The sequence below is a fragment of the Polyodon spathula genome, chromosome 6, assembly GCF_017654505.1.
Source record: "Polyodon spathula isolate WHYD16114869_AA chromosome 6, ASM1765450v1, whole genome shotgun sequence".
Classification (NCBI taxonomy): Eukaryota; Metazoa; Chordata; class Actinopteri; order Acipenseriformes; family Polyodontidae; genus Polyodon; species Polyodon spathula.
Window position 1 is genome coordinate 30,602,653 of NC_054539.1, and position 72,089 is coordinate 30,674,741.

General features: G+C 40.5%; 1 protein-coding gene across 1 annotated transcript; it reads right to left on the reverse strand.

Annotated features, from left to right (window-relative positions):
- Positions 1 to 28,067: 28,067 nt before the first annotated feature.
- On the reverse strand, positions 28,068 to 53,711 carry LOC121317111 (adenosine 3'-phospho 5'-phosphosulfate transporter 1-like). Its single transcript, XM_041252724.1, has 4 exons — positions 53,451 to 53,711; positions 35,591 to 35,781; positions 33,971 to 34,137; positions 28,068 to 29,253 (listed from the first exon to the last, which is right to left on the reverse strand). Exons 1-4 carry the CDS (start codon positions 53,468 to 53,470, stop codon positions 28,315 to 28,317), a joined length of 1,317 nt encoding a protein of 438 aa, XP_041108658.1. The 5' UTR covers positions 53,471 to 53,711; the 3' UTR covers positions 28,068 to 28,314.
- Between the last annotated feature and the right edge of the window lie 18,378 nt (positions 53,712 to 72,089).

Consider the following 72,089-nt stretch of genomic DNA (forward strand, 5'->3'; position numbering starts at 1 on the left):
CAAGAGCTACAGGCTTTTATGGCCAAGACTGGTCAAAGTGTGCATGTGACAACAATATCCCAAGCACTCCAGAAACCTGGCCTGTATGGTAGGGTGGCAAGAAGGAATCCATTACTCAAGAAAGTCCACCTTGAATACTGTTTGAAGTATGCAAAAAAAACATTCAGGAGAGTCTGTAGCCATGTGGCAAAAAGTTTTGTGGTCTGACGAAAATAAAATGGAACTTTTTGGCCTAAATACAAAGCGTTATGTTTGGTGCAAACCCAACCCCAACACAGCACATCACCCAAAGAACACCATCTCTACAATGAAGCATGGTTGTGGCAACTTCATGTTATGGTGATGTTTCTCATCGGCAGGGACTGGGGCACTTGGCAGGATAGAAGGGAAATTGAATGGAGCAAAGTACAGAGAAGTCCTTGAGGAAAACTTGCTGCCCTCTGCAAGAAAGCTGAAACTGGGACGGAAGTTCATCTTTCAGCATGACAACGACCCAAAGCACACAGCCAAAGCTACACTGGAGTGGCTAAGGAACAAAAAGGTAACTGTCCTTGAGTGGCCTAGTCAGAGCCCCAACCTAAATCCAATCAAAAATGTGTGGCATAACTTGAAGATTGCTGTCCATCAACGCTCCCCAAGGAACTTGACAGAGCTTGAACATTTTTGTAAAGAAGAATGGTGAAATATTGCCAAATCTAGGTGTGAAAAGGTGGTAGAGACCTATCCCAACAGAGTCACAGCTCTAATTGCTGCCAAAGGTGCTTCACCAAGTAGTAACTCAGTGGGGTGGAGACTTATCCAATTGTGATCCTTCAATGTTGTACTTTTAATATGTAAGCTTTTTTCTCAATAAAAACTTTTTTTCCCTTAACAGTATGTATTATAATGTGTAGATAAGTGAAAAAAATTCTCATTTAAATCCATGAAACTCTGAGGCGCTAACACAACAAAATGTGAAAAAAGTTCAAGTGGGTGTAAACTTTCTATAGGCACTGTATGTCCCCTGCAGGATTTCAATTAGTAAGAAGGTTATACGCTTTAGTTTTTTAAATAGAGTTCACGTTTTTCCTGAAAGCTAACACAGTCCATAATTTGCCAGTAGGTGGCACTGCTTAATAAATATTTAGAAGATGTATAATTGCTTAGCATGTGTATTCATTATTTCTTATTTGTTAAAATGCTTTGCATTCTGTGTTGTTACAGTTAGAATAAGGCGTTGTCATAACCACTGAGGGGTCGACTCTTACGTGACCTACCAGTAATTTATTTGAATACCGGTACTTTTTTTTTTTTTTTTTTTTATGAAACGGTAGATATTAGGCGTTATACTAGATATAGGGGTTGTAAAATTTTTCAAACAGTAAAAAATATGTATTTATAAAAATTAAAAAGATGTTACTCAGTTGAGCCATAATTGTTTACAATAGACAGAAATTTATTTTAAAAGTGTTAAGATAAGTTTTTTCAAATCACCACCTTGCTGTACACAAATGTCAAAATATTTTTTGATGCCATTTTCAACTTTAAATTTAAGCACATATTTAGGGGTGATTATAACGTAATCTGTAAACTCACTTGAAGAGGGTTACACCTAATAAAACTGCTTCAAAACTTTATTACCCAACATACTTGAATTTACAAAGTTTCTTTTAGTATTTCTAAACTCCTACATGAATTGTTGTAAAACTATGTTTGGGGTAAACCTCCAACTGCATTGGAATCAAAATACCAGTATCCTTGTTTCTTTCTAATCGGTTACACGTGAACATATTTGTGCTACACCACAGTAACTTGCAGAAAAAGACACAATACAAAGGTGGAAGTCATACAGGAAGTTTTTTCATCCCAAAAACTCAAACCATGCCAACTCGAAATTGTGAAAAGCGTATCAGTCATAATGTCTTGCTTTCATGTATGATTTAAGATGATCAGCATTCCTGGTGATATAGCTGTACTGTGGCCCAAGTCTTGATAAGCTATTGTGTGACTCACCTTGTATGTATTTAGTAAGGAACTAGGACATATGTTTGTAATTCACCTTTCTTGCTGGTCACAAACTCACCAGAGTTTCTAGAATTTTCAGCAGAAAGTAGAATTTATGCTGTTTGTGTATTTTGTCAATTTTGACAATTCAATTACACCGTGTAACAATTTTTTATTTTTTTTTTACAGTGTAATCGTAATCTCGAAAAACTACTCACTTCTAAATCTTTTGTAGTCATTTTTATATTACTTTAGTACAAATACATGTTAATTTGGATTCATATGTTGTTTTTTTCTGACTTTATGTGAACGAAAAGACACACATTTGCCCGTTTTCCCATTGGAAATAGTGATATTTATTTTTAAATATCACTGTCCTGGTCACAAAAGCAAAGTTTGTGGGGAATAATAATCATTTTCTATACTTTTGAGGCATAAGCAATTAGGAAATAACACTTACTAGCCAGGAACAAAAGTTGTGTTACATAGTGTTATTAGTCGATTATGTAATGATCAGTAGCTTTGTAATTGTATTTTTTGTAATAGCCACTGTTTGTTGTAAATGATCTTAGCCATATTGGTCCAGTGATTAAAAAGAAGATACAATGTTGATACCTTTTATTGGTCCAACATATACAGTAGCTGGACCAACAGGTCAAAGTGTATTTCTGAAGAAATAGCGTAGCTGTTTACATTTCCTTTTAAATCTACACTATTCCTTCTCAAGCCTACCTTTACCTGAGGGGACCTCTATGGTACAATAAAATACATTAATTTCAACTTTGCATCTTCTTTTTTTATCACAATTAAAATTTTGTCTTACACTGAAAATATAAAGCTATTTTTCCCTTTTTTGAACAAAGAGAGGCGATGTGTTTATCCTGTCGCCATAAGATGCAGAAGGGTTCAGGTTGTCTTTCTTTCTCTTCTTGTAAGGCACTTGATACTTACTAAAATGTACACACATACATTGAAGAAAAGGTCACATGAGTAAATGATACAAGATACTACGAGGCGTGACAAAAGGAAAAGAGATTTGTGTGGGTGTTATATTCGCCACCCCCAGCTCAACTCTCACAGAGTTATAGACATGGTTGTTGATGCAATGCTAACACAGAGACTTTAAGTAAGTGTGTCATACCAACCCAAATAATGTTCCTGTATTTTAGTTTTTAAAGAACGTGCCTGGAAATGACTATATATTAAAAGAACGCATCTCAATTTGATGAAAACTGTTTGAAGATCAAGCATATCTGTGTATGTTATTGTAGTATATGTTTACACATAAAGGTATGTCTTTTCTTCTCATTTGCATAATGGGACTGAGAAACTGTCACAGTTGACATCAGTTTCCAGATAGTCCTCAATTTTTCTGTTGCATGTAGCTGAAAATAAAAATGATTCCAGTTTTCTTTGAATTGCTGATTGGGGAAACATACTGTTCCCATATGCGTCTAATAAATATACTTTTGCAAGAAATTTAAGAACACTGCGTGGGTGAGATGGGGAATTTGAATTTCTGAAATGATCTGTAAATATAATAATAATAATAATAATAATAATAATAATAATAATAATAATAATAATAATAAAATAGCAATCTGAGGAACAGGCTTATACAACATACATTAAGTAATACAGACAGGAAATAAACAGTAAAACCTTAGTTGAGCATTTTTCAACTTAAATCCATAAAATCAATATACAGGGCAGTGACATAAAAGAAAACATGTACAATATGTAGTAACACTTTCTATTTACATGGACTACCTTTTTTATGACTGATTAATGTTTTAGGCAAATGGCTGTAATGGGGGCTGATGTAAGGATATGTGCAAAGTGATTTGCAGCTGCAAAACACCCATGTTGCGGTCAAAAAAGGTGTTTTGGACATGCAAACCGTGTTTAGCTGCCATACATTGGGACTTTAGTGGCCAATAAAAATGCAGAATATGTAAAGATTGGTTTTCACCTGCCGTTCTGCACCTGCTATCAAATTACCACTTTGCCATCGTTAATCCATTTAAATGATATTGAAATGTATTCAAATGAAGAAAAGAGCATGGAATTGGCAGGGATCTGGAATACTAAGTGGACATGTGGCAAAGTGGTAAGTGGTACATGCAGGTACAGTGCAGTAATCCAACAAGAAATGACAGACAAACAAAGTACAGGTGAAAAGGTTTCTGTTTGTTTTAATCTAGGGGTCTGATGACCAAACAGAGACAAACAATGATGGCTGACAATGCACAATGATGTAAATTGCACAGGAAATGATGATGGGTTACAGTCCCGTTTACAATAATATAATACAAGAATAATAATCCCAATGCAAATATCCAAACACCTGCTGGGTCACCTCTCCCAGTTAATGCGTTAGTGCTGGTCATGAATTTACAATGTTCTTTTAGTGAAGCCAGTGCGTTGTTGTCCGGGTTTTGTGCTGGCAATGGGCGACACCTCCGGATTGTGTTTAGCAGTCTAGTCTAATACACAAGACAAATAAGACAAATGCATCTCCCTGTAACATAATTAACCCTTATCATGATGGTGATGGTGGTGGTGGTGATGATTGATGATGATGATGGTGGTGTTGATGATTATTGATAATGATGATGGTGGTGGCGGTAATGATCATGATGATTATAATGATGGTGGTGTTGGTGGTGGTGATGATGATTGCTGATGATAATGATTATGATGATGGTAGTGGTGGTGATGATGGTGGTGCTGGTGATGATGATGATGGTGGTGGTGGTGGTGGTGATGATGATGATAATGACTGATGATTATGATGATGGTGATGATGATGATGATGATGATGGTAGAGGTGGTGGTGGTGATGATGATTGATGAAGATGGTGGTGGTGGTAGTGATGATGATAATGATGATTGATGATGATGATGGTGGTGTTGGTGATAATGATTGAGGACAATGATGATGATAGTGGTGATGGTGGTGATAATGATTGAGGACAATGATGATGATAGTGGTGATGGTGGTGATAATGATTGAGGACAATGATATTGGTGATGTTGATGATGATGATGGTTGATGGTGATGGTGGTGATAATGATTGAGGATGATGATGATTGATGAGGATGATGATTATTGTGCAATATTATATAAAACAATGTCAATTGTACATTTAAAAGCGTGATAAATAATGCTGTAAAATCTTTTTTTTAACCTATTATTAGTAATGTAAACTACCTTTGGCTATCATTGTACTCGAGATATTGACTTTTCAAGTATCGGGCTGTTGCTTTATAAAATCTTAAACTACTGTGAGTTTCTGCTGTTACTTACAGAATACATCTGTGAACAGGATGTGACATCTCCCCATGCTGTGCTATATAAATATTTGATGAACATTACACAAGCAACATTGACAGTATGTGAATGCATGTGTGCTGCTTGTACTGTTTTACTGCTGAAGGTCACAAGAGGCACAGTGAGCCTGCCGTATGGTCACACGGTGAGTGAGTCGCTGTGCAGGTCAAATTGGTAGACTAAATTGGATGCCATTAGCAGTGTTTGGAATATTTATGTTAGGCTCCTGCTATGTGGGTTTGTAGTCTCCAATAGCTAAAAGGTGGTCAATTATTATGTACAGTCAATTATATTTATAGGAGCAATAACAGACAACAGGGTGCTTAAAGATGATCCAATATCCACGTACTTATGGGTGTTGTACTGCATGAGGAGATGGCAGGTATTGTTAAACAGTGTAGGCCTGTGGATTTTGGACCATAGTTGAACACCATGGAGTGTGCTATTGCACTTATAAAATGGTACCCCCACTCCCACTCACGTTAACTGAACCAAAACCACAGTCCCAAACATTGACTGACAATACCATAAGGCTTGGTTTTGAGCTGTGGCATACACTGAGACAGAGTGCCTCTTTCATCAGAATCAGTAAAGGTCAGATGGCAAATATGATAACCTGAAACTAAATATGAAATATGTATTTCAATGCATTTGCAAAATCACAGAACTGCGAGAACTCAAAGTGCATGCATGCATGTCTTATTTAGGTTTCATAGTGGGAGGCAGAGTTGAGGTAGCACTTGTGTGATTGACAGATACAGTGTTGAAGTGGGAGGCTGAATTCAGCAGATAAGGGAACAGCTCATAGAAGTTAATAAAAGGAAGGAGTTCTGCTTATTGTCGCTGTCATTCAGTGTTGAAAAATAAAAATCAGGGATTTACTGGCTGGTAAATGATGGTGATGTTTCATCTCAGTTTACTGCAGATACTAGAACTAAACCAGGGTTTACGAGTACTTATTTACCATGTGGGTTTTGCATTTATATTTATTTACTTATTTATTTAATTTGCATCCACTCCCTTTCTTCAATAGTTTATAAATCTAATTCCTGAAACTCAGAACAAGGTTTGAGTCACTGGGGTCTATTGAATTGATTTAAACAGCAAGAACTAAATACTGCCACTGTTTAACTCATTCGGCACACAAATCTTGTTAGTGTATTTGTGTCTGTGTAAAATTCCAAGTAGAGTCTACTTTAATGAGAAAAGCAAAGGATCCCTGCTAGCATAATCTAAGGGTATGTCATATCACATTGAATGGTTTGTAAACATAGACAAGTGAAAAAGACTATCATAGATCAACATTAAACTCTACTGGACACAGACTTTAGTAGTACTTTATTGAGAGAATGATAGAATACAACTTGTAAGAATACAACTGTCTGAAAGCAAGTCTGTATGAGTAATATGTTCAGAGGTTAAAATAATGTGGTACTGACACAGTTATCGTTCCCTAGACATTACTGGTAACGACTGTATAAAAATTATAAAGACTTTATGAAATTATCAGTCATATTTGCAACCAATCACAGAGAATTGCCGGTGGGTTTATCCACTGACTGTTGCTAAAATGAACTGGCACTGTCATGGCAAAATCTGCCAACTGCCAAATTGGGCTGTGTGTTTTGGGGTTGTTTTTTATGCAGTGTTCCTGTCAGAGCAGTGGACTCACAGCTGGCAGCTAAACCTGTATCTTCCCAATAAACAAGTTGAAGACGATAAGTGCCTCAGTTTCCTTCTTTTCCTGCTAAACTGCACTGGTATCAGAAGGCGGGATGGAGTTTCACCTGAGTAGTGTGAAACAGGAACCTGCAGAAGGTGTAAGAGCGACCAACGAGCTGGAGCAGCTGATCCAGCTGGCTAAGGTGGACCGTGTCTTGGCCAACGCTGGGGGAAGAAAACTACCGGTGCTCGCAAGCACAGCACCCGGCGGAACCCACTGGGAGCGCTGCAATGAGGAACAAAATATGGCATTTGTTCCAGTTTGTTGAAGCCATGGGACTGGGGGAGCTCTGCAAATACTTATGGCTGACCAAGCCCAAGTCATTGCAGTCTGCACTCTAGCTTGCTCAAGAGTGGGAGAATGTGACCAGAGAGGAAAGCAACTGCAGCTAGTAGTGAGGGGAGCCAAACGAGAAGTGACTTGCCGACCACCATGCAACTGACAGAGGTCCTACGTGAGATCATGGCTGTTCAACATGTTGGGACGACTCCCCCCCATTCCCATCAGCTGGGATGCGGACAACCCAGCCACATCCACTCCCATCGCCCCCGGCAGGAGCCAAAACTCCAGCCCAATCAGCCACCAGCAGTTAACAGGAGCGGGCCGATGTAGAAGGGGAGCCATCGACCCACAACTCCAACACCCAACCAGACATGACCCGTAAGGCACCAGCTATTGTTGGAAGGACCAGTATCAGGGCTCACCTCCATTTAACCTGCCAGGTGGAGGGCATGCCCTGCACTGCATTGGTCGACACCGGGTCCACCATCACCTTGGTTTGACCCGACATTCTCCAGCTGGCCGGCGAGACCAACCAACAACAAGCGAAAGGGCATCTGGACCTGGAGAAAGCTGGACCTGGTGAAGTTTGGAGCAGGACCGCCGACCCCACAACTGGTGCAAGAGACTGAGCAAAAAGGAGCTAAAGAGGGGGTAATGTAGCAATCTTGCAATGCAATGCAATGTGTTCTGTTTATGCCTTGAGCAGTGCTGGTGAGACCGCTGCTCCTGATTGACTGGTTTATTGGTCTTAAAGGGCGGAACAGAGCCAATAGGCTTGTCAGGCTCGACCAGCTCATTTGGGTAAAGGGTGGGGCTGAAGGTTTAACTCTAGAACCACCACGTGGGTCATTGTGACCCATACAACAACTATTTTGTTATGAAAATGAAAGACATACTATCAGATACAACTCAAAAGTTTTATTCATGAACATGATATCTAACATTCGCATCACAGAAACAACATATTTAAATGGAAAATTAAACATAAAAGGCTTTATTTTCAAAATGAGCGCATATACAGCACGTCCACAAACAGTGTAAAAATATAAAATATGCATTTCAAAAGAAACGGGTATGTACATATACCCGTTTATAGGTATAAACGGGAATATGTACATACAAAACTGTAAAATCTAAATCATCGTTTCTAATCCTACATAAAAAGAAAATATTACACTACTTCCTATGGTATGATGGCTGCATTGTACTCTATGGAGTGTACGCGTACCTGCATTCAGGGGCAGATACAGACGCAGTTTCACTGAACACTGTTGTGTAAATGTGTGTAAACTGGTATATAAAAATCTGTAAAAACAATTTTTTTTTTTTTTTTTAAATGTAACATAAAAATAAGAATATATAACATACGTTTCATATTAGGCACATAAGTTGTTATCCTCCCTGTCATTTCGGTTTGCTGTGTGCATCTGAGTGCAGCTTACCGTGTTCCAATCAAAATGACTACTTTCAAGATTAAATATTTCATTCTGATATATTCCCAGTTGCATTTTTGGAACAAAACGAAGGACTGATAACTCCCAGGTACATTGAGAAAAAAAGCAACTAGGCTTTCACTGAGTTGGCATTTTGGTGCAATTGTGCAAATCCACAATCATAGCAATCTCTGTCTTGTAGTCAGTCTACAAACAAAGAAATTTTTTTTGCTGCATTTACAAAAAAAAAAAAAAAAAAATCTTACATTACATATAGAACAGTTTATAACTTTAATTGTTGCGATTCTGGTTATCAGACACCATCGTGATATTTAATTCATATATTTAGGAAAAGTAAAAAACAGACATACACATACGATTTACAACAGAAGAGTAATTAACATTTTAAATCCAAAATGGGTCACATTGATCCTCATGGCAGTCCTAATGTTAAAAGAAGGCGGGCCCGTCAATTTGTGCTGTGTGTTTTGGGGTTGTTTTATATGGAGTGTTACTGTCAGAGCAGTAGGCTCTGAGCTAGCAGCTAAACCAGTATCCTCCACATAAACAAGCTGAAGATGATAAGTGCCTTCCTTTCCTGCTAAGCGCTACAATATTAACAAATGTTATTAATTTGTGTCGAAACAACCAGTTCTATTGGTGTCTGTATGAGACAAAATGAGTTAAAATGTATTCAAAAGTAGGTTCAGGTTTTTCAATATAATATTACAAATAACCACGTAAATACATAAGCATACACACACGCCTACACAGTGTCCATTTTAGTGTTAAATTTCTGTCCAGCTACTCTAGTATAACCATAAAAAAGGGTAGGGGATAGTATGGCTTGAAGCGGTCTGGCGATTGAGTCGAGGAGGGGTGAGGATTGTCAAGGAGGGGTGAGGTCTGATGTCTGACAAATTTGTCTCCCTTTTTAAATATAGGAACAACATTCCCCAGTCCTGTGGAATGGATCCATTATTTATAGATTTATTTAATACATAACATATTGGAAAATCTGTTCTCTAGTTTATAGGATGACTCCTGGACAGATTTCAAGTTCTGCTAACTCCCTTGGTACTTCATTTTCTACTACAACAAACTCTGGTAATAATGTTTGTGTACACATTATTAATCTTGGTATATTGCAGAAATCCTCCATTGTAAATACTTGTACAAAGTATTGCTTAAGTACATCTGCGATTTGGTGGTCTTTAGTCAGTAAATTACCACTGCTGTCACAAAAACTACTGACTTCCTCTTTCAGTTTCTTTTTAGCATTAACATATTGAAAAAAAACCCTTTGGATTAAGTTTACTATTTCCTGCTACTTGTCTCTTGCTTACGTAGATTACTATTTACCACACTTAATAATTAATTCAGAAGGAAATTCCTGTTTATGCAAACAGGGCAGCTTCTACACAAAACTCTGAAAAGCTGATTATCTGTGAAAAGATGGGGAAGCTTATGGGTGATGCAGTGGGCTTCATTTATTGCACACAATCAAAAGACAGGATATTTAACACATTTCATTAGCTTTAATAGAAATAGTTTAATAGGAGAAAGTAGCTGAAAAAAATCATAGTATCTATTTATCACAGCACATTAATAATCCAAGAAGAAACTTCAATAGAAACAAATATACAGAACAAATACCATGTCATATTAAATGTTAAGAAATTAAATATTTTGAAAATAATTGATTCTCATTTAATAAATAGAAATATTTAGATACAGCACCGTGCAAAAGTATTTTGCAAGGCAAAATTCCAATTCTCTCATATTACTGAATTACAAATGGTACAAAATTTCGTTCTGTTCGATATTATTTTTTTTTAAAACAATTAAACTCAAAATCAATTATTGTAAGGTGACATTGGTTTTATGTTGGGAAATATTTTTAAGAAAAATAAAAAACTGAAATATCTTGCTTGCATAAGTATTCAACCCCCACACATTAATATTTGGTAGTACCACCTTTCGCTGCAATAACAGCTTTAAGTCTTTTCGGGTAAGTATGTACCAGTTTTGCACACAGTGTTGGAGTGATTTTGGCCCATTCTTCTTGGCAGATTTGCTCCAGGTTGTTCAGGTTGGTTGGACGACGCTTGTGGACTGCAATTTTTAAATAGTGCCACAGATTTTCGAATGATATTGAGATCAGGACTTTGACTAGGCCACTGTAGGACATTCACCTTTTTGTTCTTGAGCCACTCCAATGTTGCTTTGGCCTTGTGCTTGGGATCATTGTCCTGCTGAAAGGTGAATTTCCTCCCAAGCTGCAGTTTTTTAGCGGACTGAAGCAGATTCTCTTGCAGTATTTTGCTCCATCCATTCTTCCTTCAATTGTAACAAGATGCTCAGTCCCTGCTGATTAGAAGCATCCCCACAGCATGATGCTGCCACCACCATACTTCACGGTAGGGATGGTGTGTCTTGAGGCATGGGCAGTGTTAGGTTTGCGCCACACATAGCGCTTTGAGTTTTGGCCAAAAAGCTCTATCTTGGTCATATCTGACCACAAAACCTTTTCCCACATCGCAGCTGGGTCACTCTCATGCTTTCTGGCAAACTCCAGATGCTCTTTCAGATGGTACTTTTTGAGTAACTGCTTCTTTCTTGCCACCCTCCCATACAGGCCAGTGTTATGCAGAGCTCTTGATATGGTTGACTGGTGCACCATTACTCCACGCCCAGCCATTCAACAGTGATGTTTTTATCCCAAAAATGTGACAGCAACTTTAATGGTTCACAGGTAGAGGCCAATGGTAAGGTAATTGTGTCCTCGTTAGGGCAATTTCTTTCATTGGTGCAAACTGGGAGCTTCCATAGCACAGGGGTTGAATACTTATGCAAGCTAGATATTTAAATTTTTTATTTTTCTTAAAAATATTTCCCAACATAAAATCAATGTCACCTTACAATAATTGGTTCTAAGTTTCAGAGTTTAAAAATAAAATATCAAACAGAACGAAATTTCAATGTACCATTTGTAATTCGGTAATATAAGAGAATTGGTCAGGGGTCTGAATACTTTTGTAAGGCACTGTATGTAATGTTTTCATACATGGAGGGCCTGGGACACTTGAGGATAGCACAGAGATAGAGTAAGAAATCAAAGAGAGAAGATGCAGATTCTTACGGAGAAAAGGGACTCAATTTACAAGAGTAATCAGCAATAAAATAGAACAAAAAAAGTTTTTGAATGTCAAAGATTCCACTCTGAATATCACCATTAGTCTCTGAATTCACTTTCAATACGATATTAGATCAAACATTGCCAAAGTGAAAATAAAAACCCTAGAGCTTCCCTGTAGCTTGGAAGTTGGAAGTTATTCACAATATTTCCATACTGTCCCAGTTTAAGAACTTAAAAATCTGGTCACCTTAATTATAACATATAGTAATAACTAAGAAAATGAAATACTGTAGCAGTGCGTTTACACAAAATTAGCATCATTCATTCATTTATCCATTCATTATTTATGTTTTGTTATTTATAAATATAGGGTATATAGAGTACCAACACAAATTACAGAAACAATAAATGATTTACAGAACAACTGAGGTTTGAGATTGTATTGCCTATTTCTCATGGTCACAACTTACTAAATACCTTGGTATCACTGAGATAGATAGATAATCTTCTCACTTTAAAAATATGCACAATATTTTAATGCACAAGTAAAACTATACACGAAATTGTCTCCCTTTTCTAGGAAAGCAGTACAATCGGGGATGATGAATTTGTTGAAGGATAACCTCCCTCAGACTACTTGCTCACTAAATATCTTGGTATTCTTGAATAGATAAATGTCTTAAAAACATGCTAAGGATTTTAATGAGCAACCCCTCTAACAAGGTCAGAGGTACCTTAATCTGATCTATTTACTACAAAATCTGAATGACTGGGTAGAGCATTTGTTCTCTATTTTAAACAAAATAATCCTGAGTGGTGAATGCCAAGACTGGTACAACATTCAATGTCATAATGTCATACCCAGCCATTCCACATTGGGAGTAAGTGGGTCACATTTGGGGTACCACTGCACTTGCAAGATAGACTACTCATTAAAATCTTTTTGCATACTTTTAAAGAGAAGACAATGATCTATTTAGGTATACCAAGACAGTTAGTGAGCAAGTAGGCTGAGTGAGGTAAACTGCCCATCACCAGTTTTACTGCTTTTCTAGAAAAACAATTTTGGGTACCATTATAATTCTGTGATAAATTGCAAAATACAATATTGTACACATTTTTAAATAGGAGTTGATTATCTATTCAGAGATACCAAGACATTTGCTAAGTAAGGAGTCTGAGTGAGGTTAAATAGTCAACAACATCCCCGCCCCCAGTCCTGCTGTAAATCATTTGTTTCAGTACTGTATGCATGCATATATATATATATATATATATATATTATATTATATAATATATATATATATATATATATATATATATATAGCACACTATAAAAAAATGTATTGTGCATAATTTTTGTGAATAACACGTATTATCCATTTAGGGTAATAGGTAAGTCCCGTTCACGAAAAATCTTTTTTTTTTTTTTTTTTTTTTTTTTTATGATGAGAAACAGGAAGAGAAAGCTATTACTAAACATGGCAGTTTTATTGTTTTAAACTTCCCAAATATAGGGAAAAGAGAAGGGAATTTCCAAAATGTAAACATCTTGAATGCGGATGAGATTTCTTTACTGTGTATGATCTATCAGCTTTAACTAAAATGATGTGTGATAAAGCTAACATAGAGATAGAGCATAACCTTGTATAGTTTGGTTGTAGCAAGTTTTAAAGCAAAATGGTTGTTTGATTGGAACCCATGACACACAGACAGCAGTTATCACTTCTAACCACTAGGCTACAGAATGTTCCTATGCTGACATCTGAATGATGACATAGTAAAACAGGGTATTCTGAATGAATCCGTCCATATTCTGGATTCCGAAAACGTGATACCAAATACGCACTTAGTATTAGGATACTATCGGAATACTAGCCCTTCTAGACACCTTATTCAGAAAACCAGTTTTTTTCTAGGCAGACGAATCGTTGTTTTATAATTTAATATATGACGGCTTGTGTGCCCAATAAAGCCTTTGCAAAAACTGTGCACAAATGCATTAGTACCATTCCGGCGACACTCAAAACCTTACAAACTGGGATTAATCATGATGTTCAAATGTTCCAGTAGAATGAATAACATAATGCATTTCTGTGTATTGTGCATATAAAAATGCTTGACTGATGTTTACTTTGCAGGTGAATTAACTCGTTACATTTACAAATCAGAGAGTGTGCTACCACAGTAGACTTTGTCACGGCACGACTTCTATATTAAAAAAAAAATCATTCGGAAAAAAAAGACAGTATCCAAAGCCTTTTAAAAAAAATAAAAAATTACTTCAAAAGCATACAGCTATGTCGGATCAGCTGGCCTTTAAATAAACCTATATAGTATTTCCTCGTGATACAATACTGTCCGTATTCAATAAAACAGTGGCGTTATCATTACGTTCATTTGAAAATGCGGCGCCTAGCCATGGAGCCAAGTGTGTATTTGAATGGCCCTGTATGTATGTGTGCATGATATATTGTGTGTTCTCGTCTGCTGTCATATCGGTACATACTGTAGCAACATCAATGATAGCAGCTTGTTGGGGTAATGCCATTACTAATGGTGACTGTCCATCATTCTGCATTCTCGCTTGGCTGTTGTGTGCTGTTGCTATATTGGTAGTGAATGCGCAGATGGTTTTACAAGGCACAAACAGATTTGCGAATTGCTCAAAAAACTGCTATATTCCAATGTCTCGCAACTGCTTTGTGCCTTTTTGGAATCTCTCTCATTTAGTGACAAAGCACTATTTTTTTGCGAGGAAAAAATTTAGTGAGGAGATTGCGTGAAGATCGAAGATCAGGCCCATATTTAGGTCATAAGGGTGTGCTAGTTTTGTAAGAACAATAATATGTTCCATTTTCAAAATTCACCAAATTTCTGATTTCTGAAAAATCGCGATAATAAACAGGGTATCATATTAAGCGAGATGATATAAAATGGGTTAATCTATCTCTTAAAAAAAGTAAATGATCCCCCTTTCTACTGGCCTATAAAAAGGTACTAACTAGAAGTGTGTTTTAGAAACCATTTTACCTTACAGGAAATCATTGATTCAGGATCTGATTTAAAGTAAGTTTGAATTCAGACTTCCTGTCATGAGAAATAAGATGAATGGTCAACATATAAGTCTGCAAAATAAACTGTGGATCTGAAATTGCCCACAACTCTCCTCAGCTGTTTATTGTCCTGAACTTTTTCACCTTTTTTTAGGAATGTAAAACAAATGTACATGTTTTAGGAAGTTGTATGCTGGATCTGCAGTCTGAGATCAGCCTTCCCTATAAACCACATCTACAGTAAATATACTACAGGTATACATTAACCTAAAATACCCTTAGCAGAACACAGCAAGATATATTAGGAACAAATACAAAGTGGGACTGATAAGGTTCCATAGTACTTGCGAAGCATTTTATCTAATTCATATAATCAGCACTCTGTAGTACCATGCTACCAATGGATCGTACCATTCTATAGGACCACTGCATTGCTATTGGAGATCATTTGATACTGTATTTGTTTGTTCGCACTACAGTTTACTATGCTTTTTAACAAATCCTTTTTAATCAGGGGCATCCCTATCATTCTTGCCTCCCACAAATTTACCAAATGTTCTCAATAATTTTATAGATTGATTCAAAACTTTCAATGAAACTGTGAATGAAAACAAAGAGCTTGAATTTAATCATGCATTTTGATGCAAATGATGTTAGCCTGAGAAGCACCTGCCTTATCTAAAGGACAGTTATCTCTGGCCTCCCTTCCCCTTCAGTGTGTGACTTCCTGTGGAAATCTTTTCAGCCTTCATAATCTTGCACTTAAGGTGCTTTAGTTAACCTTTACACCCACATCTAGTCACAATGAAAGCATGTTGGGGAAACCAAGCTAAAACACAACTGGCTGTAGGCCTTGTAACGTACAAGGAAATATAAGGAAATTATGGTACACTCTGCCAAGGTTGGCCAACAATGTTTGGGAATTCTGTCAAGTGTATTGCTTTACCTTACATTGAAATGACTGAAGCATGAATGACTAGGCTACATTACCTGTTCTGCAACATCATCAACAGCTGGCTCTTTGAGCTTATATATATATATATATATATATATATATATATATATATATATATATATATATAGTGAGATAGCAGGGAGGAGGTTAAAATTCCTCCCTGCTAAATCCATGTGAGAATGCACTGTGGGTGAACGGGTTAATTGTTTTAATTGTTTAATGATTTAGTTAGTCCCCTGATCCTGGTGATAATTATAAATTAGAGCCAGGCGCAGGGTATTTAAGAGAGGCAGCCAGACTGATTGGGGCTGCTGAGGGGAGAGCCCAACTGTGTGTGTGATGAGAGCAGTCGTTGCAAAGTAAGTCATTGTGTTTAGCCCGTGTGTTATGGTGTTTGTTTTGCAGGTAAACGGCTTAGCCGTCCTGCGTATTAGTCAGGGACATGTTAATGTTTAGTTAGAGCTCCAGGAGAGAGCTAGGTGTTTGTTTCTGTTTTGTTATGTTCATTGGTGTTTATTAAAAATAGCGTGAAAGCGCTTTAAAAATCAATTTCCATGTGCTGGGTCTGCTTTTAAAGGGGCAATGAACGAGTGAGTTGTGAGAATCTTTCACTATATATATATATATATATATATATATATATATATATATATATATATATATATATATATATATATTCTAAATTATAATGCATTCTTTGAGCTTTTAGATATATACACACATATATAATATACACACTATGGGTCAAAAGTCTTAGAACACCCCCATTTTTCCAGTTTTCATTGAAATTTAAGCAGTTCAAGTCCAGTGAATAACCGGAAATGGTATAAAGGTAAGCGGTAAACTGCCAGAGGTTAAAAAAATAAATAAATTTAGGTTACCAAAAACTGAAAAATAATGTACATTTCAGAGTTATAGAAAAAGGCCTTTTTCAGGGAACAAGTAACAGGTTAACAACTTACAGCTGTTCTCCAGCAATGGAAGTAAATTAAGCCTTGAAAGTTGATGCTAACAATTCCTACAGGTGTCCCAACTTATGTTGATTACTTACAAACCCTCTGTCTGTATAAAAGCTGTGTTGGAACAGAGTGTGTTACTACATCCTCTTAAGCATTATTTGGACAGCATTGTACTGCAGGAAGTAGTATATTGCTATCATAATGGTGAGAAAAAGGCAATTAACAAAGGAAGACAGACAATTATAACCCTTAAAAGTAGGTCTTTCCTTTAGAGAAATTGCAAAGAAAGGCAAGGTGGCAGTGAGTACAGTTTCCTACAACATCAAAAGGCACTTGGAAACTCGAGGAAACTCTGGCAGGAAGAGGTCTGGCAAACCCAAAGCCACAACAGAATCAGAAGACAAGTTTCTGACAGGCAACAGCTTGCGTGATAGTCGGCTCACAGGACAACAGCTTCAAGCACAGGTAAACAACGGTCAAAGCAAGTAAGTCTCAGTTTCAACTGTGAAGAGAAGACTTTGAGCTACAGGTTTGACAGGTCGAGTGACAGTAAGAAAGCCATTGCTAAGATGGCAAAATAAGAAAAAGAGGCTTGCCTGAGCCATGAAGCACCGACAGTGGACTAGTGAGGACTGGAAGGAGGTCTTATGGACCGATGAATCAAAATTTGAAATCTTCGGTTCATCACACAAGGTTTTTGTATGTTGTTGAGTAGGTGAAAAAATGGTTCCTTGGTGTGTGACACCAACTGTCAAACAGGGAGGAGGAAGCGTGATGGTCTGGGGCTCTTGCTGGATCCAGAGTCAGCGACTTGCAGAGTGGCACCCTGAACCAAAACGGCTACCACAGCATTCTGCAGCTGGCAGGCAGCATCCATTATTCACAGTAAGTTTTGATTTAAAGTCAATTATTTTTTCATTCTGTATTCACCTGAGATTGTAATGCCATAATAAATGTTTATTCTCAGGGTCTTTGTAATGGACACTACTTTCAATTTATTTTCTTAAAATAAATATCTATAAACAAATAAGTTCCTTGTTCCATATTATCAGTAATAAGGGAAAAAAAACATACCTGATCAATTTAGTTCAGGAAACAGTATCTGCTTACTTATATCCACTTGTTTCTTGATATGTATAAATGTTGAAAAAACATATTAAAACACGACAGAATAAATGTTCTAATGTAATTATAAGTCAAATACATCGGATTTACAGTTTTCCCATTTTTTTTTTTTAAACAAGTTCCTGTGCTGCTTAGTTTCTGTGTGCTGCTGTAAACTGACTTCGTCCTTTAATGAAATGCCTGTCGCAGTGATGTCAAACGAAGAAAACAAAAACAAGCAGGCAATGAAATTCAAGCCCTCCCCCATCCAATGATATGAGTTAACAAGCTGTACTGCAAAGTATGGTGGCCCAGTAAGTCAAATAGTGTGTTTTTTTATTGAGTTTACTCAATCACAGTCCCAGAATGACAGTTCAGTATGATTGTGTTCACATGATCACAGTCCTTAAAGATTAGCTATTTTGTTTTTGAAATGCACTCATTTAATGTTGATTCAAGCTATTTTACATACACCTCCAGGGCATTTTAACAGGCTCTAATAAAGTGGTCAGACAGTATACTTCACTGCATTATAAAATACTTGTTTTAAGTAATAAAATCTGTTGCTGCCCAAAGGAAATGACATCTTCAAAACTAATTATACTTATTGTTACATTTTGTATTGGAGTGTTGTTGACTAATTGTCAGACTTCTTTCAGAAATGTTATTTAATTGTTTCCTTGATTTGACAGTCAAACAATTACCTTAAATACAAACAAATGAAGGTTAGCAGTAGCCTAGTATGTAATACGGTTGATCCTCTTTACCCACAAAGGTTTTTAAAGGTTAGTGAAATTATGATTCTGATCAGTTTTAATGGGACAGCTACTGTTTCAGTTACGTCCAAGGGGGCTTAGGCCTAGCTGCTTTTTTTTTATAACAGCACATGTGATCAAAAGGTTCAGTTCATGTTGTAATGACCACATCCTGCATCCCCCGAGTTCACTGAAATGTTTCTAATGGTAAAGTCAACAACTACTTCTTTTGAATTTTGTGATGGATTTCCCTAATAAAAGGTGCAGCACAGACTGCTAGGGTTTAAGACACCTACATGCAGGGAAAGCACAAGCAATGAATATGTGACCTTCCCACATGGTCCTGTGGGCCTGTCCATGAGAGAGGTCAAGGAAGAAATGATTCTTGTTTATCTAACTTTTTTTTGGACAGCTGTCAACTAATCAGGGACGCCAAACTAAAATTAATTCCAAAAAACTGTTTTACCAAAAAGGGTTCCTCCAAAATTGATGGAGGTATATTATGAGACATAGCTTATGTAAGAAGCCAGTAATGTCTGGAGGTCATGAATCACTATAGAAGGTGGAAAAAAGAGGGGCAAATATGGGGAGATTGACCCTAAAGATTAACATGGTTATCTTTTTAATAACAAAATTAAAAATAAAAACTAGATATAAGGTTTTGTTGTATGGTGTTGTGCAGTCACAATGAAACCCAGACTTTTGCACTGATTCTCAGAAATGTGTAACTAATTAAACATTACATTCAACACAATAACAACTTATGCTTATTATTAATGAAACGCTGTAGGGAAAAAAAAACAACATTTTTATAACTGTTAATCAATCACAGAATTTTGTTAATTATGAGAAAGAGGTTCATCTGTGGTTGCCAGCAGCTTCCATATGGACTTTTATCTGACACTGTTGAATCACATCAGTAATGAGTCCTGAATAATGATATAGTAAAAGCTGAAACAGTTTTGGATTCACTGTTTACCCAAATAGAATCCAGGTGGAATATATACATTTGTTCTGGTAAAACATGAGTCAGAATAATTATTTAACTGCTCCATCCTGTAAATAAGATGTTTTTTGCTAGTTTTTTTTCTTTTTAATTCCTCTCTGGTTATTTACTTTTGTTTGAAAATAGGACTCACAGTGTATACAGAAAATTGTGTTGCTTTTTCTTGTGTTTCCACGGTGCGTATGTATTTACACAGGGATGGAAATCTGGCACTATGGCAGATACCTGATATAGCAGCAACAACATTAAATTCTGGCACCAGTAGCAAAAAATTTACTCCTTAGCAACCATATATGATGATAGTTTCTCATTGGATCTAGTCTACTCACATGACCCACCCACAGGTGAAATGGGAAATGGTAGCAAACATGTTGCAGCATACTTTTACAGTTATCAATTACATCTTTGTTCAGCAAGTCAAAAACATATGTGGGCAATATTAGGCTTAACAGGTAAATATACATTGTAAAATAATGTTCTGTGTTCACAAGCTTCTTCGTTTTACCGCAAAAGTTAAGCTAGCTAGTTTATAAACACATTTTGTTGATTAAAAAATACTCATGCTTTGGTTAGATGCACATATTCATGGATTTATGTTAAAACCAAATCAGTTGTTGCAGCTAATGTAAATCTAACCCATTATTAAAATTCAGTGTCGTTGAATTCATGAGCTATTGTTTTGTTAATATGGTTGAGTGAAATTTTGTTTATGATTTTGTTAATATGGTTGAGTGTTAGGGCTAGTCAGGTCTGCCGTTGTCACATGAAAAATGGTCCCCTCTGGAAATTTTTTGTACATTAGAATGAAGAATATAACTTTGCAAGAGGAGTTTTGTTAGTATACCACTGCAAAATATAATAATACGTTTTATATATTATATATTATTATATACATATATATATATATCGTGTGCTGTGGTGTGTGTGTGTGTGTATATATATATATAATTATATATATATATATATTATATATAGTATGTGTGTGTGTGTGGCAGGCTACTAGATGCATTTTTCTAATACAGAATTATCCTGAAATGCAACAAAACAAGCATTCTTGTGGCAAAATGTAGTCTAAAATGAAACACATTAGAATGTGATATGCAGGGTTTAAGTGTTTCATGACTGCATCCCATCATTAGCTTACCTCTCATTTTAGCTGCCTTTTAATTTAACCATTTGTGTTAAAGTCAAGTCAACTACCTTTGTTTTTCACTGCTGCTGCTACTAATAATGAACTTTATGGAGAAATAATTGAAATAACATCAGTGTGATTATTTATTTGGTTACATACTCAGGAAACCATGCAATTTTGTGTGAACAAAGTTTATATAAATGCACAAATGAAGTCTATCAGTTGGTAATGGCTACAATAACAACAGAAAAAAGACAAACCTCTGTCTCATTACCAAACGTTTTTCTTTCAATAGAATTGATAGCATCCTCATTATGGGGAAAAAAATATATATTATTATTATTATTACTATTATTATTAATAGTGAAAATCAAGTAGGGGTTTTAACATATCTGTGCTTACCAGGGTTATTCGATGTACACCACAAACAGGGTTGGGCATGGGGAGATGGGTTTTTATTTTTTTTATTTGCTAACATGGTATGGGGGACATGGTTAGAGTGAGAAAGAGATGGCTGAAGCAGGGAAAGAGCTCTGGGTGAGCTCCTCAGGTTGACAATATTATTTTTTTTAAATACCAGCTGAAACAGAGTCAGCTGGTTGTCAGTATAAACTGTAACAGTGTACAGTAACTAACAGCGGTAATAGTGGTCTGTTGAGATGGTTTGCTTATAAGACGAACTCTTGCAAGTCGATTGTACCCTTTCCAGTCAGCTTACTGGTTTAGCAATCCTATTCCATTGTCACAAAAACAGGGCTAAAGTTCCTGATACCCTGGTTTCTTTTTGGTTGTCATTTCTGGGTTGGTGAGGGACTGCTTACTGACCCATTAACTTCAGCCTGAAAAGGGTGGGGGGGGGTGGGGTGGGGGGCCATAGGGACTACGAGGGATAGAAGCAGGACAACTAATGTTTCCCCAAACTGGAGCACAAGGTACTGTTTCCACACTCACCATCTGTTGAACTATCAGTATTTTTGGAACTGTACGCAGTGGAGGAAATAAAACCATCTAGGGCCATCCTCGGAGGACGAGGAGACGTGCAACGGCGGCAAAGGCAGTATAATGAGCATCTAGATGTGTGTGTGTGTCCAGCATACTGCCACCTGCTGGCTAAAACAAGAAGCTTCCTTTCAGGGACTAACGGAAAGACTGCTTAAATAATTGTAATTTTTAAAATGTATTTTATTTATCCTTTATTTAACTAGGTAGTCACGTTGAGATTAAAACCTTGTTTACAAGTGAGACCTAGCCAAGCAGGTAGCAGTCAATCGGACAACAAGAACAAATACACAATGAAATACAATTAAGACACAGGCAAATCACATTTATAACAATAATCAAAAAACACACAAAAGTAGTCAACTATTTAAAACAGTTACAACTCTCAGTCACGAAATCATGCAGTTTACTCTTAAATTGCAATAGAGACATCTGGGTCTGCAGCTTTAGTTTGGACTGGAACTTATTCCAGGACCATGGGGAAAAATGAGCAAAGGATCCTTTACTAGCCTCAGTACACACACTTGGGATTTTAAAATGCAAAAAAGAATGAGATCTGAGGCTAAGGTTACTATGAGAAGCTATAATGTATTAATTTAAGCACTGTTGAGAAACAGCTGATCGACATTTTATCCATGAAAAATGCTTTGTTGGGTGAAGGAGTGTAGGGTGAGTCTGAACTGTGAAGGTGAAGGTGCAGATGATGGTGAAGGTGGAGGTGCAGATGGCAGTGAAAGTGCAGATAACGGTGAAGGTGGAGATGACAACGAAGGTGGAGGTGCATGTGAAGCTGCAGATGACGGTAAAGGTGCAGGTGGTGCATGTGTAGGTGCAGATGACGGTGAAGGTGCAGGTGGTGCATGTGTAGGTGCAGATGACGGTGAAGGTGCAGGTGGTGCATGTGTAGGTGCAGATAACGGTGAAGGTGCAAATGACAGTGAAGGTGCAGGTGGTGCATGTGAAGGTGCAGATGACGGTGAAGGTGCAGGTGACGGTGCATGTGAAGGTGTAGATGACAGTGAAGGTGCAAATGACAGTGAAGGTGTAGGTGGTGCATGTGAAGTTGCAGATGACGGTGAAGGTGCAAATGAAGAAGGTGCAGATGACGGTGGAGGTGCAGGTGACTTTGAAGGTGGAGGTGCAGGTGACTGTGGAAGTGGAGGTGCTGGTGCAGATGCCGGTGAAGGTGGAGGTGAAGATGCAAGTGCATGTGAAGGTGCAGATGACGATGAAGGTGCAGATGACGATAAAAGTGGAGGTGCAGGTGAAGGTGCAGATGACAGTGAAAGTGCAGATGGTGCATGTGAAGGTGCAGATCACGGTGAAGGTGCAGATCACGGTGAAGGTGGAGGTGCAGGTGGTGCATGTGAAGGTGCAGATGATGGTATTGGTGCAGATGACAGTGAAGGTGCAGACGACGATGAAGGTGGAGGTGCAGGTGGTGCATGTGAAGGTGCAGAGAAAGGTGGAGGTGCAGACGATGGTGAAGGTGCAGGTGGTGCATGTGAAGGTGCAGATGACGGTGAAGATGTAGATGGCGCAGATGAAGGTGCAGATAACGGTGAAGGTGCAGATGGTGAAGGTACAGATGACAATGAAGGTGCAGATGACGTTGAAGGTGCAGATGACGGCGCAGGTTGTGCATGTGAAGGTGCAAGCGCAGCTGCAGTCTATCGGTGCTTATTTTCTTTGAAACTTATTTTGGCCCTCATGCCCTGTTTGTTTGTTACTTTGTGTTTGTGCTTAATAAATCTACGCAATAGGACTTTAACTGCAGTTTCTAGCTTCTGACTCTAATTCCTGCCAGATAACACCTTTGGGGCCATTACATTATCCTGCCACAGTGACCTTAGATGGATTGAAAGCCAGGGCTACACAAGTTTAAGGCATGACAGGGTTGTAAATATGTATACTGCAGCATCTAGCCTCCATCTTTTTTTTAAGCTGAATTTAGATACATTTCAAGTACTGAAGTTTCATAAAGATACACATTTGTAAAGTACTGTGGTTGTTACCAGCAAATTGCAATTAAAAAAAAAAAAAAAAAAAAAAAAAAAAAAACAACAAAAAAAAACATGTGCACAATTTCTCATACTAAGAAAAAAAAACAGGGGAATAAACAATTAGCCACAAGAGGCTTTTCACCAAGCAAGGGAAATTCTAACACCCCAGCATACACATGCTCTTTACTTAGAAAAAAAAAAGTGTATCCTTTTGTGTGTGTGTGTGTGTGTGTGTGTGTGTGTGCACTAGGGTAAGGGGTGTGTGTTGGTGGTTGGACGTTAAGACAAAAAAAAAAAACTTGAGCATGGCTCTAAGCTGGGGATAAGGGCTGCAAAAATGTGTGCTAAGCAGGGTCAGTGAAACCTGCCATATATTATAACTGCATTTATATCATGCAAGTATTTCAACAAATAACAGCATTTTTGTCCTAAAACTGTATGGATCCATTAATCCTTTAAGATACAAGGAATATGTGTCCCACAAATAAAAATGATGTTAACTTTCTTATTTTCGCAATAAAGTGCATGAAACAGGGTTTAAAATGTACTAACTGGTTGGATCTGGTCATCCAAATTGTCACTTACCTCACAATACTTGAGTCACTCCCAAATATATTTTTTTAGAAGAAATCATTTGAAAATGTTGGGAAATGTAAAGGAGTTTTAGCTTTTCTTTTCACTAAACAGAATTAAATTAAAATGAATGTGGGTTAGCATTTACAGTTTCTATAAGCATTGTTGGCATAAGGGCTTGTTTAAGAAATATATGATTGGTAGTCATCACACTGCAAGCATCTGCCTTTTAAAATGAAAGGCAAACAATGACCGACAATACAAACACTCTCTGGTGCCACCTGGGAATGGGCAGAAGATGAATAAAACAACTGTGAAGGGAATGTTATTGATATCAACAACATTTTTATGAAATTGTGGATTGCCATTATTTTGTGGTTCACATTGTGCCAAGGCAAGTGAGCTTTTTGAATAAGCTTCAGACTGGAATGTGGATTGTAAAAAGAGCTCTCCATTCATTCTTTTGTTGTTGCCCTTCCTTGTCATCTCTTTCTGTGAGTTTGACTTTTAAAGAAAAATTGGCAACAAAAGACAAAAGTTGGGTTCACTTGTGAGGAAAGCACTTGAAGTAAATTACAACAAAGGAGATGACTACAAAGCAGTATCAAAGAAATATGGAACACCACAATCAGAGCAATGATCAAGAAGTACAGCAGATAGGAAAAATCATCCGAGCAGCTAAAATAAAAAAAATAAAAAAAGCAAGATTAAAAGCTAAGGACTTAAAGAAAGATTTAGAAGTATCAGGCAATGACGACCTCACTGCAACCCACCTTTTAAAGGAAATTCACAAAACAAACCATCTTAAATAAACCAAGAAATATGAACTGGGATCCAAAGCATTCTGCAACAAAATTCTCTGGTTTCTGGCAAAGCCTTAAGTGAAGAAAATCTTGTACCTACAGTTAAACATGGAGGTGGTTCGATCATGATATGGGGGTGTTTTAGCAGTTCAGGAACTGGAGACACTGATGTGATTGATTCTATAAAGTACAATGATACCATCTGATCGTAGGCTGGTTGGCAGACTATTTATTTTCCAACACGACAATGCTCTTCTTAATCACCAGATCTCAATCCAATAGAAATGCTTGGGACTAATCTGAAAAAACCTGTAGCCAAGCACTGTCTATCGAATATGTCTGAGCTGAAGGAAATATGCAAAATAGAATAGGCCCAGATTTCATCAACAAGATGTAACCTACTGGTTATGCATGTTATTAAATGCATGTCCTTAATCTGTTACCTTGAATTATAGTATAATAAGTGAAGGATGCCAAGAATTTTATTAGTAACTGTAAATGTCTGTCCTATCTTTATTTTTCTGTTTTGATAAATTAAATGAAAAAAGATTGATTGATTCATAAAAATGTACTAGACTGCATTTGGGCTCCCCAACAACAGCATGGAGAACTTTTAAGAATATTTATTAAAATTTAGTTTAGTCTTTAAATAACTCATGAATTAAAGCATTGTGAACAGCTTAGACATAATTACAATGATCAATGTTATTCTTTTTAATTGCAGACTTCTAACCTGTAAACACCAAGAGCCATAAAGATTAACAGCAACCTGTTTTGTTTAATTCCAGTTGCGTATATATTTCAACTGGTTAGTTATTCCTGCTCTAGGATCCTGCCCTAAGATCATTCACATACGTATTATTTTTTGTTAGAACAGATTTGAATCTTGTATTAAAATTCTAAAGTCATTATTTGTTGTTATCCCCCAAATGGAGAAAATTTGATCAAAAGGTTATCAAACTGGATTGCGTTCTCAATAGCGTTCTCATGTGGGGCTTGAGTTTTACATGGTTCTTTTGGATGCACACAGCATCCTGCAAGCCTTTTCTCCATCACATGTGATTTCTGTACAGTATCATGATTTTGTTCATGTGACGTATGTATCACATTATTATTAGTAGTACTGTATAATTATCATTTTTGTGTCTAATTGTTGCTATGAGGTATTGACCACCAGTTGAGCTTCTTGATCAGTGGGCAAAAGGTAAGTACAAATAGTCACAATTAGTCAAAATACAGCAGAATCATCCAAGCTGAATTGTCTTTTATAACTTACACAAATAGGGTGCAAGACACAAAACAACTTTGTACTAGAGCAAATGCAAACTGCCACTACTTGTTTTTACTAGGTAAATCAAAGGTGGTTTCCAAGATTAGTTTCATTTTCGTTAAAACCCAATTTAATCCATGCAACTATCTCCTCTTAGATGAGGAAACATGGTTTTCCATAAATTAGCAAATCAAATAGTATAGAATCCAAATCATAAAATCTTGGAATGCTACAAAAACACTAACCAAAAAATAAACAAACAGCAAACTCACAGTAAAACCACTCTATGTACATTTCTGATAATGTTAAATAAACCGATGTTCAAAAAGGCAAAGATATATAAAATACACTACTTCAGCTGAAGCAGATCAGTATGACACAGACATAGTACCTATGTATATCGATACAAATATCACTAAACAGTTACACTTGTGCATGGGATTCAGGTTACTGTAGAAAATAACTTTTTTTTATTAAATCCATATTTAAATGAATATAATTCCTAAATATATGGCATTCTTATATTAAATACTGAAAGGACAGTTTAAGAAGATGACAAAACAGATTGAATTGGGATAACTGTGTGTAGAGTAGTGGATAAAAAAGATCAAAACAAAAACTAATACATCCTAGCTGATAACTGATCATGGGGTAAATAAGTAGTTTGCAAGTACGGACCACCGAGTAGTAAATGAATGTTCAGTAAATTTAAGAAATTACATCAAGTAGACAAATGTTTCACCAAATGCCTTTATCAGTGTGATAGGAATGAACAAAAATCTATCGATAGATAAAATACTGGGAGTTATAGAACTTGCATTATAGCAAATAATGCTTGGTATGGAGGGTATTGTTTATATTATGAAGGAAAAAAAAGAGCAAAAACTGCTGCATAGAGAGAATTTCAACATTCTGAACCTCGCTTGCATACCAGTAACTTTATAATGAACATGATGGCTGAGAATTTCTAATCCAAACTAGAATCGATTGCCAAAGCTGCTCCAGTTGTTTTACAGAAAGACTACTTTCCTTTCCATGTAAACTAGAGTTTCCAAGTAAACAGATATTATGACAAGTAACATTTTCAAATTAACCATAGTTTTGTGTTTACTGGAAATAACTTTACAAAACTAGCTTTCCAAAGCAGTTAATTCTTGGCTAGGATTTATTTGAGTTAAAGTTTTTTACCCTTTGAAACTAATGCAATGTGTAAAGCCTTTTATAAAAACATTTGTGATTCATACAATAGACATAAGAAGGCATCTGACAGAAGTCAAACCTGCTTAAAAATATGCTTTCTAAAAGAATTGTAGTTGGCAGGGTTAAATTTGTGGGATTGCAAAGATTGCAAACAGAGTAGGATGGTAAACAAAACTCAGATATCTGACCATGGACACACAGAAAGCTGCAAAACAAGAATGTCCTGACAACCACGAATAACTGTGATTGGCCACACTTTCAAGAGTTATTTTCAGTACAGTAACAGCAAACAACTGCCAGTACTCCGCTGTGGTTTTCCCTTTTGGACAAATTATCAGAAACTGCAACTTTAGGAGCCACAGCTTGTCAGTCCTGCTGGTACCAAACAAAACCAAGATGTCGATTTATTAAGGGGATACAGATAAGAAGCATGGTAGGTTAACAATCTCAAAACATAAAAAAAGTCTCCACTTACACAAGAAAAAACAAAATAGTCCCCTTTCCCTGCCTCTACTAGGCTGTATAAACACACCAACACCTTTTATTTTAATCCCTTTTATTGAAAACCCTTTGTCCAAAATATTCTCTCTTATTTTTTTCCATCCCTACACTATCTCCACTGGTTTTGGAATCAGGGCTGCCTTTTTGCTCCTCTTCTTCATCCGGCTGCGAGTGTAGACCCTCAGTAAAAGGGCTAGAAAGACCAGGGCTATTCCCAGGCCACCCACTATGGTGACTGCATGGCTGTAGATGAAACAGGACAGCAGGATAGCGAAGGCCTGTCGCAGGGTCATGATGATGGTAAAGGCGGCGGCTCCGAACTGGCCAATGGTGTAGAAGATGAAGAGTTGCCCGCAGGCCGAACAGATGGACAAGAGAATAGCGTGAAAGGCAAAGTCTGAATGGCGGATCATGAACTTGAGGGACTCCAAAAAGGCACCCTGCTCCAGGAGTGAGCCCATGGTGAACAGGCAGGAGAAGAGGTTTACCCCAAACATCATCTGTACTGAGGACATTTTGTACTTAAACAGATTGTCCTGCCAGTTGGATGTGAAGCTGTCAAACGCAATGTAACCAGCTAAAATGACCACCCCGGAGAAGGTGGTGACTGTTGACGGGTGCTTGTCAGTGGTGCTGGAGAGCAGGAACATGCTGACACCCATGGAGATGAGGACCGCTGTGAAGTACTCCCAGTATTCATAACTCTTCTGGGAGACTATCTTCCCCATCAGCATAACTGGGATAACCTTGGAGGCTTTAGCCAGCACCTGAGTTGGGAAGCTGATGAACTTAAGGGCTTCGTACTGGCACCAGCTGCTCAGGATGTTTGAGAGGGAGGCAAAAGAATACTTGTACATGGGGACTCCATGCCGAGGCTGCTTGGTAAGCGTGCAATACATCCCAGCTACCGTCAATGCCAAGATCCGGTTCATGAAAACCAGAAATTGGGAATCCTTGAATTTCTCACCTGGCTCTGTGTCTGTGGCTGCGTAGGTTTGAGTCATGACTCGCTCTTGTAGGATGCCCCATGTGAGATACGAAGCCTGGAACGATAAATTTCACCTTTAAAGACGTTTTTTTTTTTTTTGATAAACAAAGTATAAAATGGAATAAAGCTTACTGGATTATTCTATCAATTATGAACACATTTTTTTTACAGTATGTTTGGCACATTACTTTAGGATGTGGAAAAAAGCAGCAGATAAATAAAGATTAAAATTACTTAAGGAGAATAGTTCATGTATAGCAAGAAAAAGGGATTTATGTGTTATACGTTTTGCAGTATAATATATACACAATTAAAAAAACACCACTTCTTGACCTGGAAACCTTGTTTTTACCTGTGAGGCTTTTATGGGTCTCTAAAAACGGCTCTGCATCTGATGCTAGTATTGTGATAACGTATCGTGTTTGTCTGGTCTATAATTTTTGCTTGTGTATTAACAGATGGCTAACACTTTCCGGAGCTGTCACTAAGGGCAAGCGTAAAACCTAGAATAGCACTACACTACTGTCGCGCATTAAACTTGTATCTCCCACCACAAGCACTACAATACTCACCCAGGACTAGTGACCGTGTTTGTACATTGTGGGAGGGATACTTGTGTTCATTGTTCGGGAATACAACCCCGTTATTATTTACCCCGTGCACTACACATTGCTGTGTATTGCCAGGGATCATTGTTTGGTCACCAGACATGGTATGTATATAATAAAAGTACTTTTCTAAACTGGATTACAAATCTCTGTCTGTTCATTGCGCACTGCATCACTCCTGCACCTGTATACAATCAACCACTTTGCCACAGACTGTTATTGAGAATTATATTGAGAACTTAAGTAATATTTAGAATTGCTTTTTACAAATTGAAAAAAAAAAAAAAAAAAAAAAAAAAGGTCACCAGATAACAGAGACATCATAGTTGATTTGGTTACAAATCAATTTTCAATAAGAACTTTTTCAGAAAAATTGGAGAGTTAAAAATGGGAGGCTTACATGACAAATACCCAAACTGTATGGGTATTTGTCGTGCATGCAGAGAATATTACTGATTAGTCAGAAGTGTTTTTAACCCACCAATTACCCCATCAATAACAAAAAAATGATCAATTACCACATTTAGATTGTGATTACTACACAAATTTGGTTTTTACAGAATTATTACTTAATTATAATTATGTAATTCTTTTTTCCCTGGGATTTAGCTTCAGGATAGGATGATCGACGGTATGTTTCATCCTACAGGAGACCTGTGAAGCTCTGTGGTCGGTCTTGCAGCCTCTGTATTTGCAAGCACCACAAGGTGATCGATAGCTTCAGGTTGCGAATGAATTTTTGGATATGTGGAATTATCCAAACTGCATTGGTGCTATCGACGGGAAACATGTCGCTATCCAGGCATCTCCAAACTCTGGATCAGAGTATTTTAAGGGGGTTCAGCATCGTGCTTCTTGCCATGTGCGATGCGAGATATTGCTTCACACTTGTTGACTTCGGCAGTAGTGGTCGCTGGAGTGACAGGGGCATTTTAGTCCGAGTTGGGCAAGGTGCTGGAACAGAATAAGCTAGCTGCCCCATTGCCAAGAGCACTGCCATGTTCTTCAAGTAGTAGTAGTAGTAGTTGGAGATGAAGTCTTCCCTCTGAAGGATTACCTCATGCGACCTTACCCTGGAAAGCACCTGCAATCCACCAAAGTGTTTCTCACTGTGGGCACTCGCGTTTACTTGTGTTAATTATTTTTGCTGTCAGATAGGAAGTTGCGGCCTTTTATACATTGACCGCTGAGTTAGCGCTATCTCTCTGTCGGGTGTATGAATACCATTCATCTGTACATAAAATGTTTTTAGATGTTCTAATGCCTGACTGAATTGTTGAATGTACTTTTTGTATCAGCTACTTTGTTTCGCTAAACAATTAAAATAAGATTTAAAAAAAAAAAAACACATTTCCGGAAATACTTTGTTTCATTGACAAAATACACATAAAATTCACAACACCACTCCAGAAGCAAAAAAAAAAACAAAACAGAACATAAGCACATCTGGAAACACAAATTACTGCCCAAATTCAGCTCCAAACAGCAACTGGCAGATTTGAATTTTTAAAAAGGCTTTCCTTTTTGGTTCTATCCTGCAAACAGTGATCGTAAGACTCCTGCCGTTAAGCTCATCTTCATCCCTTTATGAGGAAAATGCTGCAGCCACCACTGCCGTAGCATTACAGATCTCCCAGTACCTGCCTTATGCTTTTTTTTTGGGGGGGGGGGGGGGTCAGACGGTGTTGTGGGATTGGAGCAGATGATGGGGATGGAACAGGCACAGATGAAGTGGAGGGTACAGTTGAAGAGGTGGACAGATATCTAGGGAGGGGGGCTTCATCTTCAAGGTTAGTACTGTCTTCACACATTCTGTTCAGCATGGTGATGGGTGTGTTTGCTTCAGGGCACTCTGAGGAAAGGTTGGGGATATTTACAAATGTTCTGTCATCTGTCATATAATTAGACAGAGAAGTGAAAAATTCATTCAGAAGCTTTAATCACTTTCTATAATATTTGCAAATGTCTCAGATTTTTTAAATTAAAATGTGTAACTTTCAACACTTTAAATTCCTAGAAGTTTATATTTTCTTCAGAGTTTTAAGTCGGCTACTGTTGTTAATGGAGAAATCCATAAAATACATCGAGATCTGCCATTGCCTTTTTTTCTTCTTTATAGTCTGACCCTCCCATGTCAAAGCTAAGGGTAGCTACATACTTGCTCAATTAAGATTTCATACATTTGTTGCTGCATATCTAAAATTAATAGAGTATACCGGTATGCTAGTTGAATCAAACAAGCAGAAACAACCGACGATGGAAACGCAGCTCAGCTGTCTTGTGTTTTCATGTATGTGACTGGCAATGGCCCGAAAGAACGGTTGTTTTGGGTGAATGTGTTACATTTACTAAAATTTAAATATTAATTCCAATTGGGCTTTTTTTTTAATTAAATTTTTTAGATTCTTTTGATTTTTTAGTATTACTATGCAGGCCAGCTGCTGTAAGATTGTTACCTTTATTAAAAATGTGCATGGATTTATCTACCAATTAATCAATTAATGCCCATGAATTAAACCATCAAAATTTTGAATCAAGTGACATTCAATACGATCGCGTACACAGCAAATCTATAGCAGGGTGTTCTTCACTGCAGTTTTGATTTCCAAGGTCTGACAGGTCTGGCTGGAGTCATCGCCCAAAGTGATCAGGCAGGACACTGTGGAACAGCAGTTTGGTGCAGAGACTAGAGACTCAGAACTGAGAAACACAGAGCTAAAGCAGCAACAGGTGGGGGAATGGCTTCTGGACTGTGTGTGTTGCGTAATTTATTGGTTGTTATCCGTTTGTGTTTCTATCAGTTGTCTTCAGTGCCTTATTTGAATAAATGTAACACAATGTTTATTATTTGGTGTCTGCCTGTCAGTTCCAGAGAGAGAGAGAGAGAGACACAGAGTGTAACAAAGTTTGCTATGTCTGATCTGCATTCCCAACTAGTCTTTCATTAAAACACGTGTTTTTGTTTATTCATTAAAATGTGTACTCCAGTTTGATATACATTGTACAAAACATTAGATTTATGTTAGCCATGTGCAAATATACACCACTTTACATAATATCAGTGCTAATTGATCACAAGAGAATTTTAAGAAGGAATAGGTATGAAAACTTTTTTTTTGTCATCCATATGCTTTTATGATTTTTTTTTCTTTTTTTTCTGCTACACCCCACTTGCCTCAAAGTTCCCAAGCCACCACTGGTCTGGACTTTGAAATTCACATGCATATGAATGAGATTTGCATATTAATTAGACCCTAATTATACAGTAAATGTATTCCGTTTGAAATTGTTGCCGATTTTGTTGCCTTGTTTAACAGATCTCTGCTTGAGTTCCTTCTGTGCTATTGCTAGGCAGTCGTGAAACAACTTCCGGGGGCATAGCACCGGCAAACTTTAAATTTGTAAACTAAAATAAAATAATGGATACAGCAACTGCTAAAAGGGGAAACCAAAATGTTGGTAACATTGAAAGCAAATTGAACTTTATGATCAATATAAAAGACATACTAAATGCTAAGCAGAACAACGCAATGACTAATAAGAAAAAGCTAGATGCAGATGAACCCGTTTTATATCACCTCGCTTAATATCATACCCTGTTTATTGTCATGATATTTGATAAACCGCTGGCCATGCACCATTGGTTCTTTCAGAAATTACCTCTCTTTATATCGTCTCACAAACACGCTTATTTTCACGTTTTGTGCAGCCTGTCAAATGCTGCGTGGGCAGTCTTATCAGGATACAGTTCAGTTACAAAACACCAACGTCCTCAAATTTTAACAGTCAGTCTCACACAAATGCACACAAAAAAAAACACCAATTATTGATAGCTCTCATCAGTCGACAATTCACGACTTTGTTAGATAATGACACAAACTGTTTCGTTCCAGTTAATGATACAAAACATATCTGTCCTGTAGTAAACTATGTGCATTTTCTTAAACGTAAAGAATGACTAAACATACAGTATTAAAACACTGTTCTTCAATTCATCGTATACTATGTTTTGTTTTGTTTTCTTGCACTTGTAATGCACCGTCATAGGCAAACGTGAAACTTGGTTTATATCTTGACCAGCTTTATATCACTTTTTTTAGTACTAATATTAAGATATTTTACACCCATTTGTTAAGCATATCTTCATTCAAGAATCCAAGTTACCTGTAATCCAGCAGCACAGAACAGTAATTTCATAATTTGCTTGGCTGAAGACGAAGATGCTGCTGTTGCCTCATTTCTGAATGTTGTAGAAACGTCCTCCTGGAGACTGGACTTAGTCTCGCTCCCAAACACACAGCTTTTTATGGCAGGAAAACAAATGCCATGGCCTGAAAATCAAACAAGAAGATGATGACGATGATAAATTATTAGATGAACCTAAATAAACAAATATAAGTGGTAATATGAACACCACTCAGTTTTAAACTACTGTATGAGTATATTGTTGTGCGACTGGGCTGGTGCCAATACATTTCAAGGTCCGACAGGTAATTGATGAAGTACAGCTGCCTGTACAGTACACGGGATATAGATATTGAAACACCCAGGCCCACGGAAACATAGTTAGAAAATCAAACACATTTTTGTTAAGTCTGTATGCCTTTTGCCTTTATTTCTGTGACTGAGATTTCTCATTTAATTCACAGTTGTTAAGGGTGTCTGTAAGGTAATAACTGCTTGACAATTCACAGTAAGACAAATATAAAATGTAATGCCCCTATGTGTACCAAATAACACATCATTAAAACAGAATCTGACCAAATTGTTGTAAACAGAATCATATCTCCCCTTGAAATACCCTCAGTAAATCTATGAAGGGAAAGTTAAATTCACATGGTTGACTTTCACTTTTATCAAAGTTGTTATTTTATATTTTGCCAGGAAAATCCCATTGAGATGAAAGCATGTTATTTTGCAGATAAACAGGTACTAGAGCTAGAGAGCTGAATGTGGTAAGCACATTCTCAATGGCCATGTAAGCACTGTGATCTAGCTGTCACAGCAATACATTTACTTGTAAAAAAATTAGGTGTCTTGATAACGAAGTTTCACTGTATTACTGAAACTTACTTGCCATACCTCATCCTTAAAGAACACTAGTGCAGTTGATTAGCCATCACATACAAACACATTGTAACATTTTATCTTTCATTCAAATAAATTATTATAGTTTCCTAGTGATGAATTTTGCTCATAAAAAGGTGCTACGTAAGCAGCAATATATATTGAAGTTACATCTATTTTTTCGTTATTCAGGAATATACCAAAAAGTTTCGCCACATTACCCTGCAATAATGCCTAGTCTGTCCTGGAAGGGCCATCCTCTCAATAATGTGCCAATTACGTGGTGGTTTTGAGTTGTACTGTTGAGACTACCAGACTAATTTCACTTGTGACTTACCTTAGATTTGAACCCCGGCCCACAAGGAAAGGGTAGTGATGTGTTTATATTTTGTCTTGAATAAAATAATAATAACTAATAATAATACACAAATGGTGAAACCGATTTTGGTGGAACACAGTTTCTGAATGCAAGGATTTGCAGCTCATTTCTTTTATCCAAACTGACGCCCCTAATTGAAACCATTTGGATTTAAGAAATAAAACATCAATTTACAGTTACTACATCTTTAAGTAATACTGCAGCATTTTGTAATAGGTCTAAAGTCAAAATACAGTACAAGAACTATGAGAAGATTAATTAAATGCACATACTGTACGTAGAATTGCTTTCACCAAATAAGAAACACCCACATATATATGAAGTTCGGAGTTCCTCACCTGTCTCCAAATAATTTTTTCTCTTGTAGTACCGGATGAGAAGATACCCTGGGATGATGATTGAGGCATATCCAGAGACATTAAGAAAAAAACGAAACAGCCAGAAATCATTCCAGGATTCCTGCAGCAGGGACTCATCTTCAGCAGTCTGTGCAAGTGGAAGCATGACCAGGATTACCGCCGGCCAAAACCTGCAGGAAACAGGAGGGTCTCGTCTGTGAAATATCACCTATCACTTAGGTTTATAAGTACAGAAGTATACACACCCCTTTGTTTTATTTGAAATGCCATGAGAATACCAAAAATGTTATTGGAAATGCATTTGGAATGGAAAGGCATTGTCCTGCTGGAAAAACCAATCCTCAGAGTTGGGGAACTGTGGCAAAATGGCTAGTGGAGGGGAACAGGTGTAGCGGTGATGCGATGCAGGAGTGACAGGCAGACAACAGTTTCCAGTGAAAAAGTGCTTTTATTTATAATCCAGGTCTGGTGACCGTAAAATAATAAATCCCCGGCGATACACAACAATGTGTAAAGCGCGGAGATAACAAAAACAGGGCACAGTCCAGAACAAAAATGAACCCACGGTCACCAGTCCTGGGTGAGTGCAGACGTGAGGGTGCGTGGTGAATACACAGATACGGTGGTGTGCAGGGGTGCTCCGGCCAGTGCTGACCGTTTGCGACAACTCCAGAGTAGTGCTCCAACTGTCTACAGTGAAACAAACACAGACAGTTAATAAACAAACACAACACATAATCACAAAAACACTGCGAGTTCCACTCTCGCTCCTTCTTCCTCCAAACGTTCTACCCAAACAAAGGAAAAGATCAGCGTTACCCTGGCCCCTATATGTAATCCCGCATGATATCTAGGTAAACGGTTGCAGCTGCCTTATTACTTGCAGCTGCCTCTCGTTTACCTTTCAAATCAATACGGTCTTACAACAGAGTCTCGCTTCTTTCCAAGCTGACCTACTTCCCTGACCCGGAAACGAACTGTCAGGCCAGCCCTTCCAGATACTTCTCCTCCCGTTCTTTAGCACCCTCACAGGTCGGGAGGAAGATTCATCACCAGAACTCATGTTTCCGTCACATATCCCACCGCTCAGAGTGGAGCCGAAGGAACACTCGGCTAAATCTACCTTCCCCGTTACTCCCCCCTCCCGGGAAAAATAATCTGCATTTTGGTGGTCTTTCCCCGCACGGTGTACCATGTGGTACATGAAGGGCTGCAATGCCAGATACCACCGAGTTATCCGGGCATTGCTGTCCTTCATTGTGCTTAACCACTTAAGTGGGGTGTGGTCTGTGACCAGATCAAATGAGTGTCCCAGCAGGTAGTATCGTAAAGAGTGAGTAGCCCATTTAATGGCTAAACACTCTTTTTCGACTACGGAGTAGTTGCATTCCCGAGGTAACATTTTTTTACTCAGGTACAATATCGGGTGCTCTACTCCAGCTACTTTTTGGGACAAGACTGCACCCAAACCTACATCCGAAGCGTCGGTGTGGAGGATGAATCTCTTGGTGAAATCCGGTGTGATAAGAGTGGGGGCCTGGCAAAGTTTACACTTAATAGTATCAAACGCTCCCTGACACTCAGCTGACCATTTACTTAAATTTGGAGCACTCTTTTTGGTGAGATCGACTAACGGGTTAACCACTGTGGCGTACTCAGGGATGAAGCGGCGGTAATAACTGGCTAAGCCCAGTAGTGACCTCACGACCTCAGTAGTGACTGGGCTGCCCTTAGAGACTGAAGAACGGCTGTAACCCTAGCCAAATGCTCTCGCCAGGTGGAGCTGTAAATCACCACGTCATCAATATACGCTGATGCATATTCATGATGTGGATGTAAAACCTGGTCCATCAGTCTCTGAAAGACAGCGGGCGCACCATGTAGCCCAAACGGCATGGTTTTAAAGTGGAACAGCTTTCTGGTGTTGAAAATGCGGTTTTCTCTCTGGAGCTGCGGGTTAAAGGGATTTGCCAGTATCCCTTCGTCAGGTCCAGAGTGGAAATAAACCTCGCTTTTCCCAGTCTGTCTAAAAGTTCGTCGACCCGAGGCATGGGATATGCATCGAACTTAGCAATAGCGTTCACCTTTCTGAAATCCACACAGAAGCGGTTGGTGCCGTCTTTCTTAGCCACTATGACGATCGGACTGCACCACTCGCTCCTGGAAGATTCAGTCACCCCAAGCTCGAGCATATCCCATACCTCTTTGCGAACGCCACTTCGTCGACTTTCCGGGATCTGGTACGGTGTCTCTCGCACTGTGACACCTGGTGGAGAGACAATGTCATATTCAACTAAGTTTGTTCTGCCGGGCACGTCAGAAAAAACATCGCTGAACTCCTCAAACCAATTGTTCCCCCATAGAAATCTCTCTTGTGCTCGGGGTCTCTGGCCAGGGATCTAAATCATCCTCCATATTGCCTGGGGCTATAAATAAGACCTCCCTTGCCTGCCAGGGCTTTAACAAATTGACATGATAAATTTCACGTTCATTTCGGCGATCGGGCTGTCTAATTTCATAATTTACTTTCCCTATAGCCCGAATCACCTCATACGGCCCCTGCCATTTAGCACACAGTTTCGATTCAGATGAGGGAGGTAGCAGCATTACCTTGTCCCCTGGTCGAAAGGTTCGAATCCGTGCATTTTTGTTGTAATGCTGCTGTTGTCGGTGCTGAGCCGATCTGAGGTTGTCTTGGGCCAAACGACCGACCAAATCCAGGCGATCTTGTAGTAGGAGCACATACTTCACTACATTTTTAGACGAGCCTTTGTGCCCCTCTCACCCCTCCCTCAGCAGGTCGAGGATGCCGCAAGGCTGCCGGCCGTACAGGAGCTCAAAGGGGGAGAACCCTGTTGAACTCTGCGGCACTTCTCTCACCGCAAAAAGGAGGTAGGGAAGAAGCGATGCCCAATGTTTCTTCTCCTGTGTTACGAATCTCCTCAGCATCGACTTTAAGGTCTGATTAAAGCGTTCAACCAAACCGTCCGATTGTGGATGATAAACGGACGTCCTGATGGGACGTATTTTTAATATTTTGTACACCTGCTGTAACGTATTGGACAAAAAATTGGTCCCGTGATCAGTCAAAATCTCCTTGGGGATCCCTACTCTAGCCATAATCTGCGCTAATTCGGTGGCTACTGCAGCTGCACTAGTGGACCTCAATAGAACTGCCTCCGGGTATCGCATTGCATAATCCACCACTACTAATACATGCGTATACCCAGAGTCAGAAGGTAGCAAAGGGCCCATTATGTCCATTGCAATGCGCTCGAAAGGAGTGGAAATACTGGGCAGTCGGACCAAAGGGGCGGGGCGCATTCAACCCAGCGCTACTCGCTGGCAGTCTGGGCACGTGGCTACATATTTCGACACATCAGTATGAAGACCGAGCAAACAGAATCAAGCCAATATTCATTCCCTCGTCTTCTCGGCTCCAAGCTGCCCCGCAAAAGGGATATCATGCGCCAGTCTCATGACCTCGGTCCGACAAGACGGGGGAACCAACAATTGTGTTACAGGCTGTCCTGTGCCCGTGGCTAGGTTTACTCTATACAGTAATTGCCCCTTTATACTGAAATGTGGATATACTAGCGCCCCTGCGCCATCAACACCCTTGCCTTCAATGGACCGGACCTGCCCCCAAGCGTGCACCAGTGATGGGTCGTTCTGTTACCCCACAGTAGGTCTGCGTTCGAGTACCACGGGTCCGGTACATTGAGAGGTGCTGGAATAACTTCTGCCCTATTCGATCCAATAACCTCGCCCTCTCGGTCGCACTGTGTTCCCACTCCCTTTGACTGGCGTTTGTTACCATTACAGCACTCTCCCACCAGACCCCAGCCTTGTCTCAAAGACGCTCCCTCCCATTTCGCGGTCCGTCTCTCCTTATTTGTTTTTCTAGGAAGGAAAAGAGGGGAAAACATTTCGGAGTGAAAAGGAAACACATCACCAATCCGTTCCTTTTTTTTTTCTGCCACGTTTACATGTGTGGCTGAGACTGCCATTATTTGCACTAATTCTTTGAATTTTGGCCAGTCTCTGCCCAGAATAACTGGGTGTGGCAACTTTTCCGCCACCCCGACTACAAGGTGACGTTTTACCGGTCCTACCGATAAATATACTTTTAGTGTGGGGTATGCTGCCGTGTCTCCATGGATAGAGGAGATGGCCACCTGACCTTGTGGCCGCCACGACACACCGCCCAGGAGAGCTGTCCTAATCAAGGTTTGCTCACACCACGTGTCCACTAACGCGTGGGTTTTCCCATTTCCCAAAACAACGTCAATCAGACAAGGCCCCTCCCGACCATTTTCCCCACGCTTACCCGCTTCAGGTGCCCAATTGCACGCGACCACATCACACTCCATGGCAGCGGGCCATGACCTGGCCAGATGTCCCGGCTGGTTGCACCTGAAACAGATAGGAGGGACAGAGGGGGCATAGGTCAGAAATCTGTCCCGCTGCTGGTATGGCAACGGGGCAGGGGCAGCACCTCTACCCCAGCTGGGGGCCAACCTTGGTCTCCATGGGGGGAAGGCACGAGGGCATAATGGGGTCGGTGCTCTAGGAGGTCTGGGTCCCGGGAACGAGGGGGGTGGTGGTGTTGGAGGAGAGGGAGGGAGAGGTCGGCTGCTACGAAGTGCAGGGGCGGACAGGATTCCGACCCATGGCAGAACTGCTCTATCACAATGGCTTCCCCCATCTGCTGGGCGGTCTTCTTCCCAGGGGTCAGCCAATGCACCATGTGGTTGCACAATCGCTCTGCAACCACCCTGGGGCGTGTCTCCGGGGCCCTCCGGTACTCCCTAAACCGCGCCCGGTGGGTCTCGGTAGTGATGTTTAGGCGGCGGAGGATAGCCTGCTTGACCAGGTCGCAATCGGTGGCGTGATGGTCACTCACGGCTTGGTAGGCTGCCTGAGCCTCCCCGCTCAGGCAGGGTCCCAACTGGCTGGCCCAAAACTCTCACAGAGAGCCAGCCGCTCGAACGCCACCAAATACGCCTCCGGGTCATCCTCCGCCGACATCTTCATCGCCCGTGCCTTCGGGGGCAACATCACCGGTGTTGTGGTCGGGGTCGTCGCTGCAGCAACGACTAGCCCTACGCGTTCAATGAGCGCCATGTAGCGCTCCTCCCTCCTCTCCTCTGTGTCGCGTCTGCTCTCCAGCGCCTGCAGCAGCTCCGCCAGCACGTTGCGGTCCATAGTCTCATGTTCTGACACCACGTGTGGCAAAGTGGCTAGTGGAGGGGAACAGGTGTAGCGGTGATGCGATGCAGGAGTGACAGGCAGACAACAGTTTCCAGTGAAAAGGTGCTTTTACTTATAATCCAGGTCTGGTGACCGTAAAATAATAAATCCCCGGCGATACACAACAATAGGATATCTAGGTAAACGGTTGCAGCTGCCTTATTACTTGCAGCTGCGTCTCGTTTACCTTTCAAATCAATATGGTCTTACAACAGAGTCGTGCTTCTTTCCAGGATGACCCACTTCCCTGACCTGGAAACGAACTGTCAGGCCAGCCCTTCCAGATACTTCTTCATTCTTTAGTGCCCTCACAGGTCGGGAGGAAGATTCATCACCAGAGCTCATGTTTCCGTCACAGGAACATTGTCAGAGCAGAAGGAAGCAAGTTTTCTTCCAGGACAACCTTGTATTGGGCTTGATTCATGCCAAAGCTGCCCGATTCCAGCCTTGCTGAAGCACTCCCAGATCATCACCGATCCTCCACCACATTTCACAGTGGGTGCAAGACACTGTGGCTTGTAGGCCTCTCCGGGTCTCTGTCTAACCATTAGATGACCAGGTGTTGGGCAAAGCTGAAAATTGAACTCATCTGGGGGTGCTTCAGCAAGGCTGTAATTGGGCAGATTTGTCTTTGTGAAGGGCGCATGAATCAAGCCAAGTACAAGGTTGTCCTGGAAGAAAACTTGCTTCCTTCTGCTCTGACAATGTTCCAAAAAACTCTGAGGATTGGTTTTTCCAGCAGGACAATGCTCCATGCCACACAGCCAGGTCAATCAAGGTGTGGATGGAGGACCACCAGATCAAGACCCTGTCATGGCCAGCCCAATCTCCAGACCTGAACCCCATTGAATATCTCTGGAATGTGATCAAGAGGAAGATGGATGGTCACAAGCCATCAAACAAAGCCAAGCTGCTTGAATTTTTGCGCCAGGAGTGGCATAAAGTCGCCTAACATCAATGTGAAAAACTGGTGGAGAGCATCCCAAGACGCATGAAAGCTGTGCTTGAAAATCAGGGTTATTCCACCAAATATTGATTTCTGAACTCTTCCTAAGTTAAAACATTAGTATTGTGTTGTTTAAAAATGAATCTGAACTTATTTTCTTTGCATTATTCGAGGTCTGACAACACTGCATCTTTTTTGTTATTTTGACCAGTTGTCATTTTCTGCAAATAAATGCTCTAACTGACAATATTTTTATTTGCAATTTGGGAGAAATGTTGTCAGTAGTTTATAGAATAAAACAAAAATGTTCATTTTACCCAAACACATACCTATAAATAGTAAAACCAGAGAAACTGATAATTTTGCAGTGGTCTCTTAATTTTTTCCAGAGCTGTATATCTTTAAGCTCTGTAACACAATGTGCTATTCATGTTCAATATTAAACAATGGATAAGTTTTAGCACATTAGGACTTTTTCCAGTATCACTTTTTACAACGTACCATGTAGCAATTTTACTGTTTACTAATGGCTGTACCAAGTAGCCTTTTACAGCCAAGTTTACTGTATGCTGTACAGTTCACTGATTGTTTTGGGGAGCCCAGTCTCCTGGATGAGTCAGTGTAACAGCAGGTAGGTGTCAGAATTATCACTGCCCCTCTTTTTCTTGTGTTGAAGACCTTTTGGTTCTTATCCTGTTTTATCCTGTCCAAATTTGCACAGGTGTCTTCAGAATCAGTGAAATTTAGTCATGTGCGAATTGTCCATTTCTTTTTATACTTGATAATTTTCCCAGAGGTCCGTCGATTATTTGACAGGACATTGGGGCCTTCTGTAAAAATTCAAACTTAGGCATCCTGTGTTTTTTTAGTCCCATGCGAATCGACCATGTCAATGTTATGTTGATATAGGCATTTCCAGGGTATTCACAGAGTAACACCAGCGTTTACATAATAGAACATTCAGATTGGTACAATCTGTCCTGAGATTGTACAGTTCAGTAAAATGCTATAATTGTGGCAACAATTAAGTGAAAATACAAAACATAACTGGTGGCTCTTAAATAGGGGTGTGTCGATTCATTTGATCTCTTAACATACACATGAGCATGTACTAATTTGTGTGTAAACAGATAATTAGAGAATAGAATTTATTAGCATGTACTCTAGCAGCCTAGCAGCAAACTTGTTTCCAAGAACTGTGTATTTTTTATTATTATTATTATTTTATTTTTATTTTTATTTATTAATTTTTTTACAGGGCTCCAAACTCCAAATGTGGCAAAACAAAAACTGTAAATAATTTTTTCGGGGTTAGGTGAATTGGCACCTGCGACTCAAAAACACAGGTTTAAAAATTTGAAGTGCAAGAAAGATGGTAATAAATAATAATAATAATAACAATAACAATTTAAGCGAATACAAATGCTTGTCAGCGTAGCTAGGTACTGCATTAACACCAGCAGAATACGGTAATCCCAGTTGTGATGGTGACCAAACGTGAGCGAGTGTTCTGTACAAATGTAGTATTTAATATAAATAGCAGAACAAACTCACAGCAATTTAAACTTGTTTTCACTGAAAAATAAAAAATAAAACAGTAACATGTAATCCTAAAGGCCCAATCACCTGGGCAACTTTTGTCGACGGCAACAAGGGGGCGACAGATGTTGTCAGCTTGTCGCCTCGTGTGACCACCCTGGTTAATACCCCGGCGACACACCTGCAACGCGTGGGCCTGTCATTCCTACAATAACCCATAACCATAACATCTTTCATTTTAAAATCCACTGCACACTGGATCCGATCATGCATTCGATTTTAATTTGCATCTAAGAAAAGATCATGCGAGTTCCCTATTGTACCTTGCTCACGGAGTCTGTAATTGTCGTACAACAGTGATGCTTCAATTTCGGAATCGAAACAAGCTTGATTTGATCCGATTTGACGTGCAATAAAATTACTCTGACCAATGAAAAACGACTGGCAAGACACGTGGATTCTTGCAGTTCCTGTTTTTATGTTCAACATGGCTCTGGAGAAGCTTATTCCCTGCGTATCTGACCACAAAGAACTGTATAATAAAGCACATACAAGGACACTGGAAAAAAAGAAAACATGGCAAGCTATCACCGTGGAGCTGGGCATGAATGGTACGTGCCATTATGATGTAGCTATATAGAATTTACCATAGTTCTAGGACAAATATCCGAACAAATATTTTTTTTACATGTATTCAGGACACAAAAATCAGATGTTTGTATTCGCTACAAATGACAAAAATAACTTGCACCTATTTATCACAATTTAAGCAGCAGTTTAAAAAAAAAAGGCAAATGAAAGCTCTGTGTCATTTGTCAGTATAATAGTATAATATATATATATACATATATATATATATATATATATATATATATATATATAATACCAAAAATCAACACTGCAGCTCCTGAGCCTGTATTTAAAAGTTTTAGACAAGAAAAAGTAAACAAATGAAATTATGCACACGCACGCATTGTGATCTCTATGGAAAGCTATCTGGGACAAAAATGCGCAAAAAAAAGAAACAGAAAAAAGGCAAGCTTGTCATTCTGAAATGCCTCGCTTACACAGCACCCAACTTCCTGAAAATGTTGTGTAGTGATTTTTATACAGATTGCCTATATGATCAAGGCTCGAAGTTAATGTATATTTGGTAGCATTTTGCTACCCCAAACTCTTAATTTGCTACTAATTTTTTTTTTATGCAGAGACATTTTTCTGATAGCTTACTCTGCAGTACATGAACATGTACGTAATTACCAATATTGTTTTTTTGTTTGTTTTTTTAGCACATACATTACAGGTTTGTAACAGCGGGCCCCGAGGCGGGCAGGCTGGAGTGAACGGGAGAACTCAGCCTGTACTTTTCCATCCAGCAAGGTTACCCGCAGTCAGGCTGGGGCCCCCGCACCCTTTCATCTAGAGTGTTCCAATCCCCACACTGAGGCACCTGGACTGGGTAATTTCCATAGAGCTGTCATTCTGGAACCTTCCAGTATGGTGAGGTGTCCATTCTGGATTGGTTGGAATAGGCACCGCCTCCCTCCAACTCTCCTATAAAAGAATCTGAGAGCTGGATCCTGGGGTCGGACTGAGAAAAGGAGAACAGAGTGAAGAGAGAAAGAGAGAAAAGAGCTAGAGAAAGCCGACTTGTAGAAGCGTGAGCTGTGGCTGACAGCAGCTTTGTTAAAACAATTATTAAGGCTAAAACAGATAAAAAGTTTAGCCTTGAAACCTTTCCTGTACATAGTACTGCTTTCCTGTCTAACCCTCTCCAATCTGGTTTCCGCCCTACTCACTCCACTGAAACTGCTCTCCTGTCTGTCACTAACTCAAACTCTGCCTGTGCTGCCACTTTCCTCTGTCCTAATTCTCCTTCACCTCTCCTGCCTTTGACACTGTCGACCACTCTATTCTCCTATCCTCTCTCGCGCTGGCCTTGTTCGCTTCCAACCTCTCCGACCGCAGCTACCGGGTAACCTGCCATGTTTCAACCTCCACACCTCACCCTCTCTCAACAGGAGTCCCCCAAGGATCAGTCTCTCCTGTCCTCTCTCTACACCCGCTCCCTGGGCCCCTTCATCGCATCCTATGGTTTCTCATACCATTTCTATGTTGATCATGCTCAGATCTTCCCCCCAGACCCCACCATGCCCTCCCGTATCTCTACCTGTCTGTCTGCTATCTCCTCCTGGACAGACTAGCATCACCTCAAACTCAACCTCTCTAAATTTGATCTCCTTTTCTTCTGCTCCTCATCTTCCCCCCTCTCCTCTGATCTATCTCCATTCCTCTGGAATCTACCACGCTCTCTCCCTCCTTCTCAGCCAAGAACTTCAGAGTAACCCCAAGAAATGGACCCCAGCCTCTCCTACTCCCAGCACATCTCCACTCTAGCACACACCTGCCGTTTCTTCCTGAGCAACATACGAAGAATCCAACCCTTCCTCACCAACTACTATGCAACTCCTCATCCAGGCCCTGGTACTCTCCCGTCTAGACAACTGCATGTCCCTCCTGGCCAGCCTCCCTGCTTCCGCCACCCATCCGCTCCAGCTCATCCAGAACTCCACTGCTCACCTGGTGTTCTCTCTGTCTCGCTTCTCCCATGCTACTCCACTGTTCCCAGTCACTGCTCGCATCCAGTTCAAGGCTCTTGTACTTACCGACCGATACCTTATCCAGACTGCACAAAAATTACCTCCAGACTCTCATCTCTCCCTGCACCCCCACCTGACCTCTCTGCTCCGCCTACACTAGAAGACTGGCTGTACCTCCTCTATGCTCCCGTCTCCAGAGCCCGCTCCTTCGCCCCGCAGTGGTTGATCGACCTTCCTATGGATGTCAGGACTGCCCAGTCCCTACCACCTTCCGCCAGCGCCTCCTCAAGACACATCTCTTCAGAGACCTGTAAAACTCAACTCTTCCCTTTTAGACTATATAGCACTCTGCCTTTAATGCACTTTAACTTGCATTTACCTGCTCCCTATTTTACTGTATTTAATCATGCATGTAACCCAATCTGTAGTATTTTGTATTTCACCTGCACTTGTATCTAACCTTGATGTAACTATCAACACTATCAGGACCTGCCCAGATATTTGCTCATATTATGACTGAAGTCATTGTATTTTTGTATCTTGCTCTTAATTGTAATTCTTGATATACATTTTTAGTATACAACTGTAAGTCAACATGGGTAAGGGTGTCTGCTAAGAAATAATAATAATAATAATAATAATAATAATAATAATAATAATAATAATAATAATAATAAAACTGCCTTAAAAAGTTGTTTGTTTTATTTGAAGTGTTAAAGTTTCAATTTCAGTTTTTGTTTGTTCAGCTACAAAAAAGCACAAGTAAACCTTGTGTTATTACTTTATGAAATCGTGTCTATGGCCACTGTTTACAGTGAAGAAACGGCAATGGCAAGGAATGAAAAAATAAATAAATAAAATGCAGTGTCATTATGTACTATTTATTTCTGGAATAAACAAAACAATGTTTAACTTGAGCTGCTATTTGGCATCCTTTGTTTTGTAGCTAATTCACTGGGGTAAAGTAAGGCCTACACAACTTAGTCTTTACTCCTGAGATCACCTTCTATGTTACCTAGATTTTAATTTAAGCTTTGGTTACCAGTCCTTTAAGAATTATTCTAAAGAGGCCATACGTGCAATGATATCTCCACAATAAACCTGTCTTTGGCAATGCGTATCTCTAATATTTAATTGAAATTCACAGCTCTACTTATTAACCGCTCTTACAAGACCAGGATATAGGGTGACATTCTATCGTAGAATTGTGCAGGTTTGGGAGAACATGCCCGTGAGTACAGTAAAAAGCGTTGTATAGGTTGCACTGGCGTAAGTCACTCCCCTTTCTAAGACTTCAATTTTAGGAAAACGCGTTTGTGTTAAATAATTTTTTTACAATAGTCCCCCCCCCCCCACATGTTCAACACCGACAAAAAGAAAAACACACAGGTTTAGTTTCGAAACAACGTTTGTTTGCATTCCAACTGAATAATTGTACAGTGTTGTTTTTCATTTAAACTGATTCAACTGCAAGAAACTATTCTGTTTGTCAAAATTTCTAAATAATTGGTTCAAGTAAATTTAAGTGCAATGTCAGAATACATTAAAATAGATATAATACTACTACGGTACTACATATTCCAGTAGTAATCGCGTAAACCACCAACAAATGTTGCTTGAATGGATTTAAAAAGTAATTAACAGAGTGTAAAATCTACATCCTACATCACATCTGTATTAACCTATTTTATTTTTGCTTATCAAGTACCCAAACACTTCAAGAACATAAGCTTTGCTTTGCTGAACATTTCATTCCAAAACCACTTAGGCAATATAGTTCCAGCTGCATTGACTTTTGCAAATTAGTTGTATTAATTACAATTTTAAAAGTATTAAACTGTTCTGCTTGCATTAATTAAAAAGCAAAAACAAACAAACAAAAACAATAAACTAAACAGAGCACCACCTAATAACCAGTAAACAAAACATCTTAGTGTTGCATACGGTGCAGTACAACTGCATTAAACTTCCAGCTGTACAAATACATTCATTTTGTTTTGTTAATCAGAACCATAACCATACACAGGGCCGAATTAAAGTGGGGGCCCTACGCTAACCCATATTTTGGGGGCCCTATGCATATGTCGAATGGTATTATTGACATATTGGTTAATCCAGCCCTGCACTGGGGACAAAGAGTGTGAGTGGAGCGGAGCGAGCCAATTGTATATGGAGCAGGGGAGCGGAGAGGGGTAGTTGCTGGAGCGGAGCGGGCATTTCCAGCCCGTTTTTTCAGAAGAATTGAGCATGGTTTTATTTTTCTTAAATACATGTTCGGCCATGGAGTTGGCACAAAAAAATTTAAAAAGGCGGTGACAAATACAGATGCAGTCACTGTACAGTATTTTCCATCATGCCTGTGCATGGTAACCATTAATTTTTGCAGACTTAAGAATTGCATTTTTTTGTGTGATTCGTGTTACACTTTACAATTCATTATGGAGGGAAACATTTTCCCGATTGTGGAGCTGCCATGTAAAAATGTGAGAAACGTCAGTGTGTCCATCTGTCTGGGTTATTACATAGCCTATATTATTTTAATACAGTTTTACGGTTAGGCAACAATACAGTTCTGTGAACACAGTTTATATTTTCTGTATACTTAAGGATAGCACTTACACTACAGGGTGGTCTGCAAACCCCATTGAGACTCACTCACAAGTGTTCGTATGTTGCTTTGAGCTCCCTATGAGATATTCAGATAAAAACAAGCCCAGCATAAAGCTATTTTGATATGAATCATATGCAAAGTTTGAAATAGGTGAGTACACCATACACAACATCGTAGGAACCTGTTAACTGCAAGATGATATTTTCTAACTTTGTTTGTTTTCAATTTACGCATTATTTTTTTTCAGTACCAATCAATAATAATGAGGAAGCGTCTTCGAATTGAATTAGATAACTTCTCTGAGCACTTTAGTTTTTCTCTTTGCTAATCACAGCTAGGCATGATGTTTGTTAAACTGTGTATGCCTTTATTGCAGAGTACCCTTATGACAGAAATCACATGCGACTGCGAGGACAGGTAGAGCAAGGACCTTTTCCAAATCTCTCCCAATGGCTAATAGAGGCCTCATCCCCACTCTCACACCTGATGCCTGGATACCCTGGACAAAGCATACTCACTCTTTCTCCTCTCCTAGAATGAACACTGGTAAGTACTTGCTTCAGGATACCACTATTAACTCCCTCTCCCCCTGTACTGATTGCTACAAACTGTAAATTCTCCTTTTTAAATTGCCACTCTGCAAGTGATAAGTACTCACTACATCTATCCACCCCAAATGGCTACTCACTCTTTGACAAGCCACGCGTCACCTGTAGCGGTGGGGGCACCACTGTTATTGCTAACTCTGTGCTTCCTGTCTCTACTCTCTCTTTCTCAGCCTTCTCTTTGTTTGAGCATCTCGCTATCAAGCTCTCCTCTCCCTCACTCTTGCTGTTATCTATTATCCACCAAAGAATAACTGCTTTTATTGCCGAGTTCTCGCAGTTCCTCTCTCTAATCTGCACTTCAACTGACAAAATTCTACTCCTTGCCCATGCACCACAGAGATAACACGGACACAAACAAAGAAGATAGCTGCTTCCGCATCCAGCACTCAAAGAATATCACGGACATTTGCAGAGCTTTTTGAGATGGTAAAATAATGACTTGGATCGCATTATTGAGGAGTTTGGTGATAAAACGAGTGATCAGAAGAGGATTTATCAGTATGCACGACTATGAAGCGGTGTGTGAAAAATGCAGAGAACGAGGGGTTGGGCTTGGCTGGAAATGCAGTACTGAGTGTCCTTTGCTATGCAGTGCCTTTTAAAACTGTTTCACTCTGAGAATTTATTTTAAACAGTGTGTGTAAAATACAGTGCATGTGAAAATAAACTGGACTTGACAAGTGCTGAATAAATGGACTGCTAAGTGTTAATGGTCTTTGTTAATACAATCCTGTGAATAAATAAGTTTTGTATATACTACACAAAACTTTTAGGCAATTATTTTTTATATTATTACTTTTATGTTTTACATATATACGACTTTTTATTTATTATTTTATTTTTATTTTTTGCTGAAAACTATTTGCTTAGTCACATAAATCCTTTGAACTACACCCACCCCTCGTTATATTGCCCCTCGCTATACTGTGGATTCGGATATGTCACGGTCCTGGAGATGGCCCTCCATTTTTACACTCTAACTGCGCATGCCTTAGCTGCGCTATAATTTCACTTAGAATCACTGTTCGTTTTATTTTGTACTGCACATCAAACAAAAATATACAGAACAATTAAAAACAACGCATTAATATTGTACTGTTATCATATACACATGCATTGCACAATAACACAAAGAAAATTAAATATATACTTGCTGAAGTGGTTTTTTTAAGCAATGCACTAGCAAAAGTCACAGGGCAGTGACATCAGCTCCCTAGCCACAAGCCTCCTATACTGTGAAAGGATTCTTTCAATGCAGCGGTTAGGCATTTAAGAAAAGAGAGGACTTGAGTTGATGAGAAGCGATTACCCTCCGCAGTATGAATTAAAATCATGTGCTGTTTTTTATACGAAAAATGAGAAAAAGCAGGTTGCATAGAGAATTTATACTGGACCCTGACGCCCCCGATAAAACAAGGGAGTGGTTGTACAGTAAATTTATTTGTTAACCTATTTGTTTTTCTGTGGGTCTCTCGCTATATCGCTGCCCTCGATATATAGCGGATTTACACTGGACCCTGACACCCGCGATATATCGAGTGGGTGGAGTATCACGAACTGGAATCAGTCTGTGTGTGCACACACACAACTGGACCTTAACTGGAGTCAACTATTAACTGGAGATAATTCAAACCCCTTCACCTTCTCTGTATCCTAAGTGAATGGCAGAAGGCTACTTTAACTGTTTCAGCACTTTTCAGTCACACAGCTTTCAAAAAACAAACCGTACAAAAGTAAGTTTTAAAGTTAAATTCTTACAATTTTCGGGATTCAGCCAAGCTGCGTTATCCCCGGTAAAAATAACCAAGCTTTGGTTTTCCTGGTTTTTTATAGATCCCTTTAAATTGGGAAATCAAATTCAGGTGAGCTCAGCCCCTCATCTGGATTAGTTTGGTATCTCATTAACACTTTTGTAATAGCCAGATATTACCAGTTGTACAGGTTATACAGCTCTTTTTAACCTTGGGCTAACATCTACTGTGAAGTACTCTGCCACAGTATAGTTTCTGATTGAAGGTAAATATCAATAAAACTAAAGCAGTTTATAAACCAGATAACTTATTTTGTGTTTACTTCCCCTTTTCAAAATATAGTTTAATGTATTTGCTGCATTTGAAGTAAATAAAATGGAAAAAACCATGACCTACTGAATAAGCATACTGTGCATGCATTATAATGCAGAAACGGCACAGTGTAGTCTTGCATGCTACTTTTTTGCCCCAGCAATACACTTATGGTAGATTGCAATTACCACCTAAACACTGAATACTGAAAGACTACTGCCAGGGGAAGTTCTACATTCTGCAAGCATCTATAGTCTAACAAAGCAATGGTTATGTTGTGTAGAGGATCATGCACCTAACACAGCAACAGTTGACACTGACTGCTAATCCACTGACTGAAGCAATAATGATATCCTAGTAAAAAAAAAATAGACTATACCTAAAAAACCTCCAAAGAATGTGCAGACAGTATACTGTACTACATCCAGTATAACAGGTTACACTGGCAACGTATTGAGGCTAACAGAGACCCTTTTATGTCATTTGAATTCTGTGTGCAGCCTACTCCCACAAGGCTAAACCTCAGCTCCGTCTGATTCCAACAGTACCTCTTTGTGTTCAAGTTAGGGTGAAGGGGATTACTGTGGTAGAACAGCTCCTAGTAGAATAAGATGTGGACAAAAATGTTTTGCTGCAAAGGGTTTTAAAACACTAGCATCTTTAAAATAAAATGCATACATGCATTAATTAATATTTTTATATTATTATTAAGTGTCAAATTGACACGTCAATATGTAGAGGTCACATTATGATTTTTTAAACTCTTCCAGCACTACCCCATTAATCATTTTAAATAGATTAAAAAAAAAAAAAAAAACATCCAGATACAATCGTAGTTTTCTGAGGATTTATCTTTCCAAGGCCTGTATAAAAGTCTGCAGTGTTGAAAAAGATAACTACAAATAAATAAATAAATAAATAAGAAATTACAATTTAAATGATGTGGTTTTGTTGAACATTGTCTGTCACATAGATCCCCACATGCCACATGGTACCCTGGTACAAAGAGAAATTGACTGGACAGTGTATCAGTAGCTGCCTTTGTAAGCCTGATCTGTTAAGCCAAGTCTTTGCAATTTAACTTTTATTTGTCCACTCAGTTTCACTGACACTTGGTACGTTGTCACATACTATGAATTTTGCATTGGGATTAATGATCAAGAAAAGGTCCAATTTTAATTTCTTAGCAGTAGCTCAAAGATGTTGTTAGATGTACTATGACAGGACTTGCTTGTAGGCCTAAACTTTCACGTTTAAATATGTGTATTAAGACCACTCAAGGGTCGGTTTCAAAATGGTACTTAAAAGCAGCGTGTTTATACTAACATGAGAAATACACAGGGGTTCTCCTGATGGGTCAATTGAATACGCTCCTTTTGGACTTTAATACAGGTTTGATTAGGTGATGAATTGTTAGATGCACAACATGCAGCTCAAGACAAAATATGCAGATAAATAACTATAACACTGTAGATGTCTATAACAAAGTATTGTGAGTAACCCAGCAGTAAAATCACCCAACCAGCCATCAGGTAGGGTAGGTAACTCAGCTATGAATTAAGTTAAACAAGAAGTACACAACCTCTTCCATAATTGAGTGTATGACAAGACAAATTGTCATTTAGAGATATCTCAAATGAATATATAGCTCTAAATAATTAAGATATCTAAAATACATAGAGATATTTGAAAATTATTTCCAGATATCTTTAAATTTAACTTTAAATGAGATATCTAAAATGCATTTAAGTTATCTGAAATTAAATACAAGATATCTCAAAATGACTTCCTGTTTATTTGAATGCATTTCAATGCAATTGTAGTGGATTAAAGTGAAGTGCTAATTTAATAGCGGGTGCAGAACACCAGATGAACACCAACAAGATTTACGGCAGGATTATGGGGTTTTGCACCCGCAAATCACTTCGCTAGTATCCTGACAACTACCACTTCATGTCACATTACTACTTTTCAAGATACCTATGAATGCCACCCCCACCCACCGCCCCAAACAAAACATGTCACTGAAACCTGGGGAGCAGCGTAACGGTACTACACAGGATGCAGGTTGTGGAGTGTGGAGTTTTTTTGTGTTTTGGTTTTTTTTTTTGTTTGTTTGTTTTGTTTTGTTTTTTTAAATAAAACTATTAAATAAAACTATACATTAGGTTAAATACATATGGATTACAAATTCAAGTTAAACAAACTGTTGCACGTACCTCCAGAAAACAGATGGCATTTTACTCTTAACTCTCTCAATTCTTATGCAGCCTCAGCCTCCTTGTACCTCCGTATACTCGTATTACCTCTGCTATGCCGTTTCATTTATTTAAAACTACACCAAATGATGACTGAATGACTTAAAACTAAAATTCTAATAAAATAAAATGTGCAACATCCAGTTCCATAGCGTTGCAGCTAATACCGTATGTGTTCATGTTCCACCCCTTCTCTCTCTTCAGCAGGAAACTATCCTTGCAGGAAACCAAGCATAGGACAATGATGTCATAGATGGGCAGATCCAGAACAGGAGGCGTACCTGGAGCCCAGAAAGGACATTCTTGTTCCGATTGCAGATGGGAATAGAGCTGCAAAGAATACATTTTTGCAAGTATTTTTTAATGGCTACTGGAGTGCAGTCAAGTTAGAAGAAAGGCTGGAGTAACACTGTTGTGACTGTCGATAGCCAATGTAAATACCTGCAAAACAAATAATTTTTCGTTCTTAAATAATTGTTCGAAAAATAGGTATAAAAAAGGAGTTGTAAATTATATGTAGAATGGTTATATCACATATTCGCTACCGCCAAACAGTGTATTTATTAGGTTAATACTGTATTAAGGTTAAAAGTTATTGTTAAACCATATGCTCAAATCTCACCTCTATTGCAAGAATTAAACACTTAAATATATATATATATATATATATATATATATATATATATATATATATATATATATATATATATATATATATATATAGAGCCATTTACGAGTAATAAATTTAGTCTTAACTTTATGGCAGAAACCTCCTCGGACTTGTTTGAACAAATGACAACCTACTCTCTCTCTCTCACACACACACACACACACACACACACACATATATAATATATATATATATATAGATAGATAGATAGATAGATAGATAGATAGATAGATAGACAGATAGATAGATAGATATATAGCTCCTTTCTGCTGCTTCAGATAAGTTCTTCACTGTGCGACGCAACTCTTGGCTGCTGAACCTGATGTTTCTGAGAAACCGAGTTGTAGAGTGTGCCACAAATCCTCGACAACCCACCTCCACTTGGTAAACTCTGACTCACCATCCTCGCTGTTCTGCTTCAGCAGCTAATTGAGCTTACCGAAGTTTCTTCCTCTCATATCTTCCCATGGCACTGTTAACTCTACCAGATGAACAGGGCGTGCTGATCTAGACCACAAGACAATGTCTGGTCGAAGGTTAGTGGTGGCAATCTCAGGTGGAAAAATAAGCCGTTGACCAACATCTGCCAGCATCTTCCAGTCTCTAGCAGCATCCAGTTGTCCTGAGCAAGGCTTGGTTTTAACACCTTTTCTTGGTGGTTGCTCTCCTGGATGGAGGAATATTGTCTTTTGTGTGTAATGCTTTGATGCAATGGGTGGCAACTTAATGGTCAGGATACGCTTGTCTTCCAATGCTAAGGCCAAACATCACAGTACCTGGTCATGGAGCCAAGTAAACCGTCCTTGGCTAAGACCCACCTTACATCGTGTCAAAATGCACCTTAATGTTGCAGGTGATGAACACAAAGGACATGTGGGATCCTCATCCACCCAGAGGTTTAGGTTCTGTGGTGATGGGAGAACATCATATGTGATCTGATGAGAAAACTGATCCTGCTCTGTTCCATTATCCATAGGTCTTGCCAGCCGATCTTGCATTGTTCCACACTTTCCCATCTCATCCATTGTTCCACACTTTCCCATCTCTCCCATCTGATCCTCTCCTCCTGCTTTTGCGCCTCATTGACTACCAGTTTCCTCCGTTGTGCCGGGGTTGCCTTGTGCCATGTAGGAGGAGCTGAACTGAGACAAAAACCTCCTTTTCCATGCTGAACTTGCCCCATAATATCTCCAATTCGAAGGGCAGCCTTAGCATCTACTACAGCTTTCTTTGCCATCCAATTTCTTCCAGTTTTCAACATAGGTGCTGCCTTCCTTATGCATTTGTTGCGTGAATCTACTAGTGTGATTTCCAGTTGGACTTTGGCACACTTAAACTCCTCGGTTAGAGAAAAGATTGGTAGCTGCAGTATTCCTTTACCATAAAGTCCCACTCTGCTGAGGCAGCGTGGAACTCCCAACCATTTCCTGACATGTGAACTGATTAAAGCTTCCAGTTTCTCAACTAGTGTCAAGGAACCTCGTACAGAGTCAGTGGCCACAGCAGTTTTGGCAGTAGACCAAACTGAAAGCACCAGAGTTTCAGTTTGCCCGGTAAAGCACTGCTGTCTATGCTCTTCAACCCTTCCACTGCTTGTTGTCTAACTTCTCCCACATTCCCGTCGAACTATCTCCCTAGACTTTTCACTGGCTTCTCGGACACTGTTGGTATTGCCTCACCATTAATGTAGAACGTTTTATCTACTACTTTACTTTTAACTATAGAGATGCTCCTTGATTTAGTGGGCTTGAATTGCATTCGTGCCTGTAGCAGGGCGAGCAGCCCTGTATAGTGTTTATTTTATATTTGTGTTTATAGATGACGGTGAACCGCCTTGTGTTTTGTATTTGTTTATTATTTTGTATGACGGCGCAGCTGTGCATTTCTGTGTTATTGTTTTAAAAATATTTGTGTTTATAAATGACGGCGAACCGCCGTGCGTGTTGTTTTGCAGCGTGGATGGGAAGCCATCCACGTTTAAAAACCTGTGCAGAAGGTGGCCATCTCCCGAATTAAGTGATTAATTTATTGCTAATCAGGAGATGGTCACCTGTATAAATACCTGCAGCTCTCTCCATGTTAAGGGGGGTGTTCAGAAGTGGAGAACAGGAGAGCGAGAGGCGAGAAAGATATTTAAAAAAGAAAATAAGGTTCCCTTTCAATTCGAAAATAACCATCAACGTATGGGACATTGTCGTCAGGCAGTAGGGATTGGCTGAGCTTTATAGCAAAGCTGCCGATAGGCCTCTGCGCGAGCTGCCGTGTAAGCCCGCCCCACTGGGAGCTTACTATATGCAGCGCGCAGAGACTATCTTCCTCTTTTGTCTTCAGCGTCGGTAGCGGTAGGTACTAGAGCTCGTACTGATTGTACTCACAAAGCTTAGGCTTGAGCAACGATACGCACCTCGACGCTATGCGCTCGACTCTCGGCGCTTCAACACCACGTGCTCGATGCTCGGCGCCTCGGCGCATCGATGCTCGATGCCTTGACGCTATACGCTCGACGCATCGGCGCTCTGCCGCTTGCTGTTCGACGTTCTCGACTCAACGCTTGGAGTTCAGTCAATGTTTACAGTGCCGTGCTCGCACAAGATGTCGGGCTTTCACCGGTGCACATCCTACCAGGCTAAGCTGCCTGCCAGTGACCCTCACAAGGAGTGCATGGCATGTCTCGGGCTGGAGCACGCCGCATCCGCGCTGGCGGATAGGGCTTTTTGCAGTTTCTGTGCTGTCTTTCAGACACGCACCCTTCGACAAAGGGCCAAGAAATCAATGGGTGGGCATTCCCCTTCACCGGGATCTTCCCACACTGTCTCAGCCCTGCCGTCGTCCACTGCAACGCCGCCAGGGAGACTGCAGCTCTCCACGAGCCCGGCCTCCCAGATCACAGCTGGTCAGAGGTCCTCTACCAGATGTGCTCAGGCTAGCAGCCCCTGCCCTACTAGAGCACGCCCTCATCGGGAGTCTAGGTCGCGCTCCAGGTCGCCTCGTTGTAGGGGACGCTCTCGTTCCCCTCATCAAGACAGGTGGCGCTCGGACAAGTCTGAGGTGGCGGAATGAACCTCCAAGATGACTCAGTTCATGGAGGTCATAATGGGAAAGCAGTCCCTGCTTATGTCTCTGGCTTCGGCAGTGACTCGAGCCCTAGAGCAGCCCACTGAACCCGTCTCCAGTCAACCAGTGGCCCCCCCACAACCTCTATCGGATGTTTCCCTTCCGATACAGCCGCAGCAGGACTGGGATATAGATGCAGTCTCCAGAGATGCTTCTGACATCCTGGAAGGGGACAGTGTAGAGGCTGAGGTAGCCTCCCACCACTCGGACCAGGACGCTGAGTCCGAGCCGATGGACACTGACAACCCTATGTGGTCTGTGGTTGACATAGCAACCCACCACTTGGGTATTGATTGATCTGTTTGAGTCGCCTTCGGCCCAGTCCCGTCAGTCCAGGATGCTCCCAGCATTCCCGGACTTTGTTAAAGAGGTGCAGTCTACTTGGGGGGCTCCGGCCTCTGCTCCTGCGACGTCTCGCAAGGCTTCGGCCTTTACTATGCAGGTCCTTTCCACCGTTGGACGCTGCGTTCACCGCATTGGTGAAAACGCCAACATGGTCTGGGCTTACTAAGGACCCAGCGTGTCCTAATATACAGTGCAGGACCACAGAGATACATCTAAAGAAAGGGTATGCTGCGGCCACGGAGGCAGTCAGACTGTCTAACGTAGCCAGTCTACTGACAGTCTACCAGGAGGCACTAATTAGAGACCTTCCGGAGTGCCCTTCTGCAGCCCTCAGAAGCGAGCTAGGCACGGTCAGCCAGTTGCTGGTAAGGTTAGCCCAGCTCAACGCGCGGGCTCAGAGCAGGAGCATTGCTTCAATGGTGGTGGCCAGAAGACAGATCTGGCTGTCACAGGCGAGAGTGCAGGAGCCTGACAAGGCCCCCTTGCTGGACGCTCCAATCACTCCCGGACACACGTTTGGTCCGGCAGTAGAGGAGATGCTACAACTCTCCGTCAAGGCACGGGAGGCGTTGCAACAAATGGCCAAGATTTGGCCAAGCAAACAGTTCTAGCCGAAGTGGCCCCAGGGACAGCCCTGGCGCAAGGCACCTCCACAGCAGCAGGCGCAACCACTGGGTGGTAACACCTCCCCCGCAGGTCTATCAGTGTGGCTTGGGGTTACAAAACCGTGGCATATAGAATGGCACCCTAAAGGAGGTGGCAGGTCACGTCCTCGTGGCTCTGGCCAGGCCTCTCGTGAGCGTGATCAGCCAAAGCAGCCCTGAGACACCCAGGCAGCTATTAGCCCACCCCTACACTGTTCCACAGCTCCAGTTCTGGCAACAGTGCGCCAACGACATCTGGGTGCACAAGACCATTTCCACCGGGTACACCCTTCAGTTCCGGTTAAAGCCTCCCCCCTTCAGGGGGGTGGTCGTAACTGCAGTGATGGACTCGGTTCAGTCCTCAGCTCTGAATGCGGAGATACAGGCACTGCTCAGGAAGCGTGCTATTCAAGTAGTAGACCCTGCTCTGATCGACCAGGGGTTCTATTCCAAATACTTCCTAGTGCCCAAAAAGGACGGCGGGTTCCGCCCTATTTTAGATCTGTGAGTACTGAACAGATACCTACGGCGGTTAGCGTTCAGGATGCTTACGCACAGGCACATCATCCAGTCAGTCCAACATGGCAACTGATTTACCACCGTGGACCTGACAGATGCGTACTTTCACGTTCCCATCTGCCCGGGTCACAGGAAGTATCTGCGTTTTGCATTCCAGAGCAGGGTGTACGAGTTTTGTGTCCTCCCATTCAGTCTGTCTCTAGCTCCTTGAACCTTTTCAAAATGTATGGACGCCATTTTAGCCCCTTTGCGGTCTCAAGGTGTCTGACTGCTGAACTATCTGGATGACTGGCTCGTCTGCAGCTGGCACAGCTCACAGTGATGGTTATGAACCATCTTCAGCAGCTGGGTCTGAAGGTCAATTCAGAGAAGAGCCGCCTCGTGTAAAGCCAACAGACCGAGTTCGTGGGGTTGCATCTGGACTTAGTGTCCATGGAAGCGACCCTGTCGACACAAAGGGTTGCCTCGCTGGAACGGTGTCTCTCCCTGTTCAGGTTGAGAGAAACAATCAGCATGGAGCTGTGTCAGCGCATGCTGGGGCTGATGGCTGCCGCCTCACAAGCCCTTCCCTTGGGCTTATTACACCAGAGACCTTTACAGGCCTGGTTCAATGCCTTTGCGTTACATCCGCAGAGAGACAAATACCGCAGGTTGACGGTATCCCAAACCTGCTGGGAGCACTACGCTAGTGGAAAGTTCCGGGAAACATCCGCCAGGGTGTTTGCCTGGGTCCCATCTTCCGGAGGGAAGTGGTTACAACCGACGCTTCCAACCAAGGTTGGGGAGCAGTTTGGAACGGCTCAGGGACACGCGGAGTGTGGTCAGGACCCTGGAGGTCAGCCCACATCAACGCTCTGGAACTCAGAGCAGTGGATCTCGCCCTCCGGCACTTCTTGCCAGTGCTTCTAGACAAGCACGTGTTGGTGCGGTCGGACAACACCACGGTTGTGGCGTATATCAAACGCCAGAGCGGCCTATGGTCCCCCCGCCTTCACCGAATGGTAGCATGGCTGTTGCTATGGGCGCAGCCGCGCTTGACCTCTCTGCGCGCGGTTCACCTACCGGGCAGAGTCAATTACGCAGCGGACCTCCTATCCAGAGGAGGCCCTCTTGCAGGAGAATGGTGTCTCCACCCTCAGGTGGTAGAGCGCATCTGGGAATGGTTCAGCAGAGCACAGGTAGATCTCTTCGCTTTGCGAGTGACCACGCACTGCCCCCTATGGTTCTCGGTGAGGGATCCCAACAGCCCCCTAGGAGTCGACGCACTGGCTCACGATTGGCCGCCTGTCCTCCTATATGCATTTCCACCAATTCCGATGATCTCAGCCCTCTTAGAGAAGGTCAGGGTAGAGCAAGCGACTGTGATTCTGATCGCTCCTCAGTGGCCTCAGAGAGTATGGTTCCCGAGCGTGGTACAGTTACTACATGGTCAACCGCAGGAGCTTCCCCTGCGAGCAGACCTATTGTCCCAGGCCGAAGGACGGCTTTGGCACCTGAACCCCAAGCTCATTCAGCTATGGGCTTGGGCCCTGAGCGGGAGCGCCTGTCAGCCTTAGGGATTTTGACAGCGGTGATCTCGACCATTCAGAGCGCTAGAGCACCCTCTACCAGGTCGCAGTACATGTACAAATGGCAGTTGTTCCAAGATTGGTGTCTGGCGGGGGGCCATGACCCAATATCTTGTCCTATGGCAGTAATATTAGAGTTTCTGCAGAAACTGTTAGATGAAGGGAAATCTCCCTCTACACTCAAAGTGTATTTAGCCGCCATATCAGCCTGCCATATACGCATTGACGGATTATCACCGGATTGCCATTTTTTGGCATCTCAGTTCCTTAAAGGCACAAGACGCTTGCGGCCTTCAAGGATGACCAACTTACCGTCATGGAGCCTTGACGTGGTGCTAGACGCCCTTACCAAGGCACCGTTCGAGCCTCTCCACACAGTGGATATGAAGCTCATATCTATGAAAACCGCATTTTTGCTGTCGGTAGTGTCACCAAAACGCATCAGCGAGTTACACGCACTGTCAGTGCATCATTCATGCATCCGCTTCGCAGGAGACGGTTCTAAGGTCTCCATGCGCCCAAATCCAGCCTTTTTGCCAAAGGTTATATCTCCGTTCCATATGAACCAGCCAGTCGAGTTGATGGCGTTCCATCCTCCTCCCTTTTCCTCTCCAGAGGAACAACAGCTACACGTGCTCTGCCCTGTGCGGGCATTGAGGTGTTATATTGACCGTACTAAGACCGTGAGGCAAACAGAACAACTGTTCATATGCCATGGTTCTAAGACCTTGGGTCAGCCGTTGTCAAAACAACGCCTTTCCCACTGGATAGTGGATGCTATTAAATTAGCCTATGAGTCTGCAGGCCTTCCACCGCCAGGGCAGTGAAGGCGCATTCCACCAGGGGTATGGCAATGTCCTGGGCCCTCTTCAGAGGGGTGCCAGTGTCTGATATTTGCGCAGCAGCCAGTTGGGCTACAGCGCATACCTTTATGAGGTTTTACAGGTTAAACGTGCTGGATTCCTCTGCTCCATTATTTGGAGCATCTGTACTACACTCTATGGCACCTCAGGATGCTGATGTAGTGTCTAATACCCCACCTTAGGACAGGTGTCATTGCGAGCATAGACACTGAGGCGCAGCTCCGCATATGCCTAGATGTATTGCCTACCAAAGTGATTCAGATTTTGTAATCCTATATTTTGTTATCGAGATTCTTTAAAAAAAAAAAAAAAAAAAAAAATTTCATAATAGTGATTATTTGTAGTCTGAATAAATGTAATTAAGCAAGTGGCATTTTCTGAAGAAAAAAAACGAATCAAAACAATCCAGATAAAATGAATCTCTATCACAAAATATAGGATTACCAAATCCGCAGAGCAGATACATAATAACGTTAGGTTATTTACAATAGCCCTGGTTGCCTGAAAGAGAAGACACCCACCAATGACATTATGTATGGGATATGCCTGCCCATTGGGTAGGTATTGCTGAGCTCTCTATACCAGAGCTGACGATAGGCCCCGTCCTGGGATGATGCACTCGGTCCCACCCACCGAGGGGATAAAACTGGCATCCAAAGGAAGCCATTTCTCTTTTTACATCGAATCCATGAGGGCGACCGATGCGGCCTAGTGGTTGGTGGGCGTCTTCTCTTTCAGGGAACCAGGGTTATGGTAAGTAACCTAACATTCCCTTTCAATTCGAAGATGACCACCAATGACATTACATATGGGATAATGTATAGTAGAGCTGTCGTGAGGGAGAAGGAACAGCAGCATATGAGGGATGCACAAGTACTGTCTAACCCAGAGGTTAGTGGTGTGAACTTACACCCTCAAGGGTCTACCATATTAAGACGGTAGATCCTGGAGAACGTATGCTCCATAGCCCAGCAAGCAGCAGTAAAAATTATCAGACATCGAGGCACCTCTGAAGAGGGCCCAAGATGTAACTAACCCTCTAGTGGAGTGTGTGGCTACGTTACCAGATGGGGCAAACCAGCACCATTATACGCAGTCGAGACTGTATTCACAATCCAATGTGAAAGACGCTGCTTAGAAAGGGACTGTCCTTAGGGTCCATGTCCCGTGACAGACAAAGAGATGGTCAGATTGACACAGAGCTCTTGTCCTATGCACGTAGCATCTCAATGCCCACACGGAGCAGAGGAAATTCAATCTTTTACCCTTTGTTGAAGTAAACGGAGGTGGATGGAAGGACTCTAGTTCCACAGACTTATTAACATGAAAGGCTGTGATCACCTGGGAGGAAAGCAGGGTTGGTGTGCAGAGACGCCCTTCTGCCATCCTCCCAAATACGTATGCAGGAGCTGTACACAGACACGCCTGCAGATCAGTGACCCGCTTAGCAGAGGTGATAGCTGCGAGGAAGGCTGTCTTCATAGACAGGTACGGTACTTCAGCTCTATGGAGTATATGGGCTCAAACGGGACCTTCGTGAGAGCCTTCAATACAATATTAAGGCACCACGGCAGACCAGTTTTTTTGGAAAAAAAAGACAAAAAGGACCGCTGGGTTCTTTTTTGTGGGAAAAAAAAAATTCTTTGGATTACAAAGAAAATAATAATAAAGAAATGGGGAGAAGAAGAGGGAGAGGAAAGCAGCAGCAACGACTGCAGGAGCAGGAGGAGGAGGACACAGAGGAGGCTAGGATCCCAGGGCGATATGACCAGCTGTCAGGGGCCCTGGCCTAGGGGCATTGCTTTTCTAGCTGTCCCTTCCGCAGTTAAGAAGAGGAGAAACTAGTGCCCAAAAGGGGGGATCGTGAGCATCTAGCACCCAGTAGGGGGGACTACAAGCGCCCAGGGCCCGAGAGGGAGCTGTTCCCACCTCCACCAGCAGAGGGATAATGCCTGCTGGTTTCACCTCCACAGCCTAAGGGGCAGGAGCCTGAACGTCCACAGCCAAAGAGAGAGGTCCCGGAGCATTCACAGCCCAGGAGGGAGGAGAAAGAGCCTTTCCCATCCTCTGAGGAGAAGCTGGACTGGGTGTTGGACCCGGTGTGGAATGGGGAGGACCTCCCAAAGGGTGTTGACCTGCTGTGGGCCAGAGATGGGGAACGTTGGGAACGCTGGGAACAACACTACTACCCAGTACCCTTTGTGAACCCGGCAGCCGTGGTGATCAACTACTTGGCTGCCAATATGGGACTGCCCCAGCAGGTTGCATTCCAAGTAGGAGGAGCCATGCCTACCTGCACCCTCATTGGGCTGAAGAGAGACTACTTGCAGCTCCCATCTCCACCAACAGAGGAAGAATGCCTGCTGGTTTCGCCTCCAGAGCCAGAGAGAGAGGAGCCGTCTCCAGTGCTAGAAGGAGAGGTTCTGCCGCTGTCTCCAGAGCAAGAGGGAGAGCCGCACCAGTTCCCTGCAAAAGAGGAAGAGCCGCACCAGCTTCCTGCAAGTGAGGGAGAGCCGCACCAGCTCCCTGCAAGTGAGGGAGAGCCGCACCAGTCCTCACCTCTACCGCCACCAGTCCCACCTCCACCGCCTCCACCGCCAGGAGCAGAGCAGCAGGAGCTGCCTCTGCCTCCACCACCTCCACAAGCAAATGGTGAATGCCTGCTGGTTTTTTATTTAAATCTTGTATTTGTTTATTAAATGCTGAGTGCAACCAAGCGCTCAGCTTCACCAAACAACACATGTCTGTCTGTCCTGTTCTGTGTTCTACAGCCGTCTTTGTGACACTCCTCCATGAAATCTGGGAGGGTGAGGAGCAATCGCCTGCATCTGGAAAACTAACCTGCATGGTTCTGCCGCTGGCATCCAGGGGACCTGCAGGAAGGCTGCAGTACGTCCCATAAGTGTTGAAACCGAGCTCGACAACAGGGGGGGTCACCGGCCTCCTCGAAGCCAGGTTCTTCCTCAGCAGGGAGCTCGCTCACCTGCATGTCCCAGGAGAAGGAGGCCCCCTCCCCAGAGGCCGCTATGGAGAGCATGTCCTCTTGCGCCAGCTGGGACGCCTCTTCCCATCCACCCTGAACTCCCCTGGGGGAGGGGGGTATGGCAACTGGAGCTGCCTGGACAGAGGCCAGGGCTGCCAGTGCCTACTTTACCAATAGCTCTAGGACCCTGGGCATCTGGGCCTTGAGGTCCATAATGTCCCTCACCTGCTTGGAACACTTCACCCTTCTCGTCTGCAGAGTTCGCCCTCGTAGCCCTCTCCAAACAAGATTCTTTAACCCGGGGCTGGAAAGCCTCACAAATGTTATAGGACTCGTCCCTCTCGAGGGCCAAGGTGGCATGTTGGACACCCAAGCACCGCGCACAGAGGGTATGTTTGTCCTCTTGCAGGATATTGGCATTGCAGGCCGTGCAGGGGTGGAACCCCAAGTTGCCTGACATGGGCCTCGTGTTGTGCATGGGCCGTGCACTAAACACCGTTAACACTGCGCTCAAGCACTGGCTAAGTGCGAACGCCATACACCCATCCACTAGTGCTCTAGCAGAGGGTACCTAACACCATGCTATATAGCCCCCCAGTGAGACATATTTGTACACAAACGCATACATGATTAACTTTCAAAAATACAAATTAATTCAAAGCAGGGTAAAAAAAAATACATCAGTCACCATAACAATTATGTTGTAATTCTTCATAAAGTGCTGTGACAAAGTGGTTGATTGTGTGCAGGTGAAAATGTTTGTTTTATTTATTTTTAAGTCTAGTGCCTGACGGCTAAACAAACAGTAAATAATAATGAAGGTAAGTAATACAGCGCATGTATTACTTACATTTATAATGCCCCCAAGCTGGTCACGAAATAATAGTCCAGTTCTTATATCCGCACATTAAACACAAAATACATACACAAGTCCGGTTAGTGCGTGAATTAGTAATTGTGTTACAATACATTTTACAGTGGTACAAGCGAAGTGCTGTCCCGGGTTTGTGCTGGCCTTTGGTGACACCCCCGGAATGTGTTAGCCATCTAGTGAATACACTCAACAATAGACAGTACAAATAAACACTTACTATTTATTTCACCAACAGTATAGGTCCTTCCAGGTCAATAACACAACCAAAAACAAAGGAATAAATACACTTCCTTAGACCCCTTATTTAAACCATCACTCATGATCCCTTGGTAAACGATTACATCGTTTGCCCTCTGGGTCAATGAGTTAGTGTACTGAAGCTCTGTCTCTTTTCTACATGACCAACTTCCTTTTAACCCTCAGAACGAAGTGTCAGGCGAAGTAGTCTGTTCCCGTTACTTAGCGGGTCGAGATGGAGATTTAACACCAAGAATCATTGTCTTTCTGTCACAGGTGTATACATAATCTGTCTAGGAATCACACAACTGTGATTATAGTATTTTGGCACTTACAAACATAATTGAGGTCTATTAGATCCATACATGTAAACAACATAGAAAAAAAAATAAATGCATATATATATGCATTTATTTTTTTCTATATAAAATATGACAGAATTATAAAATTAATTTCAGCTGTCACAGTCATAGACTGGTTCTTAAATGCTCTTACAAAATTATAAATTGTAAAAAAGTTAGTTTCTTCTGCCATCTGCCGAATGTTTACCGCCACCTCTGAGTGGGCTCCAATAATGACGCTTGTAGTGATTAACACATTGAATCATGGGATTGATTGTCCTTGCAGAAAACTCAACTCAACTCAAAGTCTTCAAACTTAAGCAAAATCTAACTGGGCTAACAGGATACATGAGAAAACTCAAAGTCGCTGCATTATCATGTAAATGAGTTTGTTTAATGATTCCTTACATTGTTATGATGTTTGCAGTTATTTCTGACAATTCTACTCTTTACGTTAAAACACACACACACACACACACACACACACACACACACACACACACACACACACACACACAATATATAGACTATTAGCATTTTTTTTTTTTAATTCCAATTCCAGGAAAACCATGTGATAATGTGACCTTTTAACTATGATGACTCAATTTGCTTTGTAATTATCAGAATTTCAATGGCATTGGATTTATTTATTTGTTTGTTTGTTTTTAAATCCCAGAATTAATTTGCCTGTTTATTTAACGGGGACATTGTTGAAAATAAGATCCATGACACACACAACTAAAAGATATTAAAGAAACAGTTATAAGATATTATTGTAGATATCAAAAAGTATTGCCAAGCCTTTAAATGGATACTGAAGATTGTCTATTTTCATAAAAACAATTTAAAAAACAGCTGCTTTTTAGAAGGAAGGAGGATAGCAAGACAAAAAAGGAAACCACATACAGCATTGCACTGCATGGAAAATGTGACAAAAAGGCCCAACCACAGGGAATCAGGTGACCGGAAATACAGTAGATGTTCTAGATGGAAACTTACAAAGCAGACTAATTAATCTAAATTACAACAACAAAACAAGTCTCTGACAATTGCTGTAACAGATAAAGACTTCAAGTAAAGAACCCCTTAATGTTAGGTTTTGCCAGAAGATATCAGAAATACATTGTTAGAACTAGAAGCACACTTGTCAAATGAAAAGCACGATGTTTGAATTACAGCAACTTAGCTTAGTCCTAAAGATGAATTCCACATACAGGAGTGTCACAAAGGTTGTAGTGGGTGTCATGAGACCAGAAACAGGGACCAACACAGAATGCAGGTTTTGAAATGGTTGAAGACGCTGATGCACAGTTTAATAATTAAATAGACAGAAAATAAAAGGTTTGAAAGACAAACAAAACACAGGACACGGCACTGGTAGCCAAAACAAACAGATAAACAAAACGCACTATAACTAAACGAGACACTGACACACAGGGACGAATACTACACTTACTATTTTACTTCTCCTTCTCTACAACCGTCCCTTCGCCTTGAACACACAACCCCGAGTGAGTGAAAACATTCCACTTTTATGCAGCTGTACTGAGTCTTGATTGCTAATCAATTGTTCAATTGGAGTCTCGGTACAACTGCATGTGAATTAATCTAGTGCAATTTCTCGTGCTCACATATTACTACGTTTTACCTGCATGTGAAGTGCTGTGCAATCCTCATGCCTAAATACAAATATTACATTTTAAACCCCACCCCGTGTGACGGGTGGTGGGGCTCATACTTTTCTGATCAATCCTCTCCTGTCCACAACGATATTATATATATATTATATAGTATAATATATAAGGATAATATATATATATATATATATATATATATATATATATGTGTGTGTGTGTGTGTGTGTGTGCGCGTGTGTGTGTGTGTGTGTGTCTGTTAGGGATGGGCTAGAAGTAATATTATTGATTTATCGCGCTCTGTTAACCAAAGCAAGTCAATTTGGGTAGAACTGGGAAGTAAAAGCACTATTTTTTTTTTTTTTTTTTTTTTTTTTTTCTGCTGTGGTATGTTACAGATCCCTAGGTCTGAATAGACGTGATTGTAAGTTATTATACAATGAAATTAGAAATGCATGTAAGGATAGAAATACTGTAATCAGAAAACTGCAGTAAACGATTGCTTCCTGACCCACTGTGTCATAAACTCAACAAGGGACAGCTATTTTAGGTGTTGTTCACAAACAACCAGGACATGCTGGTAGGATCAAATGATCACAACATGATTAAATTCAAAATTTAGTGAGATCCTAGGCAAAAGACTACACAAACAACGCTGTATAATTTCAGAAGGTTAACATTGGAGGGATGAGACAAGAACTGAGAAAAATAGACTGGGCAGGGGAAATGAAAGGTATGACCGCTAAAGTTAAACGGAACAGATTTAAAGATATAATGCAAGACACGTAGGACAGGTACAGTTGGTTCCATGGAAAACTTGCAATATCTCAAGGCATGTCACAGTATACCACAGTTATCATGCAGTGCAGCTTGAAGTGTAAAACCAATACTTTCTTTTTTACAGCAGTGCGTACCAGAAAGCTTTTAGAAATTTAATCTGTGTCCCACAAATAAGAAGGAGGCTAGCTTTTTGCAGTGAGGTGCATTAAACTGGGTTGAGACTGTACTGACAGTTGGATCTGGTTATCGCCTGCTCAGTTTGTCGTCACCTGGAGTTGCCTGCTTTGCATTGCCTGGGGTTGCCAGTGAGCTATTGTGTAGAGATGTCTGCCCTGGAGGTAGTTTGCTGCTGACTTCCAGGGATTTTCTGGGGCTGGAGGAGCCAGCCTGGGAGCCACTGATGGCTCAGCTGACAGCATTTCCCATCAGCTGGGAAGCTGACAGCATTTCCCCTGTCAGCTGGGAGACTGCCAGCATTGCCACCAGCAGCCGATCAGTGGCAGGAGTGTGCCACCCTGCTGTCAGCATTACCGCTGACAGCATTGCCACAGGCAACATTGCCACACATGGGCCTCTTAAAGCCTCTGCTCTTGGCCCAGGACTTTGAGCGGGACTTTTGGGATTTTAAGGGCCATGTGTGCTGCACACAAGGGGGAAATATGTGGCAGGGTGCCCTGCCCCTGTGCATATTTTGTGTTTAGTGTTTTATGTTGTTCGTTACATGTACAGTAGTTATGTATTGGTGCACGGAGTGTGGGTTATCAAGAGTGATGAAAAGTGTATAATTGTATTTAGGCAAAGGCATTTCACAATCACTCCATGTGGAGATTGAAGTGGGTGTTAGGATGGAAGCATGGAGAGCACAATTAGTTCACGTGCAGATGTACCGAGATTCCAGTTGAGTGATTGATTAGCAACAGAGTCCCGGTACAGCTGCATAAAAGATGTGTGTTTTACTCACTCAGGGTTGGGTGTTCAGAGTGGAGAACGGGAGTAGAGACAGGAGGTAAAATAAATCAAAATAAATCAATTGCTATGTGTGCTAGTTAAACACCAGCACAATATTGTTTGTTCCAAGTCTGTCTGTTTGTTAATCTGTTTTTTTGGCCATAGCGCCTTTTTGTTTCTGTCAAGTGTTTTTGTTTTGTTCAACCTTTTTATTTTTCAGTAAACCGGTGCATTGGCACATTTTTTCATCCACTCAACACTCTGGTGTCTTACTTGCTTCCTGGCCTGATGTCACCACCAGCCAACCTGGTCACACAGCCATTTAACTCCTTGTGTACATTGAGGGGTTAATGGGCTGCACACTGTTGTTTCTTAAGATGATTTCTGCATTTACTGCATTTTTTTAAATTACATTGGTTGATTGATAATTAAACTACAAAAGCAATCAAAATAAAACAAATATAATCAGTTAAAAAAAAACTTTGCTCATAGAAAAGCTATTTAAATCTAAATGTTTAAAAAATAGTGAAAAACTTTGTATTAAGTTTGATTAAACAAAATGTATATTTATTATATTAATACTATACTGTACAGTATGTTACAATGTCTACTATAGTAAAGAAATGTATTTTTATTTTATTACAGTAAAGAACATTATTTTAAAATTGTATTAATATTACCACTTAGGTTTTCCTTAACTAGCTATATATACTTAAGAGCTGTTTAAAACTAAAAAGAAAAAGTTTAACCAGCAGTCACCAAGATGGTTAAACAGAGCAATAAAAATAGGATACATTTAGAAAGAATTGTGTTTTATGGATTACAAGAAAGAAGAAATAGTAAAATATTGGGAATATAGGAGTATGGTTAAAATGAAGTTAGAAAGAAATATAGCAAAACAAAATCTTAAAAATGTCTCCCAATATTATTAAAGCAAACTAACTATGAAAGATGATGTTCAAGTATTAATTTGATACTCAGGTTTATAAGGACTGCAACATATTAAACAAATGTTTTTCGAATGTTTTCACTAGAGAGGATACAAAAATATGTTGCCACTCTGCCAGTGTATGTACATATAGTATTAAAGCAGAAGTATTAAACAAACTACAGGAGCTAAACAATATCAAATCACCTGGACCAGATGGCTTATCCTACAGTGTTTAAGGAAACGGGTAAAAATATGTAGACCACTGGCTATTAAAATATAGTAAATCATCCTATAGAACCATGTCAGTGATTATGATATAATTTACCTAGATTTTCAAAAAGCCTTTGATAAAGTCCCACACAGAAGATGCAGATGACACCAAACTTGGGGGAGTAGTGGACTCAGAAGGAAACAACAGCGGGATGTGGACTTTCCCCGGAGGTGGGCAGACATTTGGCAAATACATTTTACTTTTAAGAAATGTAAAGTATTGCATACTAGGTGACCCAATCTAATTATGTAATTAGTTAACCATATAAACATTCCAACTGAAATAAGATACCTTGTTCATTTTGTAAATTATTTTACACTTTGTTAGAAGAAAATGTTGTTGTACCCAACAAGCCCATGATGATAATTAAAATAGTTAACCAATTTTGCAAAAAATCAGCATTTTGACCTCATCCTGGACACACAAGCTGCGATATGAAGACATTTCAGAAGGTATCACATATGACACGTCATACATAATACAATATAGTTGAACAGCTGGTAATAACTATGGGAATATCCACTGTAAGGCAATGTGATACATAATGGTTTGGTCATTCTGAAACATTCGAACCAGCAACCTCCACATGGTACTGCCTTAACTGGATGAGATGCTTGGGACCCCTCCAATATTGAGTTTTTATATTTTTCCTTATACGGTGGTTTACTAGCTGTTTGCTAACTTTAGTTATGGCTGGGGACTTCTAAATGACTCTCAGGACATTCATTAATTTAGTCCTTATGTAACTGAAAACAACAGAGATAAAAACATTTTTTTAAAAATATACAATGTAGATATCAGTATTTGATATGCCTTATTTAATCCATTTGCTTATACAAATTCAGTATTAATACAAAGCCTCCATACAATCAAGCAATTTACAAAACACTTGTATTTATTTATTTTTAACACAAAATAGTAACAGCATTTAAAAATGGAAACAAATACCCTTTTTTATGGTTGCTTTGTATCTTGTGCATAGTTGGTAATGTTTTCTTTTCAAACATCCATTATATAAAAGATTACCATACTAAATGTGCCATTTTGCAGTTTTCCTATGTTTTCCCACTGTCATACTCTGCATTTATCATAGTTTCCTATGTTTGCCCTGAACATGCTATAACTAGTTGCTTCAATAGATGCCATAAAAGGTTTCCAAAACAGTTGTTTTGTGTTTAATAGCCTCTTTTTGAGAACTTCCTCATTAAAACTAGAAAGCTCATTGAGCTCTGTCTAAAGTGTAGATATCTGTATGTTTAAAGAGTGGACATTTTGAAAAGAGCTTTGAAACAGACTTTAGTTGTGTGTAAAAAGTTGTCTGGATGTTCAAGGGAATTCCATAATTTTGGAGCATAGGGGATTTTATTTAGCAAACTGAAAAATCAAGTGGGCAGATTTTTTTTTTTTTTTTTTTTTCCTGCAGGGGCCAGCTGGCACCAATCCTCAGCCATGTCTTTTTCCATTATGTGAAACTCAGTCAACATCTGGGTATGCCTGTTCTGCCCTTCAGAAAAGGAAGAACACAGATCCCTAAATTGGTAGTCTTTACTAAGATTTATCCTGCTATCACTAAGGATTTTTAAAGATTTTTTTTTCAAGTTTCAGTTTTTCTCACACATTTAGTAAATGAATGAATTTAGCTACGTGTCTCAGTTTTGTTACAATTATTATGTGTATTTTTTTGGACTGTAAACAAAAGTGTTCTTTAAAATTAGCTTTACTTTGACATTATAAAGAAAATAATACTATGGCAATGCTATTGTTATTCACAGTAATTGTCTTTTTCATTTATCTACTATCTCATAATCCATTTCAGCTGTCAACTTAATATTTTCAGTCTTGTGGAAACTCATTTAACCTGTGACCTAAGATGGCTGC

Bases quoted from the DNA above. Each gene is read 5' to 3' on its own strand.
- LOC121317111 (XM_041252724.1), bottom strand. From the start codon at position 53,470: ATGCCATCTGTTTTCTGGAG. The intron at 35,782-53,450 runs GTACGTGCAACA...TGTTTCCTGCAG, and splicing joins ATGCCATCTGTTTTCTGGAG to GTTTTGGCCGGCGGTAATCC. The intron at 29,254-33,970 runs GTAACTTGGATT...TTATCGTTCCAG, and splicing joins TCTGTGCTGCTGGATTACAG to GCTTCGTATCTCACATGGGG.